Here is a 72,089-nt window from a genome sequence, read left to right on the forward strand (position 1 = left end):
TAGAGGGATTTAGGAAATTATACCTTAATTATTAAAATAGTTAAAATCTAGTGATTAAAAATTCATAAAATTATGTATATATAACTCTTTTTTTTTAACTATTTTAACATCGGTATGGTTGGATCGTTCATTATCAATTCTAAATAGGTGAAATATTTCAAGGTTAAAATCTCAACCCCTAAATTTAATTTTGTAAAATAATTAAAGTATAAATATTTAATTTACTTAATATTTTGCGTGCACTCTTTATATTTGATAAATTTCATATCCATATGGTTTGATTACTCAAAAATCGAAGGATCAATATACGACTAAACACTAGTAAAAAGTGTAATATATAAGTGATGATGTCAAAGATTACTGAAGATGACAACATCATTAGTGTTCCTGATCAACGTGTGAAGCAAAGCTAAATGGACATTTGATCTAAGGAGAATAATGAACTATTATATTTCATAATCTTTTAAACTTGGGGTTAGTCTTGTTAACATGCATGAATTTGTGTTAAGCAATCTTCTCACAAATTGGGGGAGATTGTTGTATAAGATATGCTTGTACTTTAACAAGACTAAGATTATTTTTCAACCCAAAGTAAGTTGTATTGTTATCTTAATTAGTATTTTGTACTTGTAACATTTAAAGTCTGTAAAAATTCAAAGAAGCAGACGGGAGTCTTTTTCCTGAAACAGTATCAAGCCTAAGGATTCTATCTGGAAGAAGATCAAGAAGATCATGTCTGAGAAGATTTTTGTAGAAGCTTGGATTTGAATAAATCTGTTTGGATAAAAATACTCTAAGTCAAGATCTCTACAAGTCACATATTTAGTGTTATAGAGAAGTCATTCGAGAACTCCAAATGACTTATCGAGAAATCAGGAAAGTTACTAGAGAACTCAGAGAGATATCGACAAGTCAAGAAGACATGAAGGTTGGAGATATCGATAAGTCATTTCTTCACTAGAGAACTAAGAGTTATCGACAACTCTACATTCATTAGAGAACTCTGAGTTATTGATAAGTCAAAGTCCACTAGAGAACTCAGAGATATCGATAAGTCAAAATGCACTAGAGAACTCTAAGTTGTCGACAAGATAAAGTGAAGATATGATGCTGAGAGATCTCGACAAGTAAAGTTTCATTCAAGAACTTAGAGACCTCTATAATTCAAATTCACTAGAGGATTAGAGATCTCGGTAAGTCATTATACTTATCGAGATGTCAAGATATCTATATGCGTAATTAGAGATCTTGAGTAAAATTCTCAAAGAACAAAATCGCATACCAGTTCAATATTCAAGATTAACAATCAATAAACAATCCAAATAGCTAGATTGACAAGTCTGCAAAAAGCAGCTTGAAGAATGTGCAACATCAATGGTGAAGATTAACTGACAGAGGAAGATTAAAATTATCATAAGATGCTAAAGATATGCTAAGCCAGAAATGGAAGTTCTACTTTTCTGTGAATAGAAATGACAAGTGACAGTTTAGAAAAACTTAAAGCATGTTGTATTATATATTGTGTAAACCAACAGTTAACTAAATTATAAATTTAACACTGGTCCTTCAGTTAGTGGTAACAATTTAGATAGAATCTTGTAACACTCTCAAGAAAAAAGCTAAGATCTTTATCAACAAAGAGCCTAAAAATTTTGTAGCAAAACATTCTTAATTTTAATATAAAATTAAGTGAGTTTTAAAGATTTGTGTTCTTTATTTTCTGCAAGCTTAATTTCTGCATGAACACATTTTTACTACAAGATTTAATTTACTTTGTTCAACCGTAAACATTCAAGAAAAGCTCAAAAAGAGTAAAACACATTCACCCCCCCTCTATGTGTTATTCATTTCCTAACAAGTGGTATCAGAGCAAAATCTGAAAGTAAGCAGATTCAAGATCTTGAAAGAATGAATACACAGAAAATCAGTAGCATCAAAATTTCTACCTTTGACAAAGCTAACTACACTCTTTGGAAAAAGAAAATGATGATGTTTATCAGGATGGCCAATTCACTCTACATTCAGATCCTGAAGAATTGGCCATTCACTCCTACGGTTAGAGTTGAGGAATCTACAGATGGAGATATGGTTATTCCAGCTCATTATGCTCCCAAGGACCCTGCAGAATACTCTGAGCCTGAGAAAGTGAATGTCTCCCTGGGTAGTGGCTTGCAGTTAATCTTAATTGAGTCACTTGACAATGTAATGTATACCAACATTGTCAAATGTGACACTGCAAAACAGATCTGGGAAAAGATAGAGATATTGTGTGAGGGAACTGAAGAAGTTAGGTCAAACCAGAGAAGGATACTTATTTCACAGTATGAGGGTTTCATGGTTAAGTAAAAGGAAAGTATTACTGAAGTGTTTGAAAGATTCAACAAGTTGATAAATGACTTGCAGCTCCATGATAAATACTATGAAGCTGAAGAAGTGAACCTGAAGTTCTTGCTTACTCTTCCTGATCATTTGGAACAGAAAATCTCAGCAATCAGGGAAGGGAGAGACTTGAGCAGAATAACACTGGAAGTTCTATATGGAATTCTCAAAATATATGAACTAAAAATGATTCAAAGGAAATCACTGAGATCTTGTCAAGGACATGTTGTAGATGGCTCAAGTGCTTTAATTGTAAATGAAAGCTAAACATCTAATGATGAACCAAGATCTCAAACTTCAGTTACCTCAACAAGTGAGCAAATAACAAATGATTCACAGGAACAAGTCATTCTGGAATTGGAAAAAGATGAGTTTCACACTCTTGAAGAACTGGATGAGCTAGATCAGTCAATGGCCTATTTGGCTAAAAAATTCTCTAATATTAGAGTAAAGAAGCCAAGATATTTCAAGTGTAAAGGACATTCTTTTAACAAATTCATCAGCTAAATAGAAATAGGGAAGTACAATTCTAATAGCAAGAATGGCTACAAAACTGGATCTGTTGACAGATCTAAGATAAGGTGCTTCAATTGTGATGAACTAGGCCACTTTGCTACAGAATGCAGGAAACCCAAGAAAGAAAAGAACGATAAAGCTTATCTTGAACTTGAAGCAAAGTATGAAGCTCTTCTGAAGAAACAGCAAAGAAAAGCTTATGTTGCGGAGGGTAAAAGTTGGGATGACTCTGAAAATGATGAAGATGAAGAATTTGGAAATTATGTACTCATGGCCTTGGAGCAAGGACAATCATCCCCATCTAAATCACAGGTACCAACTCTTACCACCATTGATTAAAATATTAATCAATATAAGAAAACTGTAGAAAAGATGAGAACAGAAATGTTTCACATCCACACAAGGATGGTTGTTGCTAATGAAGAAGTTAGCAGATTAACAAAAATAAATGAGAAGCTTAAAAGTGAGAAGTAAGAAACTGAATTGTTGTTGGTATTGCTTGAGGCATTAAAACCAGAAAATGTTTATCTAAAGAACAAGCTCAAGTGTGCAAGTGAAATTGACGCAGTCCTAAGGGATAAGCTGGAAAAGAATGAAGTAAAGCTGAAATCTTTCAGAAATGCATCTCAACTGGTTGGATAGTACCATGAGAAAAATAAGTCATGTACAAACATTGCTATTGGCCTTGATTATGATGCTTTGATTGACAAAAAGAAGAATGTAGGTGACAAAGGGAAAGCAAAGAAAACTGAAAATGCTCCAACCTTCTTGAAAGAGGTTAATGCACCTATATTCAAAGCATGTGAAGTCAACTTCAGTGAAGAAGAATTGATTATTAAGCAAGATATTGCTGATAAGGATAAAGAGAAAAAACTGAAGAATCAGTTTAGTCTTCCAATACTGAAGAGAAGCTCGTGAACAAACAAAGTCCCGAGACTCCTGTAAAAGAAACCAAAACTGAAGATGCAAGATAGAAGAGGAAAAATAGAAATGGGAAAATAGGGATAAACAAAAGAAATAATTTTGCTTATGTTGCAGATGCTCCTAGAAAGAAGTGTGAAAAATGTGGCTCTATAAATCATCTAACTCACCTTTGTTAAAAGGTTGTTAGCAAGCCAATGAAGTAGATTCAAATGATTCCTACTCATTCTGTGACAAGTTTGACTGCATCCCCTATAACTTGAAAGTGATGAAGAGTTGCCACAAACTGAGAGTATACCTTAAAGAAACAAAAATTGGGTCTACATTAGATTGGGAAAATGCACAACAATTATTGAACTCTATTTTATCTGAAACTACTCATTCTACTTCTGCTAAATCAGTTAACAAGAAGAAGTACCCACACTGTTTGGGTTGCTAAACACACTTAAAACTTATTATGTGCACGGTAAAGTGAAGAATGTCATCTATATCATAGATAGTGGATGTTCCAGGCATATGACACGTGATAAAGTCCTGCTATCAAAATTTAAGAAGAAGGCTGGCCCTTTGGTGACCTTTAGAGACAACAGTAAGGGATTCACAATGGGATATGGCAAGATTATTTCTGAAAATATTGTCATTGATGATGTATCACTAGTAGCTGGTCTTGAAGTGAATCTTCTCAGTGTTAGCCAATTTGCAGACAAAGGTTTTGAAGTTTTATTCAATAAAGAATAATGCACTTTTATCAGCAAGAAAACTGGTGAGGTTGCTCTGAAAGAAGCAAGGAAAGGAAGCTTGTTTTTTGCAGATTTTAACTCAACAAATAAGGATGGTGTTTGTTGCTTATGGTTAGATCATTGGTAAATATTTTTAAAAAATCGGAATATTAGTATGGGACTAAACACTAGTAAGAAGTACTGATCAAATTACTAGTTGAATGTTAAAATTAGAAAACCAAATACATTTATTTTTTTAAAAAAAAATTATCATATCACATCCTTACAGTTGGATCAGTCATAAATATTTTTAAAAAAATTATAACATCAATATAGTAATAAACATTCGTAATAAATACTGATTAAACTACTAGCTCACTATTAAAATAGGAAATCAAATACATTTATTTTTTTCAAAAAAATTTATCATACTAGTAAAATATATAAATCCTGACATCCTTAAGGTTGGATCATTCATAAACACTTTTTAAAATTTTGAAATATCAGTATGGGACTAAACACTAGTAAGAAGTACTTGTCAAACTACTAGTTGACTATTAAAATAGCAAACCAAAAAATAGCAAACCAAATACATTAATTTTTTTATAATTTTTTATCATATCACTAAAATACATAGATCTTGACATCCTTACGGTTTGATCATTCATAAATATTTTTAAAAAAATGGAAACATCAATATGGGACTGAACACTAGTAAGATGTACTCGTAAAACTATTTGTTGACTGTTAAAATAGAAAACCAAATACATTTATTTTTTTCTAAACATTTTATCATATCACTAAAATATATAGATCTTGACATCTTTAAGGTTGGATCATTCAAAAAAAAATTAAAAAAAATTGAAACATTAGTATGTGACTGGTCGAACGACTTTAGTGTTAGCATCTCAACCCCTAAATTCATTTTGTAAAAAAAGTCAAAATTTAAATATTTAAATTGCTTATTTTTTCCATACACTTTTTATTTTTGACAATTTTCAAATCCGTATGGTTGGATTATAACTAAAAACAAATACAAAATAAAATGAAACTCAAACTATAATTATTACTTAAAAAATATATCTAACTATAATATCTAATTATTACTCAAAAGATATTTCAAACCACTTTTATAAATTTTCAATTTTTGTTATGCAACTCATAAAAGAAATTTGAAAATACTCTTACTGTAATGATCTTTTTTGCAAGAACCAAAATTTAACTTTCAAGTAAATTTTATTCTATCTTTCTTTCGGAAATTTTTCGCCATTTTCAAAAATCGTATTCGATCAAAATTGGTTGAATTTAGTAGTGTCAAAACAATTCGTTGACGGAAACATTCCCTTCATTTTTTTGGCAAGGCTAAATTCGACCGAGTGTGGTTGAATTTAGGAGCACGGCTAAATTCAACCGTATATGGTTGCATATAAATACTGATATAATTATTCGGTTGTAATTATTACTAAATTCGACCACGTAAATACAACCGTATGCGGTTGAATTTAGACGTGCCCTTTAATTTAACCAAAAGTGGTTGAAATTGACGCTGGTTATATTTGTGGAGTTGTATTTAGCCTTATTTTCTTGTAGTGCAAATAGTTGCACCTATAGGTGAGCAAACCCGAACAGAAACCGAAAAATCGAACTAAATTGTATAATTTTGGTTCGGTTTGGTTTGAGTTTTTTCAAAAATTTTGGTTAATTCAGTTTTTCGGTTTTAACCAAAATAATATTGGTTCGGTTAGGTTAAACTAAAAATTAATTCGGTTTAACTGTAATAACTGAAATCTAAATATACATAGTTTTGAATTATAATTTATACAGATATATATAATATATTATAGTATATAAACAAAAAAATAGACTATATGTATCTTCAATTGGTTAGAATGTATGTACCTTCAAGTTTTTACATATATAATATAATATAATATGTATTCTTTTAACATTTCGAATTATTTTTTGTTTCCATTTTAAATTATTTTGATAAAATTTTTAAATATCTCGGTTTTCAGAAACAAAACTGAATTAATCAAAATAATTCGGTTCAGTTTTCGGTTCGGTTTCCGCTTAAGTTTGGTTCGGTTCTGTTTGAAAAAAAAAATTATTATTTTGATTTTTAGTTAGAAACCGAACCGACCAAATCTCAATCCTAGTTGCAACTCTCGCGTTACATTATTCTAACCTTTGCAATATTTAGTTGGTGTTGATTGATATTGGTGTAAACTTTTATATATTATTCTATTATTGTGATTTTCATCTTCGTGAAAGTTATACTTCTTATATCCGTCATAATTTGTCTATTTTAAAAATTTTACAAATATTTTAAAATTTAAATACAATTTTTTTTCACATTCCCATCATCAAATCCTAAAATTTATAACTATATAAAGTAAAAAATAAATAAATAAAGGTATTAGAAAAAAATTAATCACAAATTTGTATTACATAAAGAGAGATACAAACATTTCCTTAAAAAAATAAAACTACGAGTTAAGATACTAATATCTAATTGATTTATGTATGGGTTGTTGCCCATTACTTGTAAACCAAACAATTCTTTTGTATGAACCTTCAAATTTTTTTTTTGTTTTCAATACAATCGGTAACTATTTAAAAGACATGGCATTTAAAAAATTCTAGTATTTACATATTGTGTATCATTAAAAGTGTTAGTTCAAAATTTTAAATTACTAAATTTTGAATAAAAACTAGTAAATATAAAATTTAATCTAAAAAATGAAAAAATTCTTATTTTTTTAAATCAAAAGCTTTTAACATACAAGTCACTAATCCACACCGATTACAACTAAAAATCCATTATCTTATAAGGTTAATGGTCATAATAAATAATTAAATTTCAAAAAATTCAAATCCGATAAATGAGAGATTTTGATCTTTGAAAAATTGATGAGACATGTAAGAATTAGGTATACTAATATATATATATATATATTACTAATACATAAAAAATGAAATATTGAAAGTTTTGGTACGGTACCTACTTTTTGGTACACGATGAATTTACTGAATTGCCCTTATTTTATTGAAAAGTTTTATTAGACTTATTAATCGAATTAAATATAAAAAGAAATGAAATTATTTTCAACTATAACACATTACCTTTTTTATATGTTTCAAATAAAACAACTTCAATAAATATCACGAACAAGTTTATTCAATAAATTAGAATAATAATATTATAACCACTAATAACTAATAAATTACCTTCTTTAGCTACTTATTTATTTATTTATTTTATTTAATTATTGTTTTATAGACTTTGTTAAACTAGTTGACTAGCAATCCATAAATTCTTAACTGCTTTACAAGAATAACTTAGCATCATCATCCTTATTCCTTGACAATAACAACAATCTCATCTCATCAAAATTAAACAAAACAAAAGTTAAAACTATTTGCATGTAACCTTAGTAACTATGGAAAATATATTTTATAGGGGTTGAGAGTCAAAAATACTTGTTTTATATAATTTTTAATATTAATATAAAGATAAATATACTTAAAATAAACATTATCTTATAATTCAATTACATAAACAAAACTAAAAAAAAATTGATTTTGAAGTGGAATTATTTATCTATCTATATTATTATATTAAATACGAAACTTTGTGGTCCTTACTTCAATTACATAATTGCCCTTTCTTTAAAAAAATTAATATTTTACACAACTACCCTTAATTAATATCTAACCAATTACCTTTATAAGTAAAATAAGTTGCCTTTTCTACTTTTACCAACTAAAACAACTCTTTATCTACAAATATTTTAGAAAATTCTTTGTAATCTTTCTTTTTTTTTAACGCGTGAAATATATCGAGTCAAATTGGAACAAAACCCATACAATCTTGAGAGAACTAAATTTACAACCCAGAAATTTCTATATAATAAATGAAATATTAAAATTTTGGTTGGTACGATGTTTGCTTCAATTACATAATTGTCCTTGCTTAAAAATTTTCAATATTTTACTCAATTACCCTTACTTAGTTATATATAACTAATTATATTTATAACTAAAATATGCTGCCTTTTTTTCACCAACTAAAACAACTCATTTTCTACAAATCTATACCCCATTTAAGTAAACCACGTTGTTTTTTTATTTTCTCCAAATAAAACAATTTTTTTTCTAAAAATGTTATGGACAATTCTTTTTAACATATACTGATTATATATTTATCAAACTATACTATATTATAATAGACAGAATATTAAAAATTTGGTAGTCGGTTGATAATCGCTGAAATTACATAATTGCACAACTTAATTAATTTTTTATTTTAACATAATTATCTTACATAATATTAGAAAAGAATAGTGGGAAAAAAAAGTTTTGCCATGAATTAGATATGATTCATGTTCACGACTCTGAAACTAATGTTGATAAACCAAATCAACAACGATGTTTAAACTGAACATATTTTGCCTCGGAATAGTTCTCAACATTGATATAAATGGTTATGGATGAAAATTGAATCTATATTTTAGAGCGAATTTATTAAATTTTTTTTCTAAAACCTAATTATTATAAAATAGATATTATAATATAATAAAAGATATATTCTGATTTACTCATTGAGACATACTTATAGTTTTAACAAATATAATTACTAAAATATTAACATTAAAATAAATTTTATTTAAAACAACCGTGCATTGCACGCGTTTAGACTAAACATTAAAAGTTTGATAATCGGTTGGAACTTGCTGAAGTTATTTAATTGTCCTCATATAATTAATTTATTATTTTGACATAATTAACTTATATAATGTTATTATTAAAAACTATTAAACCCCTAAAATAAAGTTATATATAACCAGACACATTAGGCGAGTATGAGACGGTATTTGGGTAGATATAGACAATGTCCGGGCTAAAATAAAATAATAAATAATACTAATAGTGTCAAAATAATTATATTGTTGAATCGAGTTAAAAAAATAAACTAAAAAATAATTCGTTCGTCGATATAATGATATCGAGCCAAAAATTAACATATTACTTGATTTCTTAACAACTATAATTAATATAATCTTAAAAAAAATAACAAATATTTAAAACAACAATGTATCGTACCGGTTTTAGGTTAGTATGTAGATATATATATATATATATATATATATATATATATATATATATCTGTGTGTGTTACAAACTAATTATGTTTCTTACAATGAAATTATTTGTAATGTTATACATGCAATACATGAAATTTCAAGTAAACTAGTACCTCATGTTATTTTAAGAATTTTAATTGTTAGGTTAATTTATTTTACAATGTTTATGCTAGATATAATTGATAATATAAGGAGAAAAACTATCAGAAGTTTGTGTAATGTCAAGTTCGGAAATGTAATATTAGGACTATTAGGCCTATTTAAAACTGTAACACACAAGCAATATTTATAAATTAACATCGATTAAAAATAAAAAACCCGATGTCTTTATCTTCTTAGACATCGGTCTTTGATAAAAAACCGATGTCTCTATCTTATTAGACATTGGTTATTTTCTAAGTACCCGATGTCATTGTTGACAATAGACATCGGTTATTTTCTAAAAAACCGATGTTAATATGATAAATAGACATCGGGTGTTTATTTTTGAATCGATGTTATTACCCTATTTTCATGTGCTAATATTCCTTTATTAACATCGAATATTTTGTTTTGACTGATGTCTTTGTGATTTTAAGACATTGCTTTTATATGTGTAAACTGATGTGTATTTATGATTTTTAACATTGGTTCTAAAAACTGGAAACAACCCTCCTGTAATAAGTTTTATAATGTATATACATGAATCGAGTAAAGTAATCTTCTACGACAGATTGATACAAAAATCCCTCCTGAAATAAATTTTATAATGCATGTACATGAATATCTCTAACCGTAATTACATTTACTCAAGTAAATATTAACAAGTTTATATGAATTACATTTGGTCAGATGAATAATACAAGAGCTACTACATAGTTTCTACCAGACTACTACTACTATACTTTGTCAGATCATTGTATATGTCCTTGCATTTGTAGACAATACAATGCAGCAAAGATTGGTAATGGGATAGAAGCGAATACTGCCCCAAACTTTCCTGCAGGATCATTGTCAAAGCGCTTGACAAGTTATTAACAAACTGCACATAAAAAACAAAACCTATACATTTTGACATAAACAAAGAAGCTTACCCAGGATGGAGAAGAAGATCATAAAGCACGCAGATATCTATACAACTCTTCGACTGCCCACTCGAGTTAATGATAAAAGACCAGCATTCTCGCTGTAGACAAAACAAACATTGACTAATAAATATATGATGCCCATGTTCAATCTTTATAAACATGGTCATCCAGGAAAAAAGTTGTCAAATTGTGAGGCATCTTACATAGATACTGAAGATCCATTTCCAGTCCCAAATATCCCCGACAACAAATTCCAATTCCCTGATAAAATTATAAAGCTTCTCGCATAAAAACGAGACTGTTCTCAGAGTCTTGTGATACTTTCGTACCATTCATCTCAATTTTTGTCGAATCAGCTACCATAGTCATTGTTGATAATATTTTTCCAACTTGTGCTTCAGAAGTAATTTTCTTCCAACCCATTCTGATAATATTATTTCCCTGCTTTGTCAACTTGTATCCCTACAGAGTACAGAATGAGCAGCAAACACAATTCAATTTAAGCTACATGAAGTTCTAATTTAGTTCTGAATTCAAAGATGGATCATTATAATCCATAGCCTGATACTTAATCTTTGTTCTCTCCGAATATCATTAAAGCAGACGATGATGGCTGTAAAAGCTGCAAGTCTCACCTTATGATTCGAAATATCTGTAGGCATATCAATATTTAAAAAGAACTTTAGAGGATATGTTTTACTTCTGACTTCAACCAAAATTGCACTTATTATGGGTAAGCAAGCCTCGGCAGAAAGTTTAAAGTCATTAGCAGTGCTCTTACCCCCCATCCTGGCAGTTGAGAACACAAATTGAATCAAGAAAAATAAAAACTGATCCCAAAGCAGTTGCAACGTGCAATATATTGATGCATGTCTACATAGTGCATTTTGTAAGTTAATGTGTACCAGTCATAAGATATTGAGATAGAAGGTATCCCGTAGAAAAAGGCTTCTCGAGCACCTGCTACTGTTCCTGAGTACATGTTGTTATTCCAGTAACAGATTTGATTAGTTGTGCAGACTTAAGAGTTTATACTGCAGACTTAAGGTCACATACTATATAGAGTACTTTTACTAAACCAAAAAGTGTTTCCTCAGACAGAGAGTTACTGACATGCGGTAACCAGAGTTGCAACCCATGTTTATGCCACTAATAACCTGTGACCAAAACCAACAAGAGTAAGCAACGAAAAACAAGTGATATTTGAGTTGTTAGTAAGTGCTCAGCTTGAGTCGTTACAAATAGGTAACATCTTAGGTTATAGAAACATCAGCAACCAGAATGATATTTGAGCTTTAGCACGATTTACAACTAATGAGAATATCAGTTTACAAAGTTGATTTAGAATAGTTACCAGATCAGGCACTACGGGAAAAAGAGTTCCGGAGATTCCCAAAGATAGACAATCTGCTGGAGTTCCTGGAATAGCAAAAAAAACAAGTAAACAATAATAAGAAAACACTTCTTATAAATTATTATCAATTAAAATTCCAAGATTAAAGACTATAAACAATATATTTGGTCTTCATCTAGGCGTCACCATCAGTATGTTGTGTGAGTGCCAGAAGCACGCAAGTAATTTGTTGGCAAAGAAAAATGAAAGATAATATACATTTTATAACAATGTGAAATGAAAACAAACCAGAAACTGCATAGGCTGTTGCTCCCTAAATTTTTACTTGCTTAACATGGACATGATGCATCCAAGTAATGCTGTGACTAACAGCTGACCTTTCCCTGTAAAAGAATTATTAGATACAAGAAAAACAATCAAAATGTTTCTAATTAAACATTATCCCCCAGTCATGCACATTATTTAAGCACCATCCTCCTAAGAACTTAGTTTTTTCATTCTATTCCTTCCTCATTTCATACCCACCAAGTGAACACAACCTATGTGACTTACTTAATTCTATCACTGCTCCACTTACGGAAATGAATTAGAGTAACGAGATATATTAACACAAAAACATGATATTCATGCTAGCCTTCGCTATAACTTAACAATTAGCAATTCCACATTATGGAGTTGGATAATACCTGAGACCGTACTTTACAACTTAATTTGTATACCTTCCGTATTGCAATTGAAGCATAATTAAAACTAAAAACTTAACGTTTAAGTAAGTGTAAGCTTTTAAATCAAAAGAAAAACAAACCTACATTACATCTAAGCTTTTATGCTGGTTAAATTAATATACGATAAATATTATTAATTATATGATAGAATCCATGTACCAGAAGCATTGGAAAAAATGGATTGAAAGTCGACATACATTTCAGGGGCACAGACAAGGACATGATATTGATCTGTAGAGACCAGGCCTGAACCAGAGCTTGCAAGCCAGCACCATCAATACCATCATCGTTGGTTACCAAGATCCTAGGCCTAGCGTGATCATTTTCCATCTTAGTGTGAAAATTACAGCTAGTGATTTGTGCCAGAGGCTCTCAGATAAGGACCAACCGATCATGGCACATATGTCTCTTTATAGAGCAGTACCACAACTGGTCAGGAATTACACAGAATCATCAAAAACTGTTAAGCTACGCACTCCAATTCGGGGAGCCAACCGTAACCGACTCTCGAAAGCGTAAGCATAGAAGTCATCAAAACAGAAGCAGTGGTCGTTTGATAGGGTTGCATCGAACTCATTTCAACCGGACAACTACAAAACACACACAAATATCATCATTGTGTACATAATAAACATAATAACACAATTTAAAAGGCAAGAGTTTGTGTAATAATTACTACCTGAATAAAAGAGTGGAGAGAGATGGCTTTCTGGTGGGCCTACGAAAAGGAGGCGGAGAGGGGGCGGCTTTGGTTTTGGTAGCGGAAGCAATTCTCAACAGTGCCATTATCCCCTTTAAAATCTTTCCCTCCTTCGTCATTTGCATTTGCATTGAGTGACCTGTTGGATTTCTTGAGTTCCTTTTCTCTTAAAAGCCTCTCCACTCTAGTCCTCAAAAGCCTCTCGAGACAACCTAATTGAACAAATTAAACCTAATTGAACAAACAAACCTAACTGAACAAATTAAACCAAATTGAATAAACAAACATAATTGAACAAATAAACCTATTCAGAAATTAGGGTTTCTCGTAGATGGGGTTTGATTAATTGAAGGTGTTCTTCAATTTGGGGTTTAATTGAGACCCTATATACCTGCAATTAACTGAAATGTTGTGTGTGTGAGAGAGAGATGGAAGAGAGAGAGAGGGAGAGAAGCAGAGAGAGAGAAAGAGAACCAGAGAGAGAAGGGAGAGCTCAGAGAGAGAGAGAGCAGAGAGAGTGAGAGTGAGATAGAGAGAGACAGGAAAAAAATTAGGGGAAAACTGGTTTTTTTTTGTTAAGGGGGGAATATTTGGGGAATAAAGGGGGGAAAGTTTCCGCTTGTTTTTTTTAATTTTTTTAAGTTAACCATCGATAACGGTTGTAAAATACAATCGATGTCTATAAAACAAACACATTGGTTATATAAAAAACTGATGTCTAACTAACATTTCTCATTTTTAAAAAATAAGTATACACAACGGTTATATTCTCGACCAATGTCTAATATAAGCAGTAACATCGGTTTTAAAATAACCGATGTCTAAAAGAACTTTAACATCGGTTGTCTGAGCAACCGATGTCTAAGGACCGATGTCTATTGACAGAATTCTAGTAGTGTAATTATATTAGTACCTGATGATCAGCAGTTGATGTCATCTCGATTTGTCACTTAATTAGTAGATATTCGAGAAGGAAAAAGAAAGCAGAAATTCAAGGCGGTGAGGGACTTTATCTCAGAAATAATCATACATGGATAGGTTTCCCCATTGTAATAGAATATGATTCATTATTTGATTGTGTAGTTGTGCTCTATATAAAGCACATATTAGATTCATGCTATAAGCATTGTGAACATTGGTATATCATTCGCATAACCTAGCAGCTCTCAAGGATACTTGTTCATCCTTTTGAGAGAGTATGTTTGTAATCAGTTTTTATTTGTTAATAAAAAATTATTGATTTTGTTGAAGCTTTGTCGAATTATTTGCATAAACTGTATTCACCCCTCTCTATAGTTGATTACGGACTTAAAAATTTGTATCAGAGCTTGTTGTTGACATACAAACAGTTTAAGGTCTGAAAATCAATCTATAATGGTAGACAAAGAAGAACCACAAAATCCACAACATCACCCCAGCATATCGCGGATTAGCAATAATATGAGTAGGTATGAAGTCATCAAGGTGACAATTCTGAAGATACATGAATATCCAATATGGAAAGTCAGGATGGCTATGTGCTTGGACCCCACATATCCTGAATATCTAAGTAAGATTTATGATGGTACTCATAAACCAATGAAGGTAGCTGTTTCTGTTACAGGACAACCAAAAAAGATGGTTGACAAAGAAAGGAAGAACTACACTCTGGAAGATCTTCCATCTATTATGAAGGATACTAAAGTCAGACACATCTTGCACATCAGCCCTGATAGTGTGTTATGTCCAATAGGGTTATTGGATGTAAGATAATAAAAGAGATATGAGCTACTGTAGAAGTTAAGTATCAAGGCACAACTATTATCAAGAAGAATAGGAGGACAGTACTTCAAGAATATGAGCAGTTTAAATCCAGAGATAATGAGTCTTTAAGTGAGATCTATGACAGATTTAAGAAGTTGTTGAATGACTTATCTCTTGTCAACAATGAGTATGATTTAGAGGACTCAAACTTGAAGTTTCTACTTGCTCTCCCTGAAAAGTGGGACTTTAAGGTCACATCAATAAGGGATAGTTATCAACTTGATGACACACCTCTAAATGAGATCTATGGAATATTGAAAACTCATGAACTAGAGATGGAGCAAAAGAGTAAGAGAAAAGTACCCAAGTCTAGACCAATTGCACTCAAAGTTGAAGGGAAGCCAAAGGAGAAAGATAGGAGAAAAGGCTACTCCAAAGGAAAAGCTATGATTGCAAAGTCAGATACCAAATCATCAAACTCTGATGATGACTCAAATATTGATATTCAATCAGATACTGACAGTGATCACGACAACAATGAAGACATGGTGCAAATGGCTGCTCTACTAGTTAAAAGCTTCAAGAAGATGGTCTACAAGAACATCAAGAAAGGGAGAAGATTTTCCAGAAAAGGTTCCAGTTCCTCAAACTCTAATAAGAGGAACAACTGAATAAATATTGATTGAAAGGAATCGAAATCTGGAAAACTTGACATGTCAAAGGAAAGACGCTAAAACTATTATAACATTGGATACTTTGCAGTTGACAGCAGAAAACCTAAAACTGAGAAAAAACAATCCTTGATCTTAAAGAAGAAAAACTGGGATGATTCACCAGAATCAGATGATGAGGTCAATTATGTTCTCATGGCAAATGCTGATACCGAGGCTGACAATGCTGAATTAAAGGTACCTCAGACTACCCTTGCTTTTAATACTGATGATATCTATGAATTAAGATTGTTTCTTAAATCTCTCCATGTTAGATATAGGGATCAAACCTTGGAGAATAATAGAATTAAGAGTGAAAACTCTGAGTTAAAGAAAAGGAATTACCACCTAGAAATTGAGTTACTTTCTATGCTAGAAATTCAAAAAGAAAGAGATTATGATGTTTATGTTAAATAAAAATTGTTAGAAAAGCATGCTTATCTAGAAAAGGAGTTAGCTAAAGAAATAGAGGTTATTAAACTTTGGACTAACTCAGGAAATTCTAGAGAATGGATGTTGGGGATTAGGATATGGATATGCTTATAGGTCTAATTCTAATAAGAAAATTGGAAAAGAAACTGAAAAAAATAAACCAGCAAGTACTGATACTAAGGTCAAACTGAACAAGGTTCAATTGAAGACAATTATGTTTAATCCAAGTGTTGATGCTGTTAAATCGGTTAATGAGGTAGGTTCAACCAATATACCTAGATCAAACTTAATTACTGATAAGAGTGAAAAGGTTCACATAAAATCATTAAATGTTGGTTTAGTGACTCAGAAAGAGCTCAAGCAAAAGTTAAACGATTTACACATGAAAGACAAGGAGAAAAGGCCTAGGAAAAATATAAATGGCAAGGTAGGTGTTAATAAAAATGGTAATTATATAACTCCTCCCAATGCACCCAAAAAGGCTTGTTTAAACTATGGTAGTACTAATCATCTTGCTAATTCTTGTAGGAAGAATAAAGAGATAAATATTTTTACTCCTAAATCGGAGTTTAGGAATAGAACAGTTAGATATAAACCACAGTCTCCTTGTTTTCATTGTGGCAGTTTTTGGCACTCTATTTATATATGTAAAGAGTATCACGGTTTGTATTATGATTATTATAAACCGAAACCCTCTTTAAATGAAGCAAAATCTGTTTTTGTATGTGTAAATACAGATAGTAAGGATGTTAACATAAAATCTGATAAAAAGTCTTCTGCTACATATGTTAACAAACTTAAAAAGGCTAAAGGATCCAAGCAAGTCTGGGTCTTTAAAAACACTAACTGATTTCAATTATTGATTGCAGGGTAACAGGAGGAATACTCTATTATTGGATAGTGGATGCTCAGGACACAAGAATAGTTATAAATTCATGCTATCAGAATTTGAGGAGAAAGCTGGCCCAAGTATTTCTTATAAAGATTGCAACTTGTGAAAAATCTTGGGATATGGTAAAATCAAAGTAGGAAATGTCATCACTGAAAATGTAGCTCTAGTTGCAGGACTCAAGCATAATCTGATCAGTGTGAGTCAAATCTATGACAGAGGTTACCATTGAACTTCTATGAGGAGCATTGTGAAATTGTCAAAAAGACTGATGAAAAGATTTCAATGACTGGTGTAAGACATGGTAGTTTATATGAAGCCAGCGTCTCCACAAAATCTGATGAATCAAAAGCTTTTCTACTTAGTATATCATCTATGGAAGACAGCTGGAACTGACATAAAAGACTTTCTCACCTTAACTTCAACAATATCAATAAACTTGTGAGGAAAGATCTTGTTAGAGGATTGCCCAATGCAGTGTTTACCCTTGATGGCTTGTGTGACTCGTGCCAGAAAGACAAGCAAAGGAAAACATCTTTCAAGAGTAAAAATGATACCTCCATTCTTGAACCATATCATCTACTTCATATTAATCTCTTTGGTCCATTAAATGTTATGTCAATTGCCAAGAAGAGGTATGCACTTGTAATTGTTGATGAATATATAAGATACACATGGGTGTATTTTTTGCACAACAAGGATGAATCTCCATCCATTCTTCTTGATCATGTAATAGAGCTGGAAAAAGAATCAACACACAAAGTGAAGATCATCAGAAGTGATAATGAAACTGAATTCATGAATAGTTCTATGGAAGAGTTCTGCAAACCCAAGGGGATAAAATAAGAGTTTTATGCTCCTGGAACTCCATAACAAAATGGAGTTTTTGAAAAAAAGAATAGAACTCTCATAGAAGATTCAAGAACCATGCTAGAGGAAGCAAGATTTCCTACCTACTTCTTGTCTGAGGTTGTGCAAACTGCTTGCTTTACACAAAATGCAACATCGATCAAAAGGCATGGAAAAACACCATTTGAGATGGTGAAGGGAAAGAAGCCAAATTTGAAATACTTTAACATTTTTGGTTGTAAGTGATTTGTTCTCAAAACTCATTCAGAACAGCAGACCAAGTTTGATCTAAAAGCTGATGAAGGCATTTTTGTGGGATATCCTTTATCTACAAAAGCCTTCAGAGTTCATAATCTGAGAACAAGAAAAGTCATGGAATCAATACATGTATCTTTTGATGAAAAGAAGATAACAGGTCTAGAAGATGCAGATGACCATGAAAAATTGAGATTCGAAAATAAAGTACCATATGCTGAACTCTTAAATCTTGATCCTGATATAGTAAGTGATGATATCACTCAAAGATCTGATAATCAAAATGACAGTGGAAATTCTTTTATTACTGAAGCATATATTGAGGGGGAGCAACATGATTCAAATCCGGAGACTTCTTCAAGTGATTCAACTCAAGGAACATTAGTAGATAGATCATCAGACTCTCATTCCTCAAATTCTAATGAGTCAAATACGGATAACAATGGGAACATTAATTCAGGGGGAGCATCGTGACATGATAGTGGTACTCGTCAAAGAAATAACATAGAGTTCATGGATCAAGGGGGATGTTCTTCTTCAAGGAGTCAACTTCCATCTGCAAGAAAATGGTCCAAGTCACAAACACCTGACTTAATCATTGGAAATCCTCATAGTGGTGTAAGAACAAGAAAATCCACTCAAAATGAATGTCTTTACCATTCTTTTATATCTCAAACTGAACCCAAGAAGGTGGAAGAAGCTCTTCAATATGCTGACTGGATTACAGCAATGCAAGAGGAACTTAATGAATTTGAAAGGAACAAAGTCTGGACTCTTGTGCAAAGACCAAAGAACAGATCTGTAGTTGGTACAAAATGGTTTCTTGGTTTAGCAAGAAATAAAAGTCAATTTCTACATCAACTGCAGAAGCTGAATATATTGCTACAGGAAGCGGTTGTGCTCAGATTCTATGGATGAAGAATCAGATACTGGATTATGGGTTAGATTATTCTCTTATTCCTATATATTATGATAATCAAACTGTTATTGCAATGACAGGAAATCCAGTAAAGCATTCAATGACTAAACACATTAGCATCAGGTACCATTTCATAAGGGAACATGTGGAATCATGATTAGTGGAATTGGTCTTTGTTCCAATAGATCAGCAATTAGCAGATATATTCTTCAAGCCTCTCTGTGAAGCTACTTTCACAAGATTGGTGAATGAATTGGGAATGATATCAGGACAATTCTCAAACTATGATAATTAAGAAATAACTACTGATAGTTACAGTATGGTATCTTATCATTATGTGTCAATACTTGTTAGTTATTGATAATTGTGTTTAAGTTCTGATGCCATGCAAGAATGCAATTAACTTCATTCTGTATCTGCATATTAAACTCAGATTATGTGTATAAGCTCTGATATTGGTCAAACCTATTCTAACTAATAGATGCTGATAGTAGTTGTTAAATTATGAAATTGGTAAAACTAGTGTTGACTGATAAATCCTAATAGTCATGATTAAGTACTAATAATGGTCAAACTTTGATTGATTATTATTTTCTGTTGACAATTTTTGAATATATTGAAATATTGTTTTAAGTCAGTATTGTAATGTTAGCTAAAAGTGGGTAATTTTTCATGGTTACAGATGTTTACACATTGACGTGAGGATATGAAACACAATCAGTTAATACAAAACTTTATTCTCAGGAACTGTGCATGCAGTAACACATGTTTATATGATTACTTTTATAATCAATAATATATTTCCACATGTCCCATTAAACTAAGTTGTGTCTAAATTAGTGGAGTGTTGTGTTATATTAAATCAATATTTTGATTTTAGATAATACTTTACTTATCTCTACTGTCTTTTCTCTGCTACTTTACCGTTTCTCAAGCCGTAAACTCTGAAACCCTAAATTTTGTTCAATTTTTTTTTAAAAATTAACCATGACTTCACCTGATGCTTATAAATCATCTGATTATGGTGGTGCAAAGTTAGTGACTAACAACTATTCTTCCATCCTGAATAATAACAATGTGAATGTTGATTCTCACATCTTTCTGGACTTTCTTAAACCCATTGAGATTGGGTTTGCTCTCACAGCTATACCCATAATCTCTAGTGACCAGGTGCTTGCTATTTGGAAGACTGGAGTCTATGATGATAGAGGAGCTAATGGGTCTCCAAACCTTGTAGTCACTACAAGGAAAACAGGCTGACACAACAGTTTTTAACCGTTGTCTGATACCCCTCAATACTATTGAGTATTAAGGCGCCGTCTGATACGCATAACAGACAACAATACCCAATTGTTGTTTGTTTTTGTTTAAGACAACAACAGAGATACAAGAAAGTGTTGTTAGAATGCTGGTATACACAAGTGTTCTGTTGTAACAGAGTGTCGTAAGACAGGGCCACATACATGTGTTTCTTATATGCACACTACATACTGGATATGCTTAACACAACGGTTCACCTGAGTCAGACATTGTTCTTCTTTCCTACAGGAAACAGAGTCGTAAACAATACTATTGTGTGAAATGAATCCAATCAACGGTGTAGTTATTACAAAGTATTGTGAGACCACCTCCAGACAAGGGTGCACATGAGACAAAGTGTTGTGCTTCCTCCTTATAGTTGAAAGGGGCTAAAATACAAACTATTGTGTGAAGTAACTCAACACAAGTGTTTCTATATAATACTACGTTGGCTATACCCAGTTGTGAGTATTACCACAACGGTTTTCCAAAACAAACATTTATGTGAAAGCTATATTACAACGAATTCATTGGGCAATTCTATTGTGTCTAGTTTATTATTACAATTGTTTTTGGAAATAAAACATTTGTATATAATACATTAGACAATAGTTCTCTTGCTAAAACATGTGGGGTGAAGGACTTGTCCACAACCTTTTTTTCCTTTAAAAATCATTGTCTGATTCTTATGTTACGATACTTTAGTTGTCAATTAAGCATTGTTTAAACTTCAAAACCACAATGGGTGATTACAAACAATATTAACAAGACTATTGTCTGATACAACTTATAACAAGTATAAAATAATAACAAAGCATAACTAACATTAATATATTAACCAAGCATTTAGAACATAATTCATACAAAAGATTCACCAAACACACAATTCATCCGACAACAATCCCAATTCATCCAAAATATTACCACCCCCTATTTCACAGAATATTCATCATGAATTGGATCCCATAACAGAACAGTTCTACTTCAAAATCTAGTTACTTAAACAACCCCAAAATAGTTCTTACTTTAACAACCCCCAGAATAGTTCTACTTCAAAATCTAAAAACCCATAAAGCCCAAGCACCTAAGTGTGATGCTTCAGGAAGAACTTTGCCCATGCATCCTTAATGTCATTTATATCATCTTCGGTGAAACTGTTGTTGCCCCTCTGAAGCCACTAAAAAAATTTCAATTTCAGTGAAAGTTAGATTTTACTAGAAAATTGATAACAAAAAAATAAGTGCGCCATAAAGAAAATAAGATCTATTTTACCTTTGAGCAGAAATTAAATTCCTTGCTTTCATTCTGGACCGGAACTCCCTGAAGAATACAAATTTAGACATTTACATGTAACATGGTACACTGAATTAAAACTGTTAACATCGATGCTTTAAAAAAACATACCGCCAAATTCTCCCAGACTATTTTTCTCTTTAACATCTTTCTCGCACTATCCTTGTACAATTTAATGGCACTTAAACAATATATTAAAAAAAATATATTAGCAGCTACTTGTCCACTTTTATCCATTCTAAACTTGGTAAATAAATAAATTGATTGCTAAATAAGATAAGTATTATGCGTTACTCACTTGTCAACCACCTTCATCTATTTTGAATTGTAATTCGCCGCTTCAAAGGGTCCAAGTGATAGACTACTTGTGCATCTGGATTGACAACACTCAAAACCCAATGATTCCTAGTAAAATGATGAACAAAACATAAACATATATTACAACAATGCAGACTTGTGAAATTACAAGTTAGTAGAACATATTTTCTTTTAGTTAATTAATAGGCTATTTTTTTAGTACATTGGGCAAAAAGTAAATTAAAAAAATACTCATGCATGATTATATGGCAAAAAGAAAGTGCTACCCTTTCTTAGCAGTTTTGAATCTATAAGCAAGAGCACGCGACCTTTCTGCGGTAAAACTACAAGATTTAGCGCTTATTGTGCTAGGGTCAACAAAAGCTACCATATGTGTCATCTTGTTCCTTTTCAAGTTTTCATACAATAAACTGCATTAAAAATGTAGCAGTAGTTAACACATACTTTTATCGTATTCAATATGATAAACAATTATAAATTTAAACTTTGACACTTGCTGAATGTAGATGCAAATGGTAGAGGCTGATATTTCACCTCTAGTGGACAAAGCGTAGACATCTGATAGAAAGAGACAGTAGTTTTTGGTTGAACCAAAATCTTCTTGGTACAATTTAAAAGAGGTTTTTTGACCATTACTTATGGCTTCATTTTCCCAAATCCACATACGTTTTAAAGCATGAAGATAATTTAGACCCATTTCAACCACATACTCTTCGACATAATCCTTGACATGTTTCCATTTCTTTACAGCACTTTTCTTCCCTCCCTAAAAAGGAAAAATGAAAACCAAATTAAAGGTGAACGAACACGTAGAAAATTAGATAATATTCTCTTATAAATTTAACAGTTATACAAAGTTTAACCTTTTTAGGTTCTACCATCGGTGCGACAGATGTGTTCGCTTCTAGTACAAGGTCTCTTGACCAAGCTATGTACGTTCCAACCGCTTCATTTACAGTTTTGATTTCATCCCTGACTGGTATGGGAATTGCAGCAGATCCACTGACTACACGAGTGATTGATACTCGTGCATTTTCTTTTGCGAGTGGCAATCCGTGCAAAATTTTCTCCCCACCTAAAACATCATTTCCTATTATTACATAAGCAACAACATTGTCTGGGGTCCCAACGGCTAACATCCACTCCAAAGAACCGATTTCAGTCTCAACACCCTTTTTTACTATAGTATCCACCTCAGGTCCAACTTGGTGAGCATCAACTCCAAATTATTCAACATCAACTCCAATTTCTTCCACATCAGCTCCAGCTTCTTCCACATCTTTCACTTCCTTATTATTTTCTTTTGCATTGTTATCTTCAATAAGTTCCAACTTCTTCTTCACACATTCAATCCCATCTAAGGCCTTCAGAATGCCATCTCCACCCTTAGAACAACTCCCTTGCTGTGAATCAATATTTGGACTGCCCTCAGACCCTACATTCTTTACCATAAAACTTGCTTTCAACTTTTCTATTTCAGATGTCCAAAATGCATCTCTTTATTTCAAAATAATGTTCGTCTCCTCTGCCAAATAGTTTTGAACACTCTCTTGTATTCTCTCATCCATGGTCCTTTTCTTCCTTTATCTTGGAAGATTAAAGTAGGTTGATTGTTTTACATGAACCCCTTATCCACGTACTCGTCCTCTATGCTCCGCGTTACCGAGCACTTTTGCCAAAACATCATCAACACCAGAAAATATCACTTCTCCTTCACAGACTGCATTTTTCATCTTCGCCTACAAATGATCAAAACATAAAAAAGTTAAATAATGTACAACTAGTTAGATAGTATCTTGCAGCCTATGTTTCATTCAAAAAGAAGGGAAAGACTTACAATCTCTGAATATTTCCTTCCTCATCTTGACGCGCTCGGACCCAAGTGTCTGACCTATTTATCTCTGTGGTGGGGTCAAATTCAGTCTGCATGTACAAGAATGTTTCAAAGCAACAATATTACTAACAATGCCTTGGCAATAACAAGGAAATAAAAGAAGTAAAGGTTTCGTGATCGCTAACCATTTCTTGTACTAGATTGGCATAACCTTTGCGAGACATACGGTGATTATATTTATTCAACTCCCTTCTTTTGATTGCTTGTCATGAATTTCCTATACAAAAGCCTTCAAGTGTTAGCAAAAAAGATGCTTTACTCAATAATTGCTAAAAATTCACAAAATTAATAACATAAATAGTGCAAAAAATATAGTTACCATAAATTGATCTGTTGTGCATTGTGCAATGAACATGTCCCAATGAGCCTTCTCAATAAAATTGTAATCTTATGGAGGCTACTTCAGCGCCTCAGGTTCATGAATATAAGGCAATACATACTTTCTAGTTAGATTGCTTTTGAACTCCCGCCACCTATGGCATGCAGAATTTAACACCAAGTTTTGCGCTGAAGGGGGTACTTTGAACGCCATCTGCATGAGTAACAATTTATAAAATTTTATGAGTAACCAACCATATAGTACTGTAATTGTATATAATTAAGTAGTGAGATGAAATGTTGTACCTTCATACAATCCCATATCTTATTTTTTGTTTCTTTTGGAACTAACTTCCACGAGGAATACATAATTGGGAACTTAGTTCTTGCAAGAACCCCAATATAAGATTGCATCTCCGTAGCTACATCACCATACGGCTCACCTTTCCCATTGAATAATACCTCGTTTTTTATTCCCAAAATCTTTCGTCTGACAATTCTACGCATTGTCACATGCCCACGTCTCAACAACTGAAGTCCTTCTCTCTTCTTTGGTGGTGGCTTCTCTTTCACTCACTTCCTTTTCTTTGTCAATTGCTTTTGCAAGTTGCTTGAAATAGCTTGCTTTTTAACGGATACAGGGGAAGAATTGCTTGTGCTAGGATGTGTCTCCATCGACTGATTCTTTTTCAGCGCCGTGATAAATAAATTAGGTGCTCGTGCATTAGGAGCAGATTTTGTCCTCTTGATTTTGTTCACAGGGGCCATAATCTGTAGTAATAGAGTATATATTAAAATCATACAAGAATAGTAATGTCCTCCATACTAGAAAATTATAAATACCCAAATAGTACTAAAAATATTGAGACATATATTCAAAATAAAAATAAATATAGAAATATTAAATTAAAAACATGAAACCCACAAATAGAGCATGCATATAAAACCCATAAATAGAGCATGCATATAAAATCTATAAATAGAAAATTGAGGCATACATGCATACTAAAAATCAGAAAACACAACAGATTTAAAACTCAACGACCCATAAAAAGATTCAAATCCACAAACCCACTAACCAAACCCATCAAAATAACGGAACCCACAAATAAAGCATGCATAGAAACCTACAAATGAAATCTACAAATAGAGCATACACATGAAACCCAAAAATTGAGCATGCATATAAAACCCGCAAATAGAAAATTGAGGCATACATGCATACTAAAAATCAGAAAACACACAAAAAGATTCAAAACTCAACAACCTATAAAAAGATTAAAATCCCCAAACCCACTAACCAAACCCATCAAAATAACGAAACCCATGCATATTATAAACACATTCATCAAAAAATTAAAAGAACACAAAACACAAAACGAGACTAAAATGAGAAAGATGAGGGGGAGAGAGAGGGGTTACCTAATTGGAAACGAGAGAGAATGGGAAACGAGAGAGGGAGAGAGAGAGCGAGAGAGAGAGATTAGAAAAGGGGGAGTAATTGGGTAATTGGGGGAGGGTCGACCAAATTGAGGGTTTTGGGGGGAGAATGGGTAAATTTTTGAAATAATTTGGGTTTAGGGGGGAATAACGGGGAGGGAAGTAGAATTGGGGAAAAAATAGTTAAATTATTAAACAAAAATATATTAAATATAAAATATAAGTAAAAAACTAATATTTTGAAGAAAAAATTAAAAGAAATATAATTTCTAGTTAAATTATAATATACGGTTGAAACAAGATTAATAAGTTGACTCGGTTAAAATGACATTATTTGGTAAAATTGGTTTTTAAAAAATTAAATTTAATATTCTTACAAGAAACGTTAAAATTATTGAAGGTGAAAAAATGACGTAAATGAGTCTAAATATTATCCTTTTTCGATATTACTAATCGTATTGATTACCAAATATTATTTATCAAATCGAATTACATATAATTAAGAGAATCAGTTGTTGGTATATATATAATTGATACAATGTGCTTTGAACTTATATGACATTGATGAATAACGTGTTCTTTAAATACATCTCGTAAATAGATACACAATTTTTTTCACAATACTTATATTGTGTATTAATATTGCTTATACAGTATGTCACGATTTCACATCACAGTTCGTTAACCATGTCCTGTATTCACAATATCATAAAACTTGTCTAACTTATTTGCTAAAATATATAATTGGAGTAGAATATATCTACATTATACTTTTTCATTAAATAGGTATCATCCATAATTTATCTGTTGGAGTAATCAATTCATAGTATAATTGGTACAATGTGCTTTGAACTTATATGACATTGATGAATAACGTGTTCATATACTAATCAAGATTTAAATACATCTCATAAAGAGATCATCAAGTTTTTCACAATACTTACATGGTGTATTAAAATTGCTTATACGTGAGGGTATGTCACGATTTCACATCACAGTTCGCTAACCATGTCCTATATTCATAATATCATAAAACATGTCTAACTTATTCACTAAAACATATAATTAGAGTAGAATATATCTACATTATACTTTTTCATTAAATAGGTATCATCCGTAATTTATCTGTTGGAGTAATCAGTTGATAGTATAATTGGTACAATGTACTTTGAACTTATTTGACATTGATGAATAACGTGTTCATATACTAATCAAGATTTAAATATATCTCGTAAATAAATACTCAAGTTTTTCACAATACTTACATGATGTATTAAAATTGCTTATACGTGAGGGTATGTCATGATTTCACATCACAGTTCACTAACCATGTCCTATATTCATAATATCATAAAACATGTCTAACTTATTCGCTAAAACATATAATTAGAATAGAATATATCTATATTATACTTTTTCGTTAAATAGGTGTCATCCGTAATTTATTTGTTGGAGTAAATTGTGGTCAATGTCCAAAAATTGATAATTTCACTACTACCATAGTATGATAACAAGTCAGACAACGGACAACGTTTTATGCTTATATAACCGTTGTACTAAGGGTTGTCATACAACAATTTCAAAATGTTAAGAATTTAAAATTTAATTATATATCCCAATCATTGTGTCATAAGTTGTCAGACAACAGTTTCTCAAATAGACAACGTCTTATGATTATTGAACCGTTGTACTACGTTTAGTCACACAACATATTGACGACTTCATTTTCAAAAACTGTTGTAGATATAATATGAATACAATGGTTTATTATTATTGTTAAAACGTTGTGTAGTTAAAATTAATATTTAACGAAATAAAACTATGTGATTATTTAATTTGACGAACCATTATTTCAGAATTAACGAGTTTTAACAAATATTTATAAATAAATATTTAGCGAACTGAAAAATAAAAAAAAATCTAATATCACGATATTATTGAAATTTTAAAAAATTTATTTTGAAATAACGTAGGTTTACTATTGTATATATGTATTTAAGAAATTATATTAGAAAATTGGTGAGTTTTAGTTAAGCAATATTACTTAATTATTTAACTCTAAAAAACTAATCAACGTGTTTTAACAAGCCAATATTATTTAATTATCGAACTGTAAAAACTAATTAATGAGTCAATGCTACTTCTTCATTTAATAATTAAATAGAAAATTAAATGCTTAGTCGTGAATCTTTGTTTGAACTTCATCTCCATTTCTTCATTTCTTCCTCTACCTCCGTCATCTCTGTCTCTACAAGGAAGAGCTAATTTTATCTCTGCAAGGAAGAGTTTATTTCATTTGTACAAGGTATTCTCACTATTTTCATGAAATTAGGGTTCATAAATTCCCCCAATTTTTGAAACTTTGAAATTAGGTATATATCGCCTACATATGAGCTCATTATCTTAGTTCACATTAACAAGGAACTACTATATCCTCATTATCTATGAAATATTCTGTAAAATTGAACTTTAATTTTACATTACTAATATTATGATTATTTCATTCTTAAATTATACTTCTACTTGCTTATATGCTAGGAGTTTTTTGGTACAAGAAAGGTTTGATTAGATTTTAATTAACAGTATAGTGGAAGGCTCGGAGAGTTTTGCATACATCTCATCTCATCTCATCTTAGGAAGATCCTACAAATTTTAATTAGATAATGCATATCGGTAGCATCTTGTGTTTTCGATTATATCTTTCGATCAAGACACATGTTGATCAACCGTCATTCACAGGGCATGTGCTAATACAATGTGTTTGTACAAATCAACAACAGGGGATCCAACTAATATTATGACCAAAATATATTTCCAACTTTAATATCCAAATGTTGGCCTGGTGTTCTGTTTCAATGTCCTCATATCCAACTTATGTTTATTTGGTGGAACATAATTTTGATATCTGTTAAAATTTGAAATTTTAGGTTGTGTTGCCTATTTTGGAGCATGGATAGATCATAGATGATGGCTGATAGAAGAACAAAAGAATATAAACTAGGTGTGGAAGAATTATTGAGGTTTGCGTTAGAGCATGGGCGTGATGTAAACACAATTAGTTGTCCATGTGTACAATATGCACACAGTAAATCATGTAAAGCTCGAAAAGTGAAAGAACATCTTTTCCAATATGGTATCGACGAGACCTACACGTGTTGGATTTCACATGGAGAGAATGATAGAGAACAAAGTCCAATTACCGTTAAACAAACCGATAGTTCACAATCTGTGGAACAGATCCCCATAGAAATAGATGGCGACGATGATGCGTCCCTGGATTCCTCAAATTTGTTGAACCATCTGCAATCTGAAAATGAACCGCTATATCCTGGATGTCGAGGATTTACTAAGATGAAGGCTTTAGTGAAATTGTACAACTTAAAAGCAAAATTTGAAATGTCTGATTCGTGTTTCTCTGAACTGCTACTTGTAGTTGGGACAATGCTTTCAGAAGGTAACTGCCTTCCTTCTTCTTATGGTGAGGCTAAGAAAATCTTGTCTTCTTTAGGAATGGAGTATGAAAAAATACATGTTTGTCCGAATGACTGTCTTTTATACCGTGGTGAGATAAATGAAGATGAGACTAGCTGCCACATTTGTCAAGCCTTTAGATGGAGGAAGAACAAAAATGGAGATGAAATTGAAGGCATTCCATCCAAGGTTCTTTGGTATTTTCCTCTATTACCGCGATTGAGAAATTTGTTCAATTCACCTAAAATGGCAAAGGACCTGACTTGGCACCACACGGAGAGAGTCAAGGATAATAAAATTTGTCATCCGGCAGATTCAAAAACATGGAAGGAAGATGATGAAAAGTGGCCTGAATTTGCTTCCGATTCTAGAAACCTGCGAATAGGTTTATCATTTGATGGGTTTACTCCTTTCCGTGAAAAAGGAACCGATCACTCATCTTGGCCTGTTTTGCTATCAATTTACAATCTTCCACCATGGCTATGTATGAAAAGGAAGTATATAATGTTATGTTTATTGGTATCCGGACCAACACAGCCCGAAAATGATATTGATGTGTTTCTTCAACTATTGATAGAAGATCTGCAGAAATTATGGCATGGAAAGCAAGTGTATGATGCATATAAGCGAGAGTCCTTTGTATTGAGAGGAATATTATTGTGGACAATCAGCGACTATCCTGCCTTAGGTAGCTTGTCGGGAAATATTGTGAAAGGCTATAACGGTTGTGTAGTATGTGTTGATCAAACAAAAGCTACTAGGCTACCTAATTACCAAAAGATAGTAGTTATGAGGCATCGAAGGTGGTTGACACGTGACCACCCATATCGAAAACAGAAAGTGGCTTTTGATAACACTATTGAGAAGGGTTCTGCACCTATACCTTTAACAGGGGAGGAAGTGTTTCAAAGAGTACAATATCTACAAGGCCATATCTATGGTAAGACACGACAAAAACCTGGACAAAAAAAAGGAGATTCTCGACCAGTTTGGAAGAAACTTTCCATATTTTTTCAACTCGAGTACTGGAAGTTCTTGCCGGTGAGGCATATCCTCGATGTCATGCATATTGAGAAAAATATATGTGAAGCTTTGTTAGGTACCTTGCTAAATATACCAAAAAAGACAAAAGACAAGGAATCTGTTCGTCTTGACATGGCTGCAATGGGAATAAGATTGAATATGAGGCCCGAAACGGCAGGGGAGAAGGAGAAATTACCACTGGCATCTTGGAATTTGACACATTCTGAAAAAAACTATTTGCTCATCATTTTTGGGAATGAAGTTGCCTGATGGATTTTGTTCCAATATTAGGAGCTTGGTATCGATGGAAACTCTCCGACATACCAGAATGAAATCCCATGATTGCTATATGATTTTGCATCACCTACTCCCAATTGCAATTCGATCGTCACTGCATAAAAAGGTCAGGGACACCGTTATTAGATTTTGTCTGTTCTTTAAGGCTATTTGTAGCAAAGTTATTGAATCCGATAAATTGGAAAAAATGCAGTCTCAACTAATTATAACAATATGCCAACTTGAAAAATATTTCCCCCTTCCTTGTTTGACATAATGATTCACCTTTCGATTCATCTTGTGCGAGAGGTTGAGCTATACGGGCCAATTTTCCTTAGGTGGATGTATCCATTCGAAAGGTACATGAAAACATTTAAAGGATATGTAAGGAACAGGGCTCGCGCGGAGGGGTGTATTGCTGAGGCATATATTGTTGAGGAGGCAGTTCAGTGTTTGGTTAACTTTGAGGAATCGACTGTCGGAGTTCTAGAAAATGGCAGACGTACAAAGGATGCAATATGCAGACCACTATCTGGTGCAACAATGATCACCCCGAGCACCAAAGATTTGCACCTTGCGCATTTGTGTGTTCTACAAAATAGTATGGATGTTGTGCCATATTTTGAGTAAGTATTTTTATTATCCTTCATGCGCAGTTTAGTTATAACCATACCTATGTCATAATTCTTTACATCTGCCATTTTAATTGAAGTGAACACTTGTCATTTTTGATGGACCAATTTCTGGAACATGGAAATGACAAAATCTGGCTAAAGAATAAGCAAAATGAAACTTTCCCAAAATGGTTTAAAGAAAAGGTATTACGTTTGCTTAATTGTTAATATTCAGTCATTTACCTCCATTGTTATTATTGGAAACCTTGAAAATTATGTGTAATTTAATTTTTCACAGATTACATCAAATTTACTAGATGGAAAGGAGGTACCGTAACATATAAGGTGAGTCGCAGAGGGGCCTAATAACGATGTGCCTACATTCAGTGGCTACAAGGTGCATGGGGTTACATTTAGCACCAAGTCTCGTGATGATGCGCGTCAAGTTCAGTGTAGTGGAGTGTGTATAGATGCTGATACAATGGCTGTGCAGGGTACGGACAAAAATATTCATCCTACATCACATACATACTACGGTGTTATAAATTTTATATGGGAGTTGGACTATAACAGCTTTAGGATCCCTCTTTTTCTCTGGAAGTGGGTGGATATGAACAGAGGAATCAAGGTCGATGAATTAGGATATACATTTTCCTGAAAGAAAACACGATGATGATAGCGAAGATGAAAATGAGGGATCCGTGGAAGTAGAGCTTCAGTCTGAGTTTTTTATGCCCAACTTACCAGATGATGATTTTGATGATGATGCTAGTTACATCAGGGATGTAGATGAACAAATTCAACTAGATTGATTTTTTTTTATATTTCATTATTGCTATGTATAACTTTAAAATTTTGGTTTGGTGATGTTTGTTGTTCATGGTGGTTGTTATGTTTGCTCCAAATGGATAATATGTTTGTTTTCATGTCCATTAGTTGTTTGGAAATGAAAGGGATGCACTCTTTTGGCAATTTTTTTTAAAAAAATACAGTGGTATAGACAAGTGTTTTATATACAAAATCTTGTCTGAATATTTCATAGACAACAAGGCAGAAACGGTTGTGTGATTAAAGACAGCACTTCCGGGACTGTTGTGTGACACAATGCAAACACAACCAATTGTTTGAAACGGAATACAACAATGGAAATATAAAACCATTGTCTTATATTTTACAATTGTTTAATATTTCCGTTGTATGAACCATATTAAAACAATAGGTTTTACAAACTGTTGTGCATTGTTTAGCAACAGTTTTCTGAACTATTGTGTGAAATGTCTACCAACAACAATTTTTTAAAACTATTGTCTCATGTTTTACAACAGTTACTTTTTCGGTTGTATGAAACATATGAAGACAATAGTTCTTAAAAACTGTTGTGCAAACTCTTTTTTTTGGTGATTTTTTTCAAAACGGTTCATAAAACCATTGTGTGAATCTGGTTTACACAATGGTTATTGGAGGGTAAAATAAAACTATTGTCTGTTATTTCGGGACAACGGTTTTTTTTCATCTGTTGTCTGACAAGTGTTGTCTGATGCCGTTTTTCTTGTAGTGATTTAAATTTGATAATAAGACAAGGATTGTAACTCCTTAAACTGTAAGGGATGCATTACAGTTGCCTACTCATACCTCCTACATAAGATTGATTGGAGATACTGAAATGAAGAGATTCTTTACTGAGATTGGCTATGACAAAGATTTGAAGAACCTTGGTCAAATAAAAAGGAATGGGCTTAGGAAGGAATGGAGTTTCTTCTTTGACTGCATCACAAAGGATTTCAACAACAAATCTTCGAATTTTCAACAACGAATAGGGTACTTTCTAATTCATGGTTTAAATTATGATTATGGTAGAGTACCTTGTCTTTTATATGTGATAGGATAAATGATGATAGAAATATAGTATATCTTGCTAGATTCTATCAGTTGATTTTCAATGTTTATTTTTATGATATCCCTATCTCCTCTAATCAAATAGTGTCAGTGTTTAAATTGATAAAAAGGGAATTTTCTAACTGAATTTTATAAGATGAAAAGCGGTTGATTTTAGCTCCTTTGAGGTTGCTACTGGTTTCTAGGAACTTGCTCATTGCAAGGCTCCCTGAAACCTATGGTTTGCTTAACAGCCATAGTGCTAAGCTGCAGGAAATTACCATTGGAAACCCTCATATAGCTTACCCCAGCACAACCACCCACACATAGACCCAAACACAAATTAAACCACCACAACAATCTCAAACAGAAGCCACCTCAGGAGTCTCCCAAAAGACACTTGTTGTAAAAAAAAGAAAGAATTGGCTAAGAGAGCTACAAATCCTGCTGTAGCTAAGTCAAAACATGAAGCATCTCAAGTTCCTCATTCTTCTAAACCTTCAGCATTTGTGAAGAGGAAACTTGTACTTGCTGGATTAGAATCAGATTTAGATGAGGATAATGCTACCTTATCTTTCAGATTTCCAAACCTTTCATCTGATTCTTCTCCAAGACCATTTGTTCCACCAACTGAAAAGGGCACAGCTGCTGATGCTGGTACAAGCCCCAGGCCAAAAAAAAGAAGACTGGTCAAAGTATATTACAATCAGCACTTGTTCAAGATTAAACAAGAAATTGTTGAGGAGACATAAAGTGCATCCAGTCTAAATCCTGAGTTCCAGACAACTGCTGAGGCACCTGTAGAACTGTCTGATTCTCTAATAAAGCAATATAGCAAGAGAGTAAGAGAAGTATCTCATGAGCAAGTTGAAGCTAGTGTAAAGAGGCTGTAAGAGAAAGGTCTCTTCCCTGGATCAAGCACACAAGAACCTATTTCTCAAAGGGGTATAACAACTGCATCTTCTGATCCAATCCCATAAGAACCTGCACCTCGAAGTGGTGCAGCAGATATTTAAAAACAAGAGCCTCTGTCTGAAAAGTCCATTAAATAATGGCAAGATAAAGAGTCTGCACAGGAGTCTATTACTACTATTATGGAGAAGAGTACACAAGAACCTGGTGGTCAAAGTCATCCAGCAACTCCTAATTCTCCATCTACACAAGAACAAATGCATCAAAGTTGCAATGAAGGCCCTACTCCCGTTGCAGTTACTCTAATTATAGATGCTGAAGGCAGAATTCATCCATCTCTACTTTTTACTGATGTTTTATCAGTACCACCACTGAATCTCTGCACAGGAACTGCATCTTCAGATTCACAAGGTACAAATATTGTTATTACTTTATCGGTATTTATCCTAATACTGATTTGGTATTTTAGCATTTATTATGTATATTTTAAATCATGTTGGTATGATTATTTTTAGACCTTATTTAAGGAATACCTCTAATTATATGACCACAAATCACCCTTCTTTAGCCACCTCTTATTTCTATAGGACAAATTATCTGAGCTATTTTGTGAGATGTGTGAAAAGATTTAGAGAAAAGTAGAATAAAGAGAGGCAGGATCCTTCCTGGAAAAAGGAGAGGTAGATGAGAGATTGGATTTAGTAATCCTTGTGAGGAAACTCTGACTATTAAAAGTCATGAGCTGTGTGGTGTGAGGAGTAGTGAGACTACTTTAAATGAATATAGAGATTAAGTGATAATTATTATATTTTACAGGTGCATAGAGTACACATGAAACAGCTGTTAACTAATAGTCTATTGAAAATTTGATAAACTCTGATGTACCAAGTACTGTTAATCTCCCTGTAAGTCTAAGTACTGATACTTTTTTGCAGTCCATTCAATCTATTATTCCACTACATGTAGCAATCCCTATTTTTACTGAAAAAAGGTCCATTCACTCTACTATCACTACGTGAAAAACTAGAATAGACATCACACTTTTTACATCAGTTACAAAAAAAACCGATGTAAAACCAAATTTTGACATCAGTTACTCTCAAACCGATGTGAAACAGCATTATTCACATCAGTTTCATGGCCGACCGTTGTATATAACTGCTTTTTAAAAAATTAAAAAAACACGGAACAAATTGTTCCCCCTTTACAAGTAAAAAAACACGGGGGAAATTTTTACTTAAACAAGATTCATTTCCCCCTTCTCTCTCACTGCTCTCCCTCCCCGACCTCTCTCTCTCGATACACTCTCCCTCTCCGACTTCTCTCTCTCTCTCTCTCTCTCTCCATCTCCGTCTCCGTCTCTCACCTCTCAACTACCATTATCCCCTCTCTTTCACCTCTACCCGTTACAAGCCCTAAAACAAAGTTAAACCCTATAATTACAGATCCAGCAAGAAGGTTGACATGCAGCCCTGAGAAGTGTTCATACAACCCTAATCAAGCAAGTTTTACACAGATCGAGCTCTGTTTCACTGAAATCGAACCCTAATTTGTAAGTGTATTTTCAATTAAATTTGATTTTTTGGGAGTTTTGATTGATGTGTGTGTCTTACAGTCGGATTATTACTAAGTTTGTGTATCTTTGTGAATTGATGTGCCTGCATTATTTTTACTTGTGTGAAATGGGGCTTTGTTGATATATTTGTGCTAATGTTATTTAAAATGATTGTAATCCTCTTTCTTTTTTGATTGTATGTTTTAAAATGTGTATGTATTTTAGTAATCCTCTTTCTGTTTTGATTGTCTGTTTGTGCTGATATGGGGCTTTACAATTTTTTTATTTATATAAACTGTGCAATTTATGGAAGGCAGTTGTGTTGTGTATGAGCTTGTGAACAAGTTCACAAGCCGAATTAGATATTTGTTAAAAAAGGTATAAAATTAGTGAAATACAGAAGAGATGTTAATGATTTTGAGGAGAACTAGTCGTAATTGTAATTTAGGTATTCGTTAAAAAAGGTAAAAAATTAGTGGAACACAATGTAATTGTATATGGTATGATAGGTTTATCATAATTTGTTAAATGGGTACCCATGATAATTTAATAACTGCCATTATCCGAATAAAATTATGCGTAGTTATTATATACTCAAGAAAATGATTAGGTGTTAGTAAATTATGAATTTTTATTTAATATTTGAAATTATGATCAGGTAGGTTATATGGATAAGTCATGGATATCTGCAGATAGGGATTCATTAGACTATGAAATTGGGGTTGAAAAGTTTTTGATATTTGTTGAAGAAAACTGTAAGGATCCTAAGATGATACCCTGTCCATGTGCACGTTGTTGCAATTTTAAGAAATGCTCGGTAAAATTCATTAGGGGGAATCTATATGAAAAGGGTTTTAGTTTAGGGTACGTCGATTGGATTTGGCATGGAGCTAAAGCTAGCTGTAGGTCATCGACTGGTAGCACAATGCCACCTCCGTGTTCGGAAAATACTGAACAGAACTTTGAAGAAAATTTTGTTGCATTACAGGTAGGTGATATCTGTGAAGCAGCATATAATAACCGGGGTAATTTGGGTGATGATTGTGATAAGGATTCAGAGGAGTTTAAGAGGTTTTTGGCCGATGCCGAGCAACCTTTGTTTAAAGGCAGCGATTCTAGTAAATTAGATTCGATGCTCAAGTTAAATAACTGGAAAGCAAGATTTGGTATTAGTGATAGTGCGTTTACGGATTTACTTTCTTCCGTTGGCTCCTTACTTCCTAAAGATCACATCTTGCCAAGTAATGCATACACAACTAAGAAAACCCTATCTGATTTAGGTCTTGAATATATTAAGATCCATGCATGTCCGAACGAATGCATTCTATATAGAGGTGTAAATTATGATTTTGTCGAATGTCCCAAGTGCCATATATCTCGCTGGAAGTTAGGCAAGGATGGTAAAGTGAGAGTTAACATCCCGGCTAAAGTTATGTGGTATTTTCCAATAATTCCAAGATTTAAACAAATGTTTAAGTTGAATTCTACCGCTGAGCTTCTGACTTGGCATGCTAACCAAAGAAGTCAAGATGGGCAGATTCGTCATCCAGCCGACTCTCCTTCATGGCGGAATGTCGATTATAAATGGCCAGAATTTGGTAATGAGCCGAGAAATCTTCGATTAGCCATGGCGGCAGATCGTATAAACCCCCATAATAATGGCATGAATAATAGGTATAGCGGTTGGCCAGTAGTGTTGACAACATATAACCTTCCTCCGTGGTTGTGCATGAAAAGAAAGTTCTTGATGTTAACAACATTAGTGTCTGGTCCGCAAGAGCCAGGTAATAACATTGACATCTTTTTGCAACCACTTATGGATGATCTCAAAAAACTCTGGAAAGAAGGTGAACCAGATGTGTACGACGCTTAATGTGGACAATAAATGATTGAGGGCAAAATTAATGTGGACAATAAATGATTTTCCCGCTTTTGGGAACTTGTCCGGTTGTGTCAACAAGGGTTATATGTGTTGTCCAGTTTGTGGCGACGATACCATAGCCAAGTCTTTACCTCATACCAAGAAAATGTGTTTTCATGGCCATCGTCGATATTTACCTAGGAATCATCCTTATAGGAGGAAAAAGATGGCTTTTAATGGTGAACAAGAGTTAGGAAATGCTCGTCAAATCTTTTCTGGAGAAGAGGTGTTAAGGCAGCATGAGCCGATTAAATTTTCTTTCAGGAATGCAGTAACGAAGTTCAAAAAGGTCGACTGTCCATGGAAGAAAAAGTCAGTTTTCTTTGAGTTAGAATATTGGAAGTTTCATGATGTTCGTCACTGTCTCGATATTATGCACATCGAGAAGAATGTGTGCGACAATCTTATTGGGACACTCCTACATATGAAATTTAAAACTAAAGACAGCGAGGCCTCCTGACTTGATATGGTTGAAATGGGCATTAGGACAGATTTGGCTCCACAAAAAGTAGGAGCATGGAGAACGTACATGCCCCCTGCTACTTATACTCTTTCAAAGGAAGAAAAAAGAAAACTGTTAAAGTCATTGTCATCAATGAAACTTCCCTATGGACATTCATCAAATATAAAAAATTGTGTCTCGATGCCTGATATGAAGTTATTTGAGCTGAAGTTTCACGACTGTCACATACTACTTCAACAGCTGCTCCCGGTTGCAATTCGTGGAATTCTCCCAAAAAATGTCCGGGTTAGCATCATTAGGCTGTGTTTCTTTTTCAATTCTTTGTACACTAAAGTTGTCTAGGTATCAAAATTGGATAAATTACAGTCAGATATAATATTAACCTTGTGCGAGCTGGAGAAAATATTCCCTCCCACTATTTTCGATGCAATGATACATCTTACGGTTCACTTGGTTAGAGAATTGCATTTGTGTGGTCCGGTTTTTTACAGATGGATGTATCCATTTGAACGGTTCAATAAGGTGCTGAAAAGTTATATGCGAAACCGTTTATATCCGGAAGGTTGTATAGCTGAAAGCTATCTCGGAGAAGAATCTGTAGAATTTTGTAGCGAGTTTGTTCGGCAGAGTTGCACTACTACAGGTCTTCCGAAGGACAAAGCCAGACTTGATGGTCCGTTATCTCCTGCAATAATAAAGTCAGTCGAAGAAAATGAGCGAGATGAGGCACACCTACATGTTCTTCAAAACAACTCGGAAGTGTATCCATACATCACGTAAGTTAAATCAATTAACCCTTGTCTCAATCTTCTTTTATCGAGTATTTATGGTATTTCCTTATTAATACTTTTATTTCTAGGATGCACAAGGAATTATTAGAAGAAACCTATCGAGGGAAAAAAAGACCGTGCAATTGCTAATCGGAGAGAACAATCGGTTATTTTCTAGTTGGTTTAAAAAAAGGTCAGTGAAATGATAAGGAATGGAGAAGATGTTCCTGAAACGATAAGATGGTGTGCATGCAAAGCGTCTTTTTCCGTATTGACTTATTAAGGCTTTCTCGTTGATGGGGTTCGATATTTCACAAAAGACCGAGATAATGCGCGGGTGGTCCAAAACAGTGGCGTGTTTTTAGTTGGTAAGACTTTCCAAGTGAGTAGTGCCAAGGATTTAAATCCTGTGGAGAGCGATATGACATTTTATGGCATTATTGAAGAAATTTGGGAGTTGGATTACCGTGCATTTAAGGCTCCGCTGTTCTTGTGCAGATGGGCAGATAGCGATAAAGGTGTCAAGGTCGACGATCTCGGCTTCACCCTTGTGGACCTTAGTCGACAAGGTCACAAAAATGATAAGTACGTATCGGTTGACCATGTCAAGCAAGTTTTCTATGTCGACGATCCAGTCGATATTACCTGGTCAGTTGTATTAACTTCCATGAATCGAGATTACCATGAGGTGTATAATGATGACAATTTAGGGGACACAACACTGCAAAATCCTCCATTCTGCTCTCAAATCCCTAAAGTAGATGTCCCAGTAGATGTAGATGATGATGCAGATGAGCCTAGTCTTTATTTTATTTATTTTTTTATGTTTTACTATAATGCATTTAGAACGCTTATTCCCATTGTTGATTATTATATATAGCTAATTACGTACACCATGTATTTCAGGAATTGCAAGCACATGAATGGGGAAGAAGCAACCAGAACACTGATATTTAAAAAAGCAGTGACAGAGGAGGGCGGTGAGAAAAATGAAGAAAAGCAACTGGAAGTTAAGCAATTTAAACCTGAAAAGCAAACTGATGTGAAGCAATTGACACTAGAAAATTAACTGGATGCCGCACAACCTACAAAGGACCCTGAAGAAGATGGAAAAAGGTAGACTCTGATGTTCCACAAGAGACGGTTACAAGTACAGAATCTAGGAAAAGAAAACCTGGAGCAGCACGTGGTGTTTGTGCTATGCACAAGGTCATGACGAAGAAAGCTCAAGGGCAAAAGTTCAAAATCAGATTCAACCGAATCGGAATTCCCATTGGTGATACAAGGGACTCCTTGCCGTCTCATATTGGCATGCTGGCGAGGAAGATGGTGCCAATTGATCTTGAAAATTGGCTAACAGTGGATCACTACAAGAATAAAGGTTAAATATGAAGGAAAAAATCTGTCACATATAATACGGGTCCGTCATATTTAATAGATTTTCCGTCACATTTAGCTGAAATGTGACCAACGCAAATCCGTCACATTTCTTGTCATCACATTTAACAAATCAGTCACATTTAATCTTTAAATTTGATCGGCTTACCCAACACGTTTAATAATTATAAATGTGACGGAATCATCTATCACAAATATATTTTCCTAAATACCTTGAAAAATTTAACAAAAAAATTGAATTTCCCTCTATTTTTTTACAATTCCTGCTTAATTTAAATATATGACCGAGGTGGTCATGTTTAATAATTTTTAAATGTGACAGGGCTAATGACGTATATGTGATATTTTTAATAAAATTTAATTTTATATAATTAATTTTGGTTAAGTTAATTAATCGGAATCGGTCACATATAATTGACGTTATAATAGGAGCAATAATTGCCACATTCATATAATAATACCAAACTAAATACATGTCCCAATGCCATATTAATGAAACTGTAAAAATGCAATTCAATGTTACTGAAACTAAATTAACTGAAAAAAGTCATATAGTAAATTAAATCAATAATAAAAAGTCATCAATAAGCAAACAAATAATAAATAGTCTCTAGTCCCAAGAAACCTACTAAATAAAAAGCTAAACTGCTAACAAACTAATATAACTATAGTTCATACTAGAAAAGAAAAACAAATCAACTGGCCAACCTAAAAGCATACTAAGCAAAAATATCATCATCAGAGAGGTTGAGATTTCCCCTGTTGGTATCCTACAAAAAAAAGGAACAAACAGATGTTAAGAGTTGATACAAAGCAATACATTTCCAATTAAATAAGACTAGTAGTAATTCTTTTTGGCAGCCATAACAATCACTTATTGATCTAAGGTCCAACGATTACTAGCATATAAACAATGTCAAATATCTAATTAAGTTCCATAGAAAAGCCACGTAACTTACATTATCTCCTCTTACTTAACATGTGGTATGATTGTTAAGATCTACATCAGTTTTACTATTTTTTTTTGGGTAATTCTATTCAACTACATAAGTGTTATAAACAATTCTACCATGTAAACTTCATTTTTGCGTAATGTAAAGTTTTAACATGAAAGAAATAAGAAAACATATTGTTTAAATCGCATAAGACCTTAATAAACCAAAAAATTAATACCTCGTTAATAGTCTTTCCAAACTTGTCAAGCATTTTGTCAATCACACTAGAGGCAACACGGATGTATTCAGTCCAATGAACATCAACTTTAGGGAGTGTGACTTCTGCGAATTTCTGAATCTCGCGATCAAGCTCTGAACGAGGTACAGAAGTGTTGTTATCATTACCTCTCGTATCAAGTGCATGAACAATGCACGCAGCATCACCAATTGCACGCTGGAGTAACCCATCTGGAAGGCGTGCAGACTCGGTTTGAGGTTTTAAACGCTGGTTTAAGGACGATGCATCAGGACCAAAAATTTCGGAAAATGTTGAGCGACCTTTTATGAAAAGTCTAGTTTTTTGGCCCTTTTGTAGCTCGACAAACCACCTCAGCCTCAACTCTTCTGCGTTTACTCGGGGATAGATGAGGAGAGGTGTGTGCCTCATCCTCGTTTCCTCCTGCACGCTCAGTGACTAAACTCTGACTATACTCCTCCTATAAATTTACCAGCAGGTCTCAAACATTAAGTAGATGGTTACTCTAATTACATTAAAAAAACTCTAAAACTTATAGTTGGAATCTGGAAAAACATACCATCATGTCTTCCGACTCCTTTGTCCAAAAGGTACCTTGACCATCTCCTTTTTTCTCATGGGTAGCCTCATAAAACTCAATAAGTGTCAATTGGCGTTTTTTCACATCCTCGAGCTCGTGTAAAATGATGTAGTAGTATTTCATCACATATTTTAACTTACAAATACATATAATTACATAATGGAAATAAATAGGAAAAAATATCATACTTTACACGTAAGAAGTATTATAACCAACACTATTAAGTTTTTTTATTGTTGTAATACCCAAAATAAATTTAAAATAATTTTGTAATATGTAAGATATGATTTTAAAGACTAAATATATTTAATATACTATATGAGTTTAAAGACAAAATAATTTGCACCAAGTTGTGTCTAAAATAGAATAAAATAGATAAAGTATCTGGAATCTGAAACAAAATTAGTAGAAAAAGGTTCACTTATGTAACTTGTCACAACATGCTCTGATTCCATAATTTCTTTCATATCCCAATTGAGTTAACCTTTTACGAGCATCTATGATAAAGGACAAGTTTGACATAAAATGTAATTACTTACCTTTCTGAAAATGATATAGGGTTTTGCCCAAGTTGTGTGCACAATCTTACCACCATGTGATCGATTCTCTTTATTCTCAATAGACATGGGCTTCAACCTTTGGGTATCCCACCATTCACAAAGTGAATCCCATACACATCTATTCAGGTGTAGAGGTTTAACATCCCAACCTGTTGTTCCTGGTGGCCCATTATTTACCCTCTTATCAGCATTCTCCTTTTGGCGGTATAACAAATTTTTTAAATTATTTTTCAAATGTTCCTTTATTTTATATCGCGCCTCCCCTGGACTAGTTCCTTACTGATAGTATAATATTTCTGCCAGTGAATAACAAAATAAGAAACTTTAACCAAACATATTGACAACTATATATTGTAACTAATCTACATAGAAAAAAGGATGCACTATACATTACCTCAAATGTCTCAATTACATTTGAATAAAAAGTGTCGTCGTAAAAATCAGAACGTGGTTTACCAGCTGTATGTACTGGCCCAACAGGCCAAGGAGCTCTCACAATGGCTTTCAGAGTCTTTTTCTGAGTATTGTTATTTATGCTACAAAAATGTGTTAATCATTATTAACATAAAAATGAGATCATAAAATACAAAAGAGATTCAATTGCACTAAATCTGTTTTATAAATATAGCTAAAATAGCATGAGAAAAACTATACTCGAATAAAAATTAAGATTTCGCTAAAAGAAAAATACTTGCACATTTATGAGGCCCAAAATAACGATCAATTACCTAAGATCTTTGGAATACTTTTCAAATGATCCTTTTGCTACAATATTTTTCCATTCCTCGTAATTTTTTAAGAGATATTTGCAATGTCTTTTTAATGTACTAATTGACTAAAGATTCAATAATTGCTAATTAAGACTGCAAAATGACTTAAGGAGAAGATAAAAACATCATGATCATGTGTCAAAATATAAACAATAGAATTGTCGAGGTATTTGAAGAAGATATTTTATTAAAAAAATAAATGTCATGTTCAGCCCTCTATCTTCATTAAAAGTACTTCAGAGGTTTTCTTTATGTTATACTAACAATTTTCAGTGGAGATTTGTTCGGCAATAATGACATGCGAAAAAGTATTAGGTGGAGAAGATCAAGATTATTAATCTTGAAAATGAAAAGGTGTTTAGGAAACCCCATGTGTATCTATGTATGTGAGATTGAACTAACAAATTGCACTCCCAGGCCCATAAATATATTCAAGAAATAAAAGCACAATGTGACTTAAGACTTGCATTCGGCGAGTGATCAAATAAATACTTAAAAGAGGCTACAAGAAAACACAATATAGTTTGGTATGTAACTATGTATTAAAGAAGATATGCATGTGAAAATTGTACTCTGTAGTTCTCCACCATACATGAAAAAAAACTTCCATTTATTAGTGTACCGTATACCACATTGAAACAAAGGTGCAATAACTTCTTTCCAGGTCAATACATATCTAGCTTCACTAAAAATAAATGATATGTTGAAAATTCATTAAAAAGAAGGCTTACTATTTTTCGGTAAACTCCACAATTCCCTTCTTTGGTTCACCATCTTTGGGCATTTTGTGGAAGTCACCACAGGATACTGACCAGTCCGCCCTCTCGAAATAATGAGTCCACAGGCTAGAGGTGTCTTCGTTGCTACCATTTTTCCTACCCCTTTCCCGGCCAGTTTCCTCACTCGTGGACCATTCACCCCTGTAACCCCTATTTTGTCTACTAGCAGTAGTAGTTCCACTGCCCCTTCCACCTCCCCTTATACCATTTCCAGCCCCCCATCTTATTACTGGGACAACCATCATAACTAGTACCGACAACAGCAAAAACATATATACCGTTGACACCTGAAAAAATTATGATAATAAATTCATAATAAATATTATTTCTAGAATATACGAAATCAACATATAAAATTTAAGAAAATAAACTACAAGCTACAGAATATTATTAAACACCAGTGAAGCACTGTTTTAAAAATAATTGTGCCAAAAATGAGGATAGTGTTCTGTTTCACAAATAGAAGGTATAAATAGAAAATTCACCAACCCTACTGTACGAGTAGAAAATTTTTCTTTAACATTCACAAAACACTTCGTCCCTAACATAAATAGAAAATCAACCAACTCTTTACTCATACAAACACTTGTACACACACACAATTATCCCATATTTATAAACATTAAATTAACTTTGTTAAACATTATATTCCTAGTTATGAGAATAAACGAAACAAAAAGCTATTATCAAATAAGAATTTTAGTAGGATGTCCAAGCAAAAAAGGAGCACATCCCTTATCATTTAAAACCGTTAAACCCAAAATTTATAAACCAACATTCCAATACCTGTGTTTGTCCGTCCATAGCAATAGTTCTAAGACTTTAAAAAACCGAAACATTAGTTCTGTCAAGGGCTTGAGCACAACTTGAGATTCGAACAATTCTTTTCAAAGGATCCATATATTTAAACACAAAATATAAAATTGGTGAGCTGACTATTTAGGAATCACAAAAGAAACTATAATTTAGATAGTTACGTTAAGGAATAGTTCCCTCATAATAACAATTTGCCTCCAAAATATTACCCGCCAAGAGAGCTTATTGAATACAGTAGTAGTTCTAAGAATAGTTAGTGGGGGAATAGGAGAAGACACACGATTGAAAAAGAAAACTACCTCTCACATTCAAAGTGAACGAAGTCGTTGGACTTCTATTTTATATTAATTTTTTATATTATTTATCATACTTTTGTTTGTTGAGATTATATATTGTTGAGATATTAAAATATTTACATATTACATTAAAAATATTATTTAAAATATTTTGTCAGATGTCACCAATTATATCATATATGTCACTTATTTTCTACCAGAACCATTTCATTTAACTACTTCAATTGCATATAAAATTATTATCTATTAGGGATATAAATCTATACTCGTTTTCTAATTTACAAAACAAGATAGAGATAATATGGATTCCGAAAGGTAGAGAAGTTTAATAGGTAATATGAATTTTAACTTTTTAAAATGGAAAATGGTTGTACAACTAATAATAATAATATTGGTACAAAATTTATTAAATTTAATGAGACATAATTAAATAATATTTTTTCCAAAATTATTGGAAGTAAAATTAACAATTCTTAGTAATATTTTGAACTAAATTAATTTTTGGATAAGGTGTTAATTTATCTTATCATAATTAGTTAAATTAAGAGAATACGACTATGGTGATCATGGTTAGTGTTGAACATCTTGACCAAAACTAGTCTCGTGATTCAGATTCACCTCATCTATTAAACCAAGATTCGTGGTTTGATTCCGATTTTATCATAAACCAATTAGCTGTCATACCGAATTGTATATATATAATAAATATATACATTAAATTAGTAGCTATATCAGCTCAAGAGATCATCTTGAATCTCTATAATGTCAACATAATTACTCCCTATTCGAACTTTATCGAATTTGTCATTATTTAAAACCTGTTAGTTTAATATGAAGTACAAATTTACCTATTTCATTGTTTATCTATTTGAAAAATCTATTAATTATTTGGTTGCACTTGTTATTCAATTAGTGCAAGTTTTTTATCAGTATTATCGAAGAACTATCATTTATCATTACCTAATTAATAAATCAAAATTTGCAGGCTATTAATGCATTCACTAATACTCTTAACTAATGATAATTATTGTATTACCATTCAGAAACTGATTAATTCGCTAAACCGAAATATCTAAGATCATACCGCATGGCTCGCGTTAAATGAATTGGGGCACGAGTTAGTTTAAAATTTTTAAAAACCACAACATATAGATTGGTTTAGGTTTGACCTCTAATCCGAACCCAACCAAACCAGATCTCAATCACCCTAAATAGTGTTCGAACACTAATCAGAATATCACATTTACCTAGAAATGAAAATTCGTTCGTTTCATTTAATTTGGGAGAGAGTACTTTTAATAGTCAAGTCTTTAATCAACAAGTCAAAAGATTCATATTGTGGTTAAATCTTGTTAAACTTTAAAATTAAACATAAAACTATTTTATATTTACTTGTATAAAAGATATATATGTACAATATGTATTCATATAATATTATAATATTTATTAATTTCAATTTTTTGTTTCATTTCATGGGGTGTATTCCAGGGTAAACTCAAAGTTAACACTAAATTAGTTCGTGCAATTTCGTGTTAGTGTACTTTCATGTTTGTGTATCAAAGAAGTAAACACAAATACAAAATTTTAGTGTTGTGTACGAAATTTTCGGGGATACATTCACCTACAGAAAACTTATATTTGATAGAATTAAGTATAGCGAAAAATTTCAAATTTTAAAATGTTTATAATATCTCTTCACAATTTTAATTACATTAAATTTAAAAATATGTTTAATCTTATTTTCAATTGAAAATTTTAAATTTAAATTTATAATATATTTTTTTATATAGATATAGATTTTGTTAAAATTATACAAAAAATTTCAAATATTCCAACATTGTTCTTAAAACAAATTCAAATCTACCAAGAAAGTATTGTAGCCATGTTAGTAAATAAAATTTTAACAAAAATCCAAGAATCACTCTCTTGGTAGTTGTTTTTTGACACCAGTCTCCTCGTAGTTAAATACCAAAAAAAAAATTATAAAAGATCCAGACCCTTGCATTAACCTTTAACAAACAAATACCCATACATTCTCTCTAAACTTTATGGTGATCACAAAAAAAGGAAGAAAAGTGCAGTTCTTTTAAGGGACAGAGTATAAATCAAAACAGAGTATTATGCAAATAAGAGGGACCATGAGGCAAAGCATCTATGATTCTACATCCACCAAAAATTCCTGGAAGGCCACTATCCAGTTAAACATCTGCAAAAATTTGATCTTTTATTTGCACTCCAAACTAGCCCCTGATCACCAAACTCAGTGCAAACTTTATGTACCTACACTTTTTACAATAAAATCTGAAAAAAATTAGCTACAAGAACAGAATAATCACATGGGGTTACCAACATTTCAACGTAGGAAACATAAAATAGATCCGAAAAGATCTAGTTTTAATAATTAATTAGCTGTTAGATTTAGCGTGGTGTTATGAATTACAATAAGAGTAAAATCATTTATGTGAACAGAGTACTTTTACTTGAACACTTTCTTCACTTATATATGCAATTCTAGATTACAAAAAGTCTCAGCTGACAGAAGTCCAATTGAGCAAACTCGATCAAATCCTAATCACAATCAAAAATATCAAAAATTTGAACAACATCTCCCTTGAAGGTGTTTCAAGTCGAGAGTTTCACTCTCTTCTAGCTAGTGCTTTGCACATGCCTTTTGCTGCTGCTAATGCTCTCGTGTTGGAGTATGGTTTTTGGACTCCAGATTTGCAGACAATATCTGTCAGTGGTCACAAAGTTCCGGCCTTTTCTTCTGCTACTCTGAGGATCTCCAAAGGCATTACTACAAGGGAGCCCAGTGAATCAACCAGGTTAAACAAGTTCAACGTTTAGAGAATAATGATAAGAGCAAGAGAAAAATGTATAAGCATTCAATGGCCTGACCACAATGGACATCAAACAATAGAAAACATGAAATGGTATGTATTCACCAAGAGCTGTATGAAGCACCCAAACCAGATACTAGACAAAAACTGATTTTTAACTTGTACTACTTGGTGGCTGTAAAAACTAAAAGGAACTACAGAAGAATTGGTCACATTTTTCTTCTGATTCAAGCAAAATATAAAAGGTACAGGAAGTAAGAAGTACAAAAAACATGAACAAAATATGTTTGTCAAATCCAATGTGTATAATGTTTTCTAAAACTATCTCATTGTAAGATTAAGATAGATGCACATCTCATCGTATGACTAACATAATGAGTAAAATTAATCTCAAGGCAAAGCATATCTGTAGTTATGCCACAACAATATGTACTTACTAATTTAAGTGAATAAGACCAGCAGCATATTATGAGCTCAAGTACATAAGATAAATACATATAATAACCATGGATGTCCAGGAGAACTTTTTTCTATAGTACATACCTCTGGTCCTCTACGCTTTAATCATCGATGTCTAGGAACTGAAATGATTTTCCAACACATTTCACCTCATCTATAAATAAAAAATAAATAACCTGAATTAGAGAATTTGTTGCAGAAATGAGCAAATTTGGCTGCAACTGAGGTGAATATCTGTTGCAATCAGTATCATAGCAACATAGGACATCAAATTACTGTTAACAAGGTTTTAAAATTCAATAGAAAAAAAAACTCACTAGAAGGCCACATAAGCAGAAGTGCAGAACAGTCAGAAAACATTAAATTTGACAGTGAGGATGACTTGGGACATCCCTCATATTGAAGTTCCTTAAATTTCAGAAATATAGAAAAAATAGATCATATATCTGCAATCACTAATTTTTGTAGTCCAACACAACAAACTCAATAGATTTTAATTTCCTACTATATACAATAATAAATCTCCACTCCAGTAAATCTCCAGAATCTTACACAATACTGCAGAAATTTACTACAGGGAAACCAGGAATCACACAGAATCTAAAACTATATTAAACTCATAGGAAAAGGAGTGAAATCATATAAAATTATACAGTATTAAATCATGCTTTCCAACAATCTGAAACACCAAAAACTGCAGGTTCAAAAAAAATAAAATATGAAATTTAGAAATACTGAAATCTGACAGCATCATTATCAAACTCTGGAATACTAAAAAAATTCTTGTCTTTCACTGAGAATAGTCAATGGAAAAGTCCTGTAGAAATTAAACAATTATATCAATGGCAAGAGCTGCTTGTATATGATCCGCGAAACAGAAAATACCAACACACCTGCATTTTGCATCTCAACACCTTGCAAACAGGAAAACATTAACAGAGAAATCACCTGGTAAATAACAATGTAACCTTATATTTCTTTATTATTTATACAAGTTTGGTAGATTAGATGCATAACAAAGTAAAATTATGATGAATCTTCATCACTTTCACTAATCTCATCAGTACTTGAGTCAGCATTCTCATTGTTAGTAACATTTGCTTCTTCATTCCTATTGTTAGCAGCATTTTCTTCTTCATTCTCGTTGTCAGTAGCATTTTCTTCTTCATTTTCAGACAAATTCTCATTATTATTTCCAAAAATTCTGCAATCAATGAAAAAATTTGATGGATCGTCAATAATTATTGGTTCAACCTGGGACGTTGATGCATTTGACACCTCTTCCTGGTAAGCATCATCCAAAGATGAGGTAGTTTCATCAAGAGGGGGGTTTAGTTGTCACCACTGTGTACCACTGAGAACTTTGATTATTGATGTTAGGAGCATAATAAACTTGTGCGGCTTGGCTAGCCAACACAAACACATCTTCTGCATTTAGCTGCGACTTGACATTTACGGTTGTCATCCTGTGTTTATCCACTTTTACATTCCTTGTGGTATCAAACCAGTGACATTTGAATAGCATAATATGGTGATCATTGCAGTAAGTCAGTTTTAGTACTTCTTCCAACTTTCCCTAATAGTTGCCACCCACTTCATTGTAACAAGTACCTGCAATGTGTACAAGTACCTGCTTCAGTCCCAATACTAGAAAAATATGTTATACAGAGAAACAACTTAAATTGGTCAGTTAATACCAAGGACACAAATGCCCGAATTTGGAGAAGTTATTTGATTATAGCCAACACAGAGAAATTTATAGCCATTATAATAACAACCCTGATACGACTGCACAATTGGTACTGGACCTCGAATCATGTCCTTGAATTCGTCATCAAGCTCTTTATTTGTTCTTACCTAAATGCATTAATAAGAAAATACCAATCAGTTCAATCTAGAAAATAAAAAAAGTGGTAAGATAAATAAAATTGTTGATATGCATACTCTTTCTTCAAACCAACGAATAAATTTCTTCTTTGCGTATGCTTCGAAGATTGAAGGGTCTAGGTGTGGCTTCTTCCCGTACACTAAATTTTCGAATTCTCTGAAATTAGTAAAGCAAAAATGGTAAAATAATTAACATCCACAATATACAAAATATAAAGTACAAAACATTGACATACTTACTCCAAGTATTCTGCAACCTCTGGCATATTGATCAAGACATAATAAGTCACAATCTCAAATTCTTTTTGAGTTAAAGCCTTTTTCTCTACTCCAATAGTACTCGTTGGATATGTATAAGCTTCTAATAAATGCGGATTATGATTTTGATGTGGTGCCTCATTACGTTGTAACCGATTATGTATAGTTGGCACACCCGGCTAAAAGTAAAGTGAGCAGAAATTTACAAGCTCCTCTTCGACATAGCGTTCCGCCATTGAGCCCTCCATAAGGGCTTTATTTTTTATTGTTAGCTTCAACTTACCCAAGTATCTTTCGAAGGAATACATCCACCGATATTGGACCGGGCCACCGAGCTTACACTATGTTGCTAAGTGAACATGTAAATGCTCCATTGTATCAAAGAAACCAGGAGTAAAGATCAAATCAAGTTTACATAATATCTTTACGATATCCTTCTCCATCTTTTCAAGATCCCGTTTCTTCAACGATGTAGAGCATAAATCTTTGAAAAAATTGCACAACTCAATAAGAGCTTCACCAACCGACTTAGGAAGAAGGTCACGAGCAACAATAGGCAAAAGTTTTTGTAGAATTACATGACCATCATGAGATTACATACCTTTAAATTTTCCTTTTTTCTCCTTGCTACACCGAACTATGTTCGAGCTACAACCATCTGGAAGTTCTAAATCTTTGAGCCATTTACATAATTTATCGACTTTTTCCTTTGTAAGAGCATATTTTGCATGTGGCTTTGTACCATCATCTCGAATCCATAACTCCTTTCATATATTTAAATGCTTACAATCCTTTCTTGATTTAAGGTTCTCCTTTGAATTATCACCATCGTCCAAAATTGTATAGAATATGTTGTCAAATACATTTTTTTCAGTATGCATGACATCTAGACAATGGCGAAGTCGAAGTACCTCCCAGTAAGGAAGCTCCCAGAACATAGACATATGAGTCCAATTATGGTTTACCCCAAAACCAACAGGTTTGCGTCAAGCTTTTTTCCCGTGTCGAAAGAATTTAACACGTTGACAACGTATCTTCATCTCCTGACCGGAATAATGAGTTTTAACTGATCTCGTTTCTCTTGCACCATATTTATTATTCTTTCTCAAAGGATCACCACGTTCTAAAAAAATTCTAGACCTTCGAAAATAACTAGGGTTTCAACTGGGCTTTCCTCCGTACTTCAGTTGAAACCCTTTTACATCCCCAACACAGACTGGGCCTGACATCTTTCCATGTGTTGACCACCCACTAACCATGCCATATGCAGGAAAATCACTAATAGTCCATAATAGTGCAGCCTTCATTACAAAATTAGAGTGTGATGCTTTATCGAATACTGTTACCCCCGTGTTCCACAACATTTTTAATTCGTCAATTAATGGTCGGAGATAAACATTAAGATCCTTTGTCGGATCCTTGTCCCCAAGAATGATAAGAGGCATAAATATAAATGGATCTTTCATGCACATAGATGGCGGAAGGTTGTACGCAACAACAAAAATAGGCCAAACACTGTAGTTTTTTGATTGTTTATTGTGAAATGGTTCAAATCCGATAGTTGCAAGTCCCAATCTGACATTACGAACCTCATTTGCAAATGAAGGAAATGCTCTATCAAACTGTTTCCATTCATCTCCATCAGCAGGATGTGTTAGCTGCCCCTCAACGACATCTCTATTTTTGTGCCACCTCATATATTGTGCCATGTGTTTTGACATGTACAATCGCTTAAGTCTTGGAGTAAGAGAAAAATACCGTAAGATCTTTTTTGCAAATGGCTTCTTTTTTTCATCTTTCATCTTTTTATATCTGTCTGCCCCACAAATATCACACTTCAACTTGTCTGCGTCAGTCTTATAAAATAACACACAATCATTCTCGCAAGCATCAATCTTCTCATACCCCATATTAGGCCCAGTTACCATATTTTTAACTTCACTGTATTTTTTAGGCAATGTATGTTTATCGGGCAAAACAGATCCAATTAGCTCAAGTAACTCATCAAAACCCTTTTGACTACAATGATGTCTATTCTTAAAGTGCAACAACTTTATAACAAATGACAACTTTGAATCTTTTTCATGATTAGGAGAAAGCGGTACTGAGGTCTGATTCAACATATTATAAAACTGAGATGCTTCTTCATTCGGTTCTTCTTCCATATCTTCAATTTCATTTTGTTCTTCTCCAAGGTTCCTTAACATTTCGAATGCATCATACACATCATCTTCATCATTCTTATTGGTTCTCATAGAATAATGGTTGTGAAAATCAGATTTTTCTCCATGAAAATACCATCTTGTGTACGACTCAATAATGCCAAATCGATTTAAGTGCATTTTTAACTCGTCTTCAGTCTTCCACAATAAATTTTTACATTCATTGCAAGGACATAATATGTTTCCATCAGAATATTTTATTCTTTGCGCAAACTCAACAAAACTATCAACACCTCTTTTATACTCATCAAATAAACCACCTCTACCATTATCCCTATGGCTCATCCAACTTCGATCCGGTGACATCTACAATGCACGTATACAAATTAATCACTTATTCATTTAATTTTGCATAATAAACACATTGATATTATGTCTAAAGCAAAAAAGTGAAAACATAAAATTAACTAGTAAATATATGAGCCAAATCTTGAAATGAATTCAAATAATAATTTTTTTTTATCAATATAGCTATCATGTTTTATTTCTAAATATAAAATTATCATGTTGTATGTATTATAATTTTAATGTTGCAAACACATACCTCATAATAAGAAATCTTTAATAATTAGCAATATAGCTGTAAAGATTGACCCACTATTACAAGAAATACCAATCAGACATGGACAAGGAAGTGCACAAGAACAACTGCTATAGAAGGGAAAAAGAAGAGAGATTACACTATCACAGAGACATGGACGTAGCAGGGGAAAAGTAATCTAAAAAATTAGGGTAAGGCTAAATTTGATGGATTCGGTCAGGTATAGCACTACTATATACAACTGATTTCGTCACTTTTAAGATACACATAAATATAACAGATTCCGTCACATTTAAAGTGTACATAAACATGATAGATTTGGTCACATACAAAAATATTAACCGTGTTGGTCACATTTTTTATTTCCGATAATTAGGGGGAAAGCTTTCATGGTCAATGTTGACTTTTATTACCATGAAATCCGTCATATTTATAAAATAGTCAAAGTCAAATATGTCATATAATTAAATGTAACAGGATCCGTCACATTTAAGCGCTCCATTTTTCCGTCACATTTAGTCCATCACATTTAGGCTTTGTCCTTGTAGTGGATGAGGAGTTAAAAGCGAAGATATGGAGTGATGTGCAGGTAAAATAAATCATGTTTATTTTACCTAAATATTGTAACTTGTTTAGTATATGAGTTTTTACCTTGTACATGGTTATTTTTTCCTCTCAGAATACATTCAAAGTAGCTCTGGAAAGTGAGGGGTTGGTCTTAAAATCAACGGGTACGAAGTGGAGATAATTCAAGTCTGAATTAACCAGAAAATTTGTGAAGCCGTATATTGGAAAGAAGAAGAAGCTAAGCAAGCCCCCTCCAAAATATGCGTATGTTGGCAAGGACTGTTGGAGAAGATTTATGGCTGTGAGAACCGGTAAAAGCTGGGAGGTATATCTTTCATATTTATATCTTTCACATTTATCGTGGTATATTTGAATTAGTGTTGAATTTAATATATCTTGTGTCCAGGAGATTAGTAAAGTGCAAAGCGAGCGAGTTAGCGAGCGAAAATATCCACACAGAACCTCAAGGAAAGGTTATATTGGTTTGGAGAAAGATGAAGTACGGGTTTCTTGCTATCTCTGAAATTTAGTATAGTATTGCACTTATTTTTTAAAACATTTTTATTTCTTCATTTTTTAACAAATCAAAGCAGGGCGGCTGGCCCCTGAAGAATTACCTGATCGAGCAATTTCTTGTTGATTTATTTAACATTAAACACTTATCACTGGATTTTGATTATGGTTTGGGAATTGAAAATCTTCATTTTTAACCCCTTGACCCATCCGACAAATTTTCCAAAATTAGAAGCAGCATTAATGCGGTAGTGTTAATTGAACTTTTTTTTATATAAGTTTGCTGTCTATTTTTTTTTTAGAATTGTTATTTATGTATACTACATGTTTACTCTGTACAGAGCGGTGAGATCTTATAATGCTCAGAAAGGATTGGTAAACAAAAATCCCAAGATTAAAAACCTTAGCGTAAGTATTCATTTGTGCACATTTGACTGTAGTAGGTTTTTTTTTGTAAATTCTCTCTTTTTTGGGATTGATTGATTGTTAATTTTTTGTTGGATTAGGGATCCCCGAAACAACCGGGTGGATACGAGTGTGGGTACGTTGTGATGCGTTACATGAAAGACATATTCGAAGATAAAGAAATGAAATTCATTACCAAGGTAATAAATGTACATTTAGCGTAATCTGCAAACACCTAGAATAAATGTACATTTATCAGGGCATATTTATTGTGGCGCCCTCCAAACCCGGGTCAGAAATTTGGGGTCCACAACACAAACACAATATATCAACCTGTATTAGAAATATTATTTATAATGACCCTGCTTCACAAAATCACGGATCGCAACAGGTTAAAGTATGAAAACAAGCCACAACCTTAATTATTACATCGTACCAAATCCCAACTAATTTAACTTACAATTGATAATAAAATCATTCTTACAACCTTGCTATCTCACTACTGCCATAAGCTCCTGCTAGCTCGATCAATCATAATCTGGAATCCTAGCTCGAACATTGAACTGGGAAACCTTGCTATCAACCGTATCCTTCTTAACTGTAGAATATATAAAAAGATTCGCAAGAGTGAGCTAACTAGCTCAGCAAGTCATATTATCAATAACTTAGGTTAGACAATAATAAATGAGAAGATTTAAATGAATCAAGTTTCTTGTTAAACAACCAATAGAATTGGATTATTCATTTTAAGTTTTTAAACCAAGGTTAGGCTGCTGATCAGTTACGCACTAACCCCGAGCAAAGCACACAACACTGCTCTAACTACTGGATCCAAGGCACACATTGGCCTAACTTGACCATCGATATGGTCTGACCACGAATCTGGTCCATACAAAGAAAACTATCTAATTCTAAAGCATTTCAATATGATAAACAATAGAGTTCAATAAAACAGATCATAATCAATAACCATAAAACATTTGTAAAAGAGCATGGTAAAAGTTCATAGTTACCAAAAAGGGTATGTCAAAATACATAAAAGAAGTGGCCTCCAGCCGGTAGGATAATCGGGTATTAGATGAATAGTGTTTTTCCAAAGTTTTAGTGCTTTGATATCACAAGGTATGGTTAAGTATAAAAGTTTTTGTATATATAAACAATTTTGTTCTAGTGTTTGGTATATGATGGATATATATTTGTGGAGTAGTATCGTATTTGTGTGGTTTAATATTTGGTAAATCCACAAGAAATGGTTCACGAAGAATAAGGCTTACGGCTCAAAGATCAAATGATGTGGCTCAGGTTCAAGGCTGGAGGATTCAAAGTATTTCCAATTTAAAAGAGAGCTATTTTGAATATTAACAATAGGTCACAAGAGAATTTAGAAATATTTGCAATAAATCTCGAGAAAGGTTTAGAAGTACTTGCCTTATCATAATTGATTCCAACCTCACTTGTACTTGTCTACGATTCTATTCAACCACCATTCATCTGTTTCTCCTATGCCTCGCTTCTAATCTCTGCTTATTTGCTGTATTTTCTACACGTCAATTCTATTTTCAGATCACCTGCTTCTCTTTCTTATGCCTTGCTTACTCTGCTAGGCATTATAAGTATCTATCAATATTCCACTCATACGATTCTGTTCAACACATACTTCTATCTACCCTTCGTTTCACCCAAATCCGATTAACGGATTGAAAGTTATGCCATAAACAGTAATCATCGAATATATAAACCGACAGTCAATCAACAAGTCACACATAATACATCATGTAATCAATGACATATCATTTATAAAGACATTTCAGGTCATTAATAGGCTTTCTGGTATTTAAAATGATTTTTAAAACATTTTTCGGAATTAAAACGAGTCGTTGGATCAATTTCGGAATAATAAACAGGGTTCGGTTGGCCAATTCTGGCTCCGAAACAATTTTAGAATAATTATCGAGCCTTGAAAATAATTTAGAATAATATTTTAAAGCTCAAAACTATTTTTCGAAATTTTTAAATCATTTTTAAATAATTAAATCTAATTAAATAATTAATTAAAAATCAATTAATAATTAATTAAATCAATTAATCAATTAATTTTCGAATTAATTGACTAATTAATCAATTAAAAATTAACTGAAATTAATTAACTAATTAATTCAGATTTATTTGTGAATTAAAAATAATTTTCGGAATTAAAATAATAATTTTTAGAATTTTCAGAAATTAAAAACGGATTTTTATAATAAAAATAAATAGGAAATATGATTTTTAAACATTTTTAAAACAGGAATCCAATTTTTGCAAAGTCTGGAAACTTCAGGGACTAAACTTCATCATCTACAAAACTACAGGGACTAAACTGCAATTTTGCAATCCAGTCGCCGGAAAACACAGGGGTGGCCGGAGAACACGATTCCGGCCTCCTCAGCTTGCCACAAGCTCCAGATCACATCTACGGATTACCATGAACATAACCATGCAATCAAATCGATCTAACAATCCCTGAGTTGGCCGGAATTTGGCCGTGAAGTTTGCCAGTTTCAGGCGAACTTCGGAAATATTCAAAACACAACTCCCTTCTCTACAGACCTCGTTGATTCATGAAACTTATACGACTGGATTGCAAATTTTACAGAGAACACAATCCACTATATCACAACATCAATCTATTCCAGAATAAGAAACCCCCAAATTTCAATTAAGAACATTCATACGGGTTATAAACCCTAATTTTGAAATTCGAAAATCAAACTCAAATTTGAACATGTTATTGGACTCCAAATCAGACGTATAATATACCAAAATCATCAGGAAAACAAGCTCTACAACATGCAATCATCAAATCATACAAACAATCATCCGAACAAAAATTCATATTTTTCATGAAAATAATTCAAAAATAATTAAATTTATAAAAAATCAACCTTTGATTCTACAGTAAAACAGGTCCTGGAATCTGATAGTACTCCTTGAGACCTTCAAATTGGTTACTCCAACTTTCCAAACGGATTTCACTAACACCTTGAATTTGTGGTTTGATTCTCAGAAAGGTTTATGAATATATGATTTTTCTCTGTAAAAATTATATAATTATCTGTGTGCAAATGATTTTGATACGAAATAAAATACGGTAAAAGGCTATTTATAATTACGGAGAATTAGTATCCCGTTGGATCATTCCGGATATAAAATGGTACGTTTATTTATAAAAACAGATCCAAACGGTATCGGTTTTCGGGATAATTATCCAAATCAGTGCAATTTGTACTGCGGTCATGGTCTCAGCGCCTGGTTACACGTACTACGAGGTGATAATTGGGATAGTTTAATAAAAAGCTCCCGTTTATCGAAAATACGGGTTTTATTGATTTACCGAAATGAATATTGTATCGAAAATGTTGCGCCGGGACCCGCGCAGGACAAACCGTACGCCGGATCGAAAAAGTCGAAACACGGAAAATGCTCGGAATATTGCAATTTGGTTAGGAAAGAGTTCTCGGAAGAGTTTCGGGTTCTAAAAACATAAAAACGGTTAACGGTGGTTGGTTCCCGTTTTCATAAAATAGGTTTTAAATACCCGGAACAAGAGTTTAAAAAAAATCCATATGATTCCTATAAATTCATAAATTAACATAAAAATAATTATCAAGATATGACAATTATCTATATTTTATTTTGGACATAAAAAAAATTGAAATACTCAATTAATAACATTTTTAAACATTCAAACATTTTTAACACTTAACAAATAATTCACAGAATAGATACTGAATACATATAATAATTATCTATTAGCAAAAATAATTACACGATATATCCCTGATATTACATCCTTCCCCCCTTAAAAGGATTCTGTCCTCAGAATCTTCTAAGAAAACAAATGAGGACACTTTTCTCTCATATCACTTTCTAACTCCCAGGTTGACTCTTCAACCTTTGGGTTTCTCTACAATACTCTTACTAACTTTACCACTTTATTTCTCAATACTTTCTCTCTTTCCTCTAGAATCTCTATCGGACTCTCTACATATGATAAATCTGCCTGAAGCTCTATTGGCTCATATTCTATTACATACCTGGAGTCTGGATTATATTTCTTAAGCATTGATATGTGAAAAATATTATGAATGTGCTCCATGTGCGGAGGTAACGTTAACTCGAAAGCTATTTTGCCAACGTGCTTTAAGATTTCAAAAGGTCCGACATATCTTAGGCTCGGTTTTTCTTTCTTTCCAAACCTCGTTAATCCCTTCCACGGCGCTACTTTCAGTAGTACTAAGCTTCCTTCTTCGAATTCCATGTCTTTCCTTGATTGATCTGTTTATTTCCTTTGAAGGTCTGGTACGGCTATCAATCTCTTCTGGATAACTTCAATAACTTCCTTTGTCTGCTGTACTAATTCAGGTCCAAGTATTTTACGCTCTACTGCTCCGTCTTAATACACTAGAGATCTGTATTTGCGTCCATAAAGGGCTTCTTAGGGTGACATCCCAATACTAGCGTGATAACTGTTGTTGCAAGCAAATTCTATCAGAGGTAAATGCTCTCCCCAATTTCCTTTGAAATCAATAGCACAAATACGTAATAAGTCTTCTATTGTCTGGATTATTCTTTCACTTTGGCCATCCGTCTCTGGGTGATAATCTGTACTCATATTCAATCTTGTTCCTAAACATTCTTGAAAACTCTTCCAAAATCTCGAATTAAATCTTGGATCTCGATCAGATATGATAGACACAAGAATTTCATGACGAACTACAATTTCCTTCAGGCACCTATGGATCAACTTATCGAGCGAAAATCTTTCGTTTATAGGCAGAAAATGAGCTGACTTGGTAAATCTATCCACTATAAGCCAAATGGCATCATGATTAGTTTTTGTGCTTGGTAACCCCAACTATGAAATCCATGGTGATATGCTCCCACTTCCACTCTGGAACTTCAAATGACTGTAACAATCCACTTGATCTCTGATGCTCTACTTTAACTCTGTTGACATATATAACATCTGCTAATTCATTCTGCAATTCTCCGCTTCATATCTAACCACCTATAATTTCCTTTAAATCTCTATACATCTTGGCACTCCCTGAATGGATTGAATACCTTGAATTATGAGCTGCCTGTAAAATTTCATCCTTCAATTCCATCACTGGTGGAATCCAAGTTCTAGAAGAAAACCTAAGAATACCTTGATCGTCCTTTTTGCGTGCATTATTCTTCCCATACTAAATGATTTATATCCTGATTCATTACCTCTTCCTGACACTTCTTTATCTTTTCTAACAATTCTGGCTGAAAAGTTATACTTATACATTCTTACTCCTTTTTGGATTATGCACTCTGACTTCCAATTCCAAATTCTAGAATTCCATAGATAATTCTTCTCGTACAGTCTCTATGTTCATTCTTTCTCCTTCTTGCTCATCTCTTGCCACTACATTTGCTTTTCCTCGAGAGTTCATATTTCAACTCTTGTGGTCCGTATATATCTCACATCTTTCTCTATACTTATAATATTTCCCAATCTTTCAAAACGAATATTATTGTTGCTTTTAATCCCCAGTTATGAGTAGTGTACTTCTGATCATAAGGTTTCGGTTGTCTGGATGCATATGCAATAACTTTATTGTTTTGCGTCAGCACACATCCTATTCCCTGACGAGAAGTATCACTATAAACTACCAAATCTCCCTGATGCTTTTAAAGTGATAAAATAGGTGTTGTAACCATTCTTTCATTTAACTCCGCAAAACTTTTTTCACCCTTCTCCATTTTATATAACCTTCTTGCTTTTCCTGGTTAACTTCATCTCGAATATTACAACTTTCAAGAAATCTTGCACAAATTTCCAATAATAACCAGCCCATGATAAAACTTCTTACTTTTGTTGGTGCTTCTGGTCTTTTTTCATTCATACTATCTTTAAATTTTTCTGCTGAATCCCCTTTTTGTCTCCTCCTTACTGACTGTCTATACTAAGAATTATACCTCCTGCCATTAAAGTTTTCACCTGGTAAACTCTTTTTATACTGCTTCTTTCTTCTTTGACTCCTCAGCTATCATTGTATAGGTTACATGGTTCTTCTTAATTAACGCCAGTATATCTTATCCAAATTCTTCCTTCAAAATTCTACTCATCAAATTTAAATATCACTGGTATATCAGTTCATCCTACTAACATTTCTAGAATTTTATAACAACAGTACTGAGTTCTGAAAATTATCTTTGATATGTCCATAAGTTAAATTTTTACTTGGTAATATACCCAGTCTTAAATCAATCTTATAAAAATACCTTGCTTCGTTCATTTAGTTAAACAAATCATTGGTTTCGAGGTAACATATATCTGCTCTTGAGAGTAAACTTGTTGAGCTTTCGCTAACACATAATCTCACCCTTCCATCTTTCTTATTAACACATCGTGCCGGTGCACTTTAAGGGGGTATGCTAGGTCCAGTTGCTTTTTCTTTTAATCATCTCATGCGTTTGCTATGGTAACTTCTTCATTTTATCTGGTGCCATTTTGTGCGGGGCTTTGGACACTGGCTTCATTTCAGGTGCTAAATCAATCATAAACGCATTTTTTTTTATCTAAAGGAAATATTGGTAACTCGTCTGGAAATATGTCTTGATACTGTAAAATCTTCAAGTTCGGTATGCTCCTAACTCTTATTTATAATCGCCATAGCACTTATATTTTGGTCACTGTACTCTTAAATTATTTTTAACAAATTCTTTACTTTCCTTTGTCCTTTAAACTTCTTTATGTTCTCATTTGGCGTCTCCAGAACTATCTTCCGTCATGACGATTTACCTGGGCATCACACTAGAATAGTTAATCCACTCCTTATAATAATATTAAATCTTCTTATCTTAAATGATATCAATTCTTCACATCTTAATGCCAGAAATATCAATTCTGTCATTGGTACTTACATATTTAATGACTGCTCGTTCTTAATTTGCTAGTCCTTTAGTCCTAAACTTATTGATTCGACAAGATAATTCATCTTATCAATAAAACCTTGAGAAATATATGATCAAGTTGCTCCCATATCTTTTAATACTTTAACGCATAAGGTATCCGCAGTAATCTTCCACGTCATCCCATCCATATTCTAAATAACATATCACAAATTCTCGTTCTCGGAGACGTATCCCTTATTGAAGTAGATTCCCTTAACTGTTAATGCATCCCAGGCTAGGGACAGTGATTTGTAATTTTCACCATATGCCCTTATTTCCTTTCCATGCATGAGAGGTAGATGAGACTTTGCCCGCTGAGTGTATAATACGTTGACTTTTATTTGAAAAGCTCTCACAAGGAACAACGGTACAACAAAAGAACTAGAAGGATTCACAATTTTAATAAACTTAGAGTTGAAAAGAAAGAAAAAGTAATGATTTGAATATGAATAAGACAACCATATTGGTACTTAAGATGGCCAGTCTTTCATACCGTATGGCATACAGCACATGATTAGGTGGCGTCCCACCTGACTCTTCGTCATTCCGACAAAGCGACTCATCATAACACTGTTTGTCCCAATCAGAAAGCAAAATCCGAGGGGAACAATTAAATTTGAAAGGAATGCAAAATCCTTCGTTTTGATATCACCAGAAAGAATTTATTAAGAAAAGGAGTTCATAAATTTTTAGGAATTAAAAAGGAATATACGCCGTAATGGTGAGGACAAGAATGATACCATTGATCACCATCCACATTTCATTTGTATTCATCTTTCGAGTTTGATTGATCATATCCCAATTGAATCATATAGTAACTTTAGAAGTATGCTAAAATGCCTTCGTAACTAAGCATTATGGTAGATTCTTACTTGTTAAGTCTCGCATCTGTAACGTCGTACCTACACGTATAATACTTTAACAATTTGATCATAATGACGCTCTTATCAGATAACCTTGAGTTTCCTCTTTCTAATTTGGAATAACCGTAAATCATTCAACATAACGATCATTTTATTAATAATATTCTTCCTTCAGAAGAGTCTGGAAATTTTCCCAATCTTCTTTGGTCATGCTCAGGCTTCCGTTTAATCAATGAATTCTTCAAACTCTGATAATCCCAGTAATTGGATGAATAGTTATTCCATACGCTGGTTTTGTTGTTAATCCTATCAGACAATACTTGCACCCACTTCTTCATAATCGCAGGTTACCTCGTTCTCCAAATTAACAATTACTGAGTCTGAAACAACATCCTTCCAGATAATCCGGGTCTTTTAACAAACAAGAAACTCAAGTAGTAATTTGACAACCAAGATTTAAAACTTATTTTATTCAAAAAGGCTTTTAGAAATTTTGTGAGGAAAAATCTTTTTCGAAAACTTGTTTTAAAATTTCTGAAAATCACAAATCTAGTTGTCCTTACTATATGAGTTGGTTGTTGTCCTTCTTATGACCAAATACCAAGTTAAAGAAATGATCACTCAAAGGTCCATTCACTTCCATTTATCTCCTCTCCTTCATTGGGTCTATTATCTTCCTTAATCGATGTAAACTTCAACTGTCGTTACATGTTATCTTATTCGCAGCTTCACATTAAGGCTCCCATACTGGTAGTACTCCCGTTAACCACTTTGCAATCATTGAGTGTAACAGACATCCCATAGTCAACAAGTCAGCTAATATCACATCATTACAACATCATTAATTTCAAGAAATCTTCAGATCCCTAATCTCCTCTAACCCTCTTTCTTCAACACTTATCTACTCCATTCCACAAGCTAGTCATGAGTGGCCTAATTACTAATAGCATCTTTTAACCAGATACAGCCATCCTCCAGAACACTTGAATCTTCTTTCTAAACTCCTTCTCACCTTAATTTATATCTCAATACTCACCGTTTACTGCCGCTATCGCGTCCCTTCTCGCAAACGCTGTTGTTTCGGTAGAAAGGTTTTTTAAACTAAGGATGTAGAATATGGTGTAAAATAGACAGAAAAGATACATTCATAGTTGAATGTTCAAAAGAACAAGAATAAGCAAATGAAGGTTCTTGAATAGGTAGTCTCATATCGAGAGATGATAGAATAGCGTTGAATAACTTGGAGAGGCGCAACTGTCATAACAGAAAGTAATACCATTAATACTGATGGAGAACAAGGCGCAAATCAAATCTGGGAAAAGATGACGATCCTTAAACGGAAAGCTCCAAACGATCAATTGATGCAGGGAAATCAGGATCTGCCATTGCCGTTGCCTGGATATCACGTCGCTAGTTAAGAATCCCGAATCGCAACATGAATCGTGCCGGAGACCTACTATACAGTCGCACTCAACCTCACGATGACTTATATTTCAATTTCCTATTCATAATCCTAACCCTCTACCCAATCCCGACAATCTAGGCTTGTTTCAGTGACTTATAACCTGTAGCTCTGATACCAACCTGTCGCGCCCTCCAAACCCGGGTCAGAAGTTTGGGGTCCACAACACAAACACAATATATCAACCTGTATAAGAAATATTATTTATAATGACCCTGCTTCACAAAACCACGGATCGCAACAGGTTAAAGTATGAAAACAAGCCACAACCTTTATTATTACATCGTACCAAATCCCAACTAATTTAACTTACAATTGATAATAAAATCATTCTTACAACCTTGCTATCTCACTACTGCCATAAGCTCCTGCTAGCTCGATCAATCATAATCTAGAATCCTAGCTCGAACATTGAACTGGGAAACCTTGCTATCAACCGTATCCTTCTTAACTGTAGAATATATAAAAAGATTCGCAAGAGTGAGCTAACTAGCTCAACAAGTCATATTATCAATAACTGAGGTTAGACAATAATAAATGAGATGATTTAAAGGAATCAAGTTTTTTGTTAAACAACCAATAGAATTGGATTATTCATTTTAAGTTTTTAAACCAAGGTTAGGCTGTTGATCAGTCACGCACTAACCCCGAGCAAAGTACACAGCACTGCTCTAACTACTGGATCCAAGGCACACATTGGCCTAACTTGACCATCGATATGGTCTGACCACGAATCTGGTCCATACAAAGAAAACTATCCAATTCTAAAGAATTTCAATATGATAAACAATAGAGTTCAATAAAACCAGATCATAATCAATAACCATAAAACATTTGTAAAAGAGCATGGTAAAAGTTCATAGTTACCAAAAAGGGTATGTCAAAATACATAAAAGAAGTGGCCTCCAGCCGGTAGGATAATCGGGTATTAGATGAATAGTGTTTTTCCAAAGTTTTAGTGCTTTGATATCACAAGGTATGGTTAAGTATAAAAGTTTTTGTATATATAAACAATTTTGTTCCAGTGTTTGGTATATGATGGATATATATTTGTGGAGTAGTATCGTATTTGTGTGGTTTAATATTTGGTAAATCCACAAGAAATGGTTCACAAAGAATAAGGCTTACGGCTCAAAGATCAAATAATGTGGCTCAGGTTCAAGGCTGGAGGATTCAAAGTATTTCCAATATAAAAGAGAGCTATTTTAAATATTAACAATAGGTCACAAGAGAATTTAGAAATATTTGCAATAAATCTCGAGAAAGGTTTAGAAGTACTTGCCTTATCATAATTGATTCCAACCTCACTTGTACTTGTCTACGACTCTATTCAACCACCATTCATCTGTTTCTCCTATGCCTCACTTCTAATCTCTGCTTATTTGCTGTATTTTCTACATGTCAATTCTATTTTCTGATCACCTGCTTCTCTTTCTTACGCCTTGCTTACTCTGCTAGGTATCATAAGTATCTATCAATATTCCACTCATACGATTCCGTTCAACACATACTTCTATCTACCCTTCGTTTCACCCAAATCCGATTAACGGATTGAAAGTTATGCCATAAACTATAATCATCGAATATATAAACCGACAGTCAATCAACAAGTCACACATAATACATCACGTAATCAATGACATATCATTTATAAAGACATTTCGGGTCATAAATAGGCTTTCTCGTATTTAAAATTATTTTTAAAACATTTTTCGGAATTAAAACGGGTCGTTGGATCAATTTCGGAATAATAAACAGGGTTCGGTTGGCCAATTCTGGCGCCGAAACAATTTTAAAATAATTATCGAGCCTTGAAAATAATTTAGAATAATATTTTAAAGCTCAAAACTATTTTTCGAAATTTTTAAATCATTTTTAAATAATTAAATCTAATTAAATAATTAATTAAAAATCAATTAATAATTAATTAAATCAATTAATCAATTAATTTTTGAATTAATTGACTAATTAATCAATTAAAAATTAACTGAAATTAATTAACTAATTAATTCAGATTTATTTGTGAATTAAAAATAATTTTCGGAATTAAAATAATAATTTTTAGAATTTTCAGAAATTAAAAACAGATTTTTATAATAAAAATAAATAGGAAATATGATTTTTTAACATTTTTAAAACAGGAATCCAATTTTTGCAAAGTCTGGAAACTTCAGGGACTAAACTTCATCATCTACAAAACTACAAGGACTAAACTGCAATTTTGCAGTCCAGTCGCCGGAAAACACATGGGTGGCCGGAGAACACGATTTCGGCCTCCTCACCTTGTCACAAGCTCCAGATCACATCTACGGATTACCAGGAACATAACCATGCAATCAAATCGATCTAACAATCCCTGAGTTGGCCGGAATTTGGCCGTGAAGTTTGCCAGTTTCCGGCGAACTTCGGAAATATTCAAATCACAACTCCCTTCTCTATACACCTCGTTGATTCATGAAACTTATACGACTGGATTGCAAATTTTACAGAGAACACAATCCACTATATCACAACATCAATCTATTTCAGAATAAGAAACCCCCAAATTTCAATTAAGAACATTCATACGGGTTATAATCCCTAATTTTGAAATTCGAAAATCAAACTCAAATTTGAACATGTTATTGGACTCCAAATCAGACGTATAATATACCAAAATCATCAGGAAAACAAGCTCTACAACATGCAATCATCAAATCATACAAACAATCATCCGAACAAAAATTCATATTTTTCATGAAAATAATTCGAAAATAATTAAATTTATTAAAAATCAACCTTTGATTCTGCAGTAAAACAGGTCCTGGAATCTGATAGTACTCCTTGAGACCTTCAAATTGGTTACTCCAACTTTCCAAACGGATTTCACTAACACCTTGAATTTGTGGTTTGATTCTCAGAAAGGTTTATGAATATATGATTTTTCTCTGTAAAAATTATATAATTATCTGTCTGCAAATGATTTTGATAAGAAATAAAATACGGTAAAAGGCTATTTATAATTACGGAGAATTAGTATCCCGTTGGATCATTCCGGATATAAAATGGTACGTTTATTTATAAAAACTGATCCAAACGGTATCGGTTTTCGGGATAATTATCCAAATCAGTACAATTTGTACTGCGGTCTTGGTCTCAGCGCCTGGTTACACGTACTATGAGGTGATAATTGGGATAGTTTAATAAAAAGCTCCCGTTTATCGAAAATACGGGTTTTATTGATTTACCGAAACGAATATTGTATCGAAAATGTTGCGCCGGGACCCGCGCAGGACAAACCGTACGCCGGATCGAAAAAGTCGAAACACGGAAAATGCTCGGAATATTGCAATTAGGTTAGGAAGGAGTTCTCAGAAGAGTTTCGGGTTCTAAAAACGTAAAAACGGTTAACGGTGGTTGGTTCCTGTTTTCATAAAATAGGTTTTAAATACCCGGAACAAGAGTTTAAAAAAAATCCATATTATTCCTATAAATTCATAAATTAACATAAAAATAATTAGGAAGATATGACAATTATCTATATTTTATTTTGGACATAAAAAAATTGAAATACTCAGTTAATAACATTTTTAAACATTCAAACATTTTTAACACTTAACAAATAATTCACAGAATAGATACTGAATACATATAATAATTATCTATTAGCAAAAATAATGACACGATATATCCCGGATATTACATTTATATTTATAGTATAGTATGCTAATTCGCTGTTTTTGCACTCTGTAAATTTCACAGTGGGCAGCTGAGACTCGAAAGTCTTATACAAGGGAGGAACTTGATGAAGTGTGATTCAAGACTCTTCAATATGTCCAAGAATTTGTTTAGTTTTCATGTTACCAGGGAACAATATTTAGTTTGATCAGTACACTGTCGTCTAGTTGGTTATTCGTTCGTTTGGTTGGTCTTGTAATCTGCTTAAGTAGTCTGCTACCACGCTAGTACCACGCTTTGCTGGAAATGACTTGCGTAATTAGACTTGTTATGGTAGATCATGAATTGTGGATATTCGTTCTGACTTGTTTAAATGATTGTTATGACTTTTGTTGGATGATTTGCAAGTTATTATATAACTTTTGTTGCATTTCCGTGCTTGTTTGGTGCTTGATATATAGCTAAAAAGCTTTTAGTATTTCAGTTTTGGTTTGCGATTAGTCAATTTCAGTTTTAATAGTTTTGGTTTGCGATTGGTTTGGTTTGTGATTGGTTTGCGATTGGTAATTTTTGGCCAGTTGAATATGTGAATAATACACATCACTGAAAATGTAAAAACCGATGTCTATGCTAATAAAAAACAACAGGCATATTGTTTTCTTTTGTACCCAAAACTGATGTATATACAACTCAATAACATCAGGAAAAGCAATTCCAAACTGATGTTAAATCAAATAAACAACGGTTTTGAACCGATGTCTTTGATTTTAACATAAATTATATACTTTAGACAACGGTTCAAAACCGATGTCTTTGACCTTAAGAAAAATTATATACTTTTTACATCGGTTACTAACTGATGTGTAAAATGTGTTTTAACATCGGTTGAATGAACAACCGTTGTAAAGTATAGACATCGGCTAAAAATCGATGCCTATGTTAATCTTTAACATCCATTTTTAAATGGGGGTGATGTTAATAGTCTTAATAAACATCATTTTTTAGATAAAACTGATGTAACAGGTTATAATCACACTGTGTGTGATATCTTTAAATTGATTATAATCTCTTAGTTTGCAAAATTAAAATGATGTTAGGTACTTATATAATATAAAGGACATCAACTTATTGCCAAAAAATGATGTGGAAAGCTATGTTTTACATCAGCTAAAAAAATGATGTCAAAGAGGGGGCTAATAACCGATGTCTATTCCAGTTTTTCACGTAGTGTATTCCCCCAACAGTCCATTCATAAAGTTTTATCAATTTCAGGGTCACCACAACACTCTATAGGACCTGAGGTTCTGGAAGTCAATTTAGAAGCTCCTGTTCATTTATCTACAATTCTTGAAAATATGGAGTTAACTGCTGATGAAAACCAAGGTATTCTGGAGATAGAATCTGGTGCAGAAGCAAGTCAGTATCTTCAAACTCTGTAAGTAAAAGGTAGAAAGACAACTTTATTCTATAAGGATCCAAAGATTCAAGCATTTGACTCTGAAGTTGTTGATTTTTTAAACCCAATTCAAGCTGATTTATCAAATCCTGATTCTGAACACATAGTCTCTGATAAAAAGCCAGAACTTACTTTTGAAGTAAAGAAAAAGCTACTATAGGGAAGCAAGAAACCAGCACCTAGAAGAGATTCTTCTGAAATGTCAAAGAAGATTTATAGTGTAATTTCTCACTCTAGAAAACCTTGAATCACAAGTGGTCTTGGAAGATTAAATGTTGATGATCCGTTTGTAGGAGATGCTTTGACCTTAAAAAACATTCTAACTTGATAGAAATTGGACACAATGTGATGCTTGAAGACTTACAGAAGATCATATTAGTGTAAATTGTTATTGATCTTATTGAAGAGAAAATGATTTATTTTATGGAGTCTGGGACAAGCTTAAGGTTGACTCAAGAACAGTTAAGAGATAAACCATTGCAGAAATTGGAACTTATTGCTACAATTATCAAGGTAACTATCAGATGGTGTGCTTTCATAAAGAACCTGATACAGTTAAAGCAGAGAGGAATGCCTTACAAATCTAACTACATTCCAAAGTACATTTATCAAACAGATATGCTGTTGATATGCCTATTGGAGGAGCCAAAGATAGAAATGAGTCTAGGGAATCAAGTTTTAATTAATCCTGATGAAAAGAAAATTGGGTTTCTGGAGCGGGATGATCTATCTCTTGGAAATTCAAAGTTACATAATCTCAGGGCTGCCATCTATCAGAATGATGAATCAACAGATGAACTGAAAGAACATAAATAGAGGATGCAGTGGTATTTGGATGTATTTGATGAAAATCTGCCAAGGAAGTTTCTTGAAGATTTTCCAGAGTGTGGTAGAGTTCAGAATGAAGAGTAAAGTCTGATATACACTGAAGTAAGATTGAATATGTTTACTTGATTACTGCATTTAGATATTTTTGACATCATCAATTGGAACTTGTACATATTTCCATAATGCACAAGTTGGGGGAGATTGTTAGATATAATTGATGATATCAGGAGAAAAACTATTAGAAGTTCGTATGAGGACTTAATATCCTTATTTACTGAAGAATGACGTCATCATTACTTATATCAGTAATTGATGATCAGCAGTTGATGTCATCAGGATATGTCACTTCCGTAAATATTCGAGAAGGAAAAGGAAAGCAGAAGTTCAAGGCAGTGAAGGACTTTATCACAGAAGCAATCATATATGGATAGGTTTCCTTATTTGATTGTGTAGTTGTGCTCTATATAAAGCACGGTTTAGGTTCATGCTATAGGCATTGCGAACATTGGTATATCATTCGTATAACCTAACAGCTCTCAAGGATACTTGTTCATCCTTTTGAGAGAGTATGTTTGTAATCGGTTTCTATCTGTTAATGTAAAAACTGTTAATTATGTTGAAGCTTTGTTAAATTATTTGCATAAACTATATTCACCCTCGTCTATAGTTGATTACGGACCTAACAGTTTAGTAAACGAATACGAAATGCGAGTACAAATATCGTTTAATTTATAAACTATATTTATATATATTTATAATCGACAGTATTGGGGAATTGTTAAATTATTAGTTTGAAATTTCCCTAATTATTTTATATATATATATATAATTTTTGAATTATATTTCAAAATCTAATGTGATAGTTATTATTTTGAAGTATATAAAGATATTTGTTTTAGTAGTTACTATTTAATTATTTATATATTTAATCCATAATTTAAAACCCGAATTATCACATTTTGTGCATAAAGTTTATTCAGAAATATTTATAAGATTTATTAGTGTTTAATTATTTAAATAATGGAAATTAGTTATACTTGAAACTTGCATTGTTTAAAGTCTAAAATATATAACATTGATGGTCTATTCAGATATTTAATAATTTTATTTTCATAAATAATAGAGTAAATTTAGTAATTAGATTTCAAAAAAAAACAAATTAGGGTTATTTAAAGGTGAGGGAATCTAATTATATTCTAAAAGGCATTATATTTTATATATCATGAATTATTTATCATTCATTAATAAATAAATAATTTTAACTCAAGAGATTTCTACTAGAGTAGAGAATAAGCTAGAAGGTTCTTGACATTTTTATTAAGGAATATACAATTATAAATAGGCTCATAATCTAACCTCATTTTTCCTACCTTACTCTTCCTACACACAAATAAGAACACGCATAAATCCCTAAAATCTCTACACTAGTGTATGAGTAGTGTATGAAGCCTAAAAAGAAAGTGTCTAAAATTCCTGAGTATGATATTAGTTCTATACAAAACACAAAATTCTTCTTGTTCTCATTGTAGTAGCAGTTGGCATTCTATTTACACCTGTAAAGATTATCATAGTTTGTATCACCACAATTATGATCCTTTGCCAAAATTCAATAAAATTGTTATTTTAAATAGAACTGCTAAACTGAATGTGTATACATCTTATAGAGTCAAAAATCTAAAGACAAATCCTGATGGAGTAAATCGTGATGGATCAAATCCTGACAAGAAGTATGCTAACGCAAAAATACATAAGTTGTCTAAAGGACCCAACAAGTGTGGGTTCCTAAAATTTTTTAACTGATTTACGTAATTATGATTCGAGGGAAATAAGAAGAATGTGCTTGTCTTGGACAGTGGTTGTTTAGCATATATGACTGGAACTAAATCCCCGTTGTCAGAATATGAGGAGAAGGCTGCCTAATGGTTTTTTATGGATATGGCAATGTAGGAAAAATATTGGGATATGGTAATATTATCATGGGAAATGTCATCATCTCAAATATAGCTCT

The 72,089-nt window shown here is 32.9% G+C and overlaps 2 protein-coding genes and 1 pseudogene across 2 annotated transcripts; 1 reads left to right on the forward strand and 2 right to left on the reverse strand.

Moving 5' to 3' along the window:
- Nucleotides 1–11,016: 11,016 nt before the first annotated feature.
- On the reverse strand, nucleotides 11,017–13,155 carry LOC141702435 (uncharacterized; annotated as a pseudogene).
- Nucleotides 13,156–28,851: 15,696 nt separating this feature from the next.
- Nucleotides 28,852–30,648, forward strand: LOC141702436 (uncharacterized). Its single transcript, XM_074506116.1, has one exon. The coding sequence runs from the start codon at nucleotides 28,852–28,854 to the stop codon at nucleotides 30,646–30,648; it is 1,797 nt and encodes a 598-aa protein (XP_074362217.1).
- A 21,110-nt stretch (nucleotides 30,649–51,758) lies between these two features.
- LOC141702437 (uncharacterized) lies at nucleotides 51,759–53,126 on the reverse strand. The gene has a single exon (XM_074506117.1). It carries the CDS (start codon nucleotides 53,124–53,126, stop codon nucleotides 51,759–51,761), a length of 1,368 nt encoding a protein of 455 aa, XP_074362218.1.
- Nucleotides 53,127–72,089: the final 18,963 nt, after the last annotated feature.

Source organism: Apium graveolens, unplaced genomic scaffold (genome assembly GCF_009905375.1).
Source record: "Apium graveolens cultivar Ventura unplaced genomic scaffold, ASM990537v1 ctg5090, whole genome shotgun sequence".
Lineage (NCBI taxonomy): Eukaryota > Viridiplantae > Streptophyta > Magnoliopsida > Apiales > Apiaceae > Apium > Apium graveolens.

Bases quoted from the DNA above. Each gene is read 5' to 3' on its own strand.
- LOC141702436 (XM_074506116.1), top strand. From the start codon at position 28,852: ATGGCTGATAGAAGAACAAAAGAATATAAACTAGGTGTGGAAGAATTA.
- LOC141702437 (XM_074506117.1), bottom strand. From the start codon at position 53,126: ATGTCACCGGATCGAAGTTGGATGAGCCATAGGGATAATGGTAGAGGT.